Source organism: Schistocerca nitens, chromosome 2 (assembly GCF_023898315.1).
Source record: "Schistocerca nitens isolate TAMUIC-IGC-003100 chromosome 2, iqSchNite1.1, whole genome shotgun sequence".
Taxonomy (NCBI): Eukaryota; Metazoa; Arthropoda; class Insecta; order Orthoptera; family Acrididae; genus Schistocerca; species Schistocerca nitens.
In genome coordinates, this window is record NC_064615.1 from 142,700,860 (window position 1) to 142,772,948 (window position 72,089).

Genomic DNA, 72,089 nt, shown 5'->3' on the forward strand with positions numbered 1-72,089 from the left:
TAGTCAAGTTGTGCCACAAACTCATCTTCTCCCCAATCCTATTCAATACCTCTTCATTAGTTATGTGATCTACCCACCTAATCTTCAGCATTCTTCTGTAGCACCACATTTCAAAAGCTTCTATTCACTTCTTGTCTAAACTATTTATCGCCCATGCTTCACTTCCATACATGGCTACACTCCATACAAATACTTTCAGAAACGACTTCCTGTCACTTAAATCTATACTCGATGTTAACAAATTTCTCCATTTCAGAAACGCTTTCCTTGCCATTGCCGGTCTACATTTTATATCCTCTCTACTTCGACCATCATCAGTTAATTTGCTCCCCAAATAGCAAAACACCTTTACTACTTTAAGTGTCTCATTTCCTAATCTAATACCCTCAGCGTCACCCGACTTAATTTGACTACATTCCATTATCCTCGTTTTGCTTTTGTTGATGTTCATCTTATATCCTCCTTTCAAGACACTGCACATTCCGTTCAACTGCTCTTCCAAGTCCTTAGCTGTCTCTGACAGAATAACAATGTCATCGGCGAATCTCAAAGTTTTTATTTCTTCTCCATGGATCTTAATACCTACTCCAAATTTTCTTTTGTTTCCTTCATTGCTTACTCAATATATAGATTGAATAACGTCGGGGACAGGCTACAATCCTGTCTCACTCAATTCCCAACCACTGCTTCCCTTTCATGCCCTTCGACTCTTATAACTGCGATCTGGTTTCTATACAAATTGTAAATAGCCTTTCGCTCCCTGTATTTTACCCCTGCCACCTTCAGAATTTGAAAGAGAGTATTCCAGTCAACATTGTCAAAAGCTTTCTCTAAGTCTACAAATGCTAGAAATGTAGGTTTGCCTTTCCTTAATCTAGCTTCTAAGATACGTCGTAGGGTCAGTATTGCCTCATGTGTTCCAATATTTCTATGGAATCCAAACTGATCTTCGCCGAGGTCGGCTTCTACTAGTTTTTCCATTCGTCTGTAAAGAATTCGCGTTAGTATTTTACAGCCGTGACTTATTAAACTGATAGTTCGATAATTTTCACATCTCTCAACACCTGCTTTCTTTGGGATTGTAATTATACTGCAGGCAGTATCTATCTTACCCCTAGTGAGATAAGCCTCTACATCCTTACATTTGTCCTCTAGCCATGGCTGCTTAGCCATTTTGAACTTCCTGTCGATCTCATTTTTGAGACGTTTGTATTCTTTCTTGCCTGCTTCATTTACTGCATCTTTATATTTTCTCCTTTTATCAATTACATTCAATATTTCTTCTGTTACCCAAGGATTTCTACTAGCCCTTGTCTTTTTATCTACTTGATCCTCTGCTGCCTTCACTACTTCATCCCTCAAAGCTACCCATTCTTCATCTACTGTATTTCTTTCGCCCATTCCTGTCAATAGTTCCCTTATGCTCTTTTTGGAACTCTGTACAACCTCTGGTTCTTTTAGTTTACCCAAGTCCCATCTCCTTAAATTCCCACCTTTTTGCAGTTTCTTCAGTTTTAATCTACAGTTCATAACCAATAGATTGTGGTCAGAGTCCACATCTGTCCCTGGAAATGTCTTACAATTTAAAACCTGGTTCCTAAATCTCTTTCTTACCATTATATAATCTATCTGAAACCTTTTAGTATCTCCAGGGTTCTTCCATGTATACAGCCTTCTTTTATGATTCTTGAACCAAGTGTTAGCTATGATTAAGTTGTGCTCTGTGCAAAATTCTACCAGGCGGCTTCGTCTTTCATTTCTTAGCCCCAATCCATATTCACCTACTACGTTTCCTTCTCTCGCTTTTCCTACACTCGAATTTAAATCATCCATGACTATTAAATTTTCGTCTCCCTTCGCTATCTGAATAATTTCTTTTATTTCATCATACATTTCTTCAATTTCTTCGTGATCTGCGGAGCTAGTTAGCATATAAACTTGTACTACTGTAGTATGCGTGGGCTTCGTGTCTATCTTGGCCACAACAATGCGTTCACTATGCTGTTTGTAGTAGCTTACCCGCACTCCTATTTTTTTATTCATTATTAATCCTACTCCTGCATTACCCCTATTTACCTTTGTATTTATAACCCTGTATTCGCCTGACCAAAAGTCTTGTTCCTCCTGCCACCGAACTTCACTAATTCCCACTATATCTAACTTCAACCTATCCATTTCCCTTTTTAAATTTTCTAACCTACCTGCCCGATTAAGGGATCTGACATTCCACGCTCCGATCCGTAGAATGCCAGTTTTCTTTCTCCTGATAACGACGTCCTCTTGAGTAGTCCCCGCCCGGAGATCCGAATGGGGGACTATTTTACCTCCGGAATATTTTACCCAAGAGGACGCCATCATCATTAACCATACAGTAAAGCTGCATGCCCTCGGGAAAAATTACGGCTATAGTTTCCCCTTGCTTTCAACTGTTCGCAGTACCAGCACAGCAAGGCCGTTTTGGTTAGTGTTACAAGGCCAGATCAGTCAATCATCCCGACTGTTGCCCCTGCAGTTACTGAAAAGGCTGCTGCCCCTCTTCAAGAACCACACGTTTGTCTGGCCTCTCAACAGATACCCCTCCGTTGAGGTTGCACCTACGGTACGGCTATCTGTATCACTGAGGCACGCAAGCCTCCCCACCAACGGCAAGGTCCATGGTTCATGGGGGTTTGTTTTTTTTGTTTATTTAGGCAGTGGATATCAAAGATGCAAGACACACTGCTATTTACCGCATCATTCCAGTTGAATGCTGGTGATACGAAGTGTTTTCTGAAAGGCAGGTCTTTATTGTGTCAATATGAGCCAACTGTAAGTGACAGCCCCCGATATAACAAGAAAATGGTTTATCTTATTGCAAATGGCGTCAGCTATGCAGGAATCCCTTACATATTATGTCAATGTTCCTGCAGGGGAGAGATTATCCAGATGTGATATTGGACAAACACATAATACATACTGTTAAATTCCTAGAGAAAGAGTTACTTGCAATATAAATTTGTAGCAGTTCACATAGTACACAGTGTACCAATTTCCAGGAATAGATACTCGTATTTAGGTCTCTTAAGTTCACCAGTAACACCATTCAACATGCACTACATGAAAGAAACGAGTGGAAGTAGTACGTAAACAGCTGTTATGAAAATCTTGTTCGCAATATTGTTGAGAAAGTTCGCCGGATAGGTAATTCGCCTATTGTACAGACTACTGTTGTGAATCATTTCGACGGATGGTGTATGCCTGGAGAAGGATATTTATGCTTGAAGCAATATGCTACACATCGCTTCAGAACTGTAGTCCTATATGAAGTCACCTATACATATTGCTGTAAAGAGTGAACTTTAACTAAAACTGATTATTCTTCTTTTTAACAAAAAAACTATAAACTTGTTAGGATTTACTATAATAATGATTATAGCTGTTGTCTGATTATATTTAGTTTCTATCATTATGAAATAGGCTAAGGATAGGTAGCATTAAACTCATTCTGAAGGAATGGCTTTGTACTAAAGAAGCTATTAATAAGAAACGTAAAGGAGAATTATGTCCTGGTTCTGTCAGCGTATTAATCGTTGGCCCATTGGAATGAGGAAAAACAAAAACGTATTGACAGTGATTATACACCTAGAAGGCGATCGTTTCGAGAAAGCTTATATATTACCAAACCCACTAGTCCAAAAAAAGGAGAAATTGTAGCAAAAATGTCCGAAACTGAAGGATTACGTTATCATATGTTGTCAAAAATGAATATTTACCTCCTCTATGTGATGAAAAAGCAAATATTTCACGAATACATAGTAGCATCTATAAAATAACATCTAAAGCTAATTTCAAGTTTAGCTTTTTAGCATGCAAATGAACAAGTTTAGGCTCTCAAACGCCCCAGGCAGCATAGGCAGTTTTAAATGCACTCTAGTGACGTTTCACACAGATGTATAAGGTGACTTAACTTCAATAATCAATAGCTTACTGATACAGCAAGTCCTTCTAGGGATTTGGATGCAGTAAATAAAACGCATGTTGATGAAGACTTTGGTAAGGTTCCGGTTACTGCTGATGCACGATCTGAACCTGTGAAAGAAGGAATGCAACTCGATTTACAGTTTTTTAGTTCCTACAATCCTTACTAAGGAGTAAGAACAGTGGGAAATTAAAATAAATCAGATACTCCCTGACAGCGGCAAAACGAGCAGGAAAACAGAACAAAAACGCAAACTTAAATGTTCCAAGTGTTTTGCCGGTACCAATCAACAAGAAGTGGAATTCTGCATCAAGAGGGAAAATTACTTTCATGATTCTTGCTCTAGCTGGCTTAAGTGCACTTGGGTCATTAGCTGGTGGAACAGCTGCAATTGCAAAGCCTGTGATATCAGCGCGAAATGCTGAAGAAAGATTAAAAGTAGAAAAAAGACAAAACTGCATGATGGAGAGTGCTGCGATCGGAAATAAAAGAGATCGTAGGAATTCCACCAAATAGACCGATGTCATATTTTGATATAATTAAGTGCGCTAAAAAGTTCAATATCCCAAGATTTCTCAGAGTTTTTATGCATGATGATCTTCCACTTAATAAGCGCAAAGTGTCTGAAAGGGAGGCCAAGACAGTCAATCGGTTTCATGTAACAAAAAGCATAATATTGTTTATTATTTTGATTCGTACGGAGATTACGATCCATAACACAATTAGGAAGATATTCACAGGTACTGGTGCTTTGTGCAGTTTTCGGCCATACGAGCACCCTTCTATGTAATCATCCCTGTCTCATGGTCCTTGTATCCACAACAAAGCTATAATACGCAATGTGTGTCCAATCATTTATCAGTCGAACATGAGCCGCTATTTCGTACACGCTAATCCTGAAAGGAAGTACATCAATTCTTACTGACATATATTTGCCCTTATAGATGTAAAAGGAGATGGGTGCAGTATAGCACTCATTCGCTTGGAGACGTAGTATAGTATCCCAATCACCGAACTGTTTGTTGAAAGCAGATGAAGGAAATACGGTTGAAATTTCTGTGTTATCATACGATACTGAAGATATAAGTAACAACTTAAAAAGGCGCATTAAAAGCTTACGGACATGCCTAAAGAGAGACAAATACAGGAAACGTAGCTACAGACTTTACCACTGCAACATCGATTGGAATTCTCTTAGGCTTTTCAAATCTGAGATATGTATCAGTGGATTCTCATGATTGTACCAAGTCTAATTTGCCTGTACACATTCATCCCGTCTACCTAATCCACACCGTGTAATATTGCGACTAGTTACTGTCTCAATAAATATTTAGTGCAGCTAGTGTAGCCTACTATTTTTCCCATACATACCACCAGGCTTTAAAATAGTGGAAGTGACATCCAGACCGATTTATCTTCCAGTAACTGTCCAAATACTTGACTACTTGCTCGACCAGGAAGATAACCCCACCTGTTTTCGTGGATAAGAAATATTATCTGGATACACCTTGCTAAAAAAGGATAGTGGCATAGAGGGGAGGTATAATTGCCAGAAACACGAGGAAGTAGGTCTCATTTCAAGAGTCTAATGCACGGCGTTACCACGCCAACAATATCATGTGAGAGCTCTCTCTTCCTAAAAGTGTATGGAAACGTAGGTGAAATCTCAAAATCCACATCCATTGCAATATTTTATATCTGTTCCACAAAATACGCTGTGGACTAAAAGGAACTGATATTGACCACACAAGGAATGTGAGTATAATATCACACCTTAAGGGGCTCCGGAAAGGCTCAAAATCATGAAAAGTTCAATTTTTACTTTTTTGCGTTTTCTGAATCTGCAGACTATTACCTTTCAATAGATATATAATTTATTCAATTCCGAAGACTACAACTATTTTTAATTTTTTTTTTGAAATGTGTTCTACATGGGCGTGACCCACTGTGGCGCTGTTAAACTGCTGTCAAATGGTGTTATTATTAACGTCCGTGTTCATCAGGTACATTTTAGTGATGTGAGATAAAGTATGTGTTGTGGCTAACCTGTGATGGTTCAATATATATCGCTGGTGTGATTGTCGATTGTTTCATGTTTATTTACTCTGTCGTTATCTCGAAAATATTCGTAATTAATTCTGTTTCTTGAGTCTCTGTTTTGTTGAAGTATAATAATGAGTAGAAGTAAAGTTATTAGAAATCCTCTGAAGGCTTTTAAGAAAAGGAGAAATGTTGGAAAGCCAACTGTAAACAATAAAGACGATGAAAATCCCCAACATAGCTTGTGTCCCAAAGAAGAAGACAGTTGGTGTAAATATAACAAAGGATTGCTAACTGGTGAAGTGTACACTCATAAGCATAGTCTGCCTCATGCAATAATGGAGGTGATAAAACCTATTTTCAGAGACTTAGCAGCACCTGAACTGTTGAAAAAGTGTATTCACGGAAAAACTCAAAACCCCAATGAAAGTGTAAATAGTGTTATATGGTCGAGAATCCCCAAGACTGTATTTGTTGGAATAGAAACACTTCACTTTGGTGTGTATGATGCTGTTGCGACTTTCAATGATGGCAACATTGTAAGGTGCAAGGTATTTAGAAATATGGGAATGAAGATAGTTTCTAACATGGTACGAGCGATGCTTGCTTTAGACAAGGAACGCCTTCGGGCTGCAGACAGGGCTGTAAAGAGTCTATAAATACAAGCAAGAGTAAACAGGAGGAGGAACAAGAGGAAGCTGGAGGAGGAGTTTGCAGAGGAGGAAGATAATCCATCCTATGGACCTGGAATGCACTAAAAAGTTAATCCAATCTTTGTCCCTCGATTCCCAAAACTTTTATTTTCTCATACTAATTACATGTTTTCTAAGGATCTTCCAAACATATTTGTTTCAAACTTTCAGTAAATGTTACACAGTACCTTCTGCATAATTTAACACAGCCTTTTTCCAAAAAACTGTATATTTTTGAATATATAAATAAAAAATTGCAAAAAATGTTGTGAATTTTCATTACAATTGAAAAAAAATCATCTTTAATAACTGAACTAAAATTTTGTAAAATTCCTGTGTGAAGTTGTAGCCCATATTCCAATAAATAATCTGTAAAAAGTTCAACTTCCTACCTCAAATACTTTGTGAGGAAAGATGTAATTTATAAGCGTTATTTTAACATTGCAAGTATAGGGCGTTCCGGAGCCCCTTAAGACACACATTTCCAAATGAGATCAATGTTCTAGAATTAATTCATCGACCGTAAATCGTTATACAAACGTTTTAGTACCAATTTTAAAGGCTATGAGTAGAATACTCGTTGATCTGAAATAGGAGCTGATTTCAGTACCTAGCGACAACGACGGTAATATGTCTGCACAGGCAACTACTGCACCATAAAGGAACAAAGCTGCGATCGACGAACTCTGTATTTCGGATGAAGAGTAACGAACGCTAGGGTGTCACATCCATTACGCTTTAGATAGTGGGAACTGTACTAATTTCCTCCTCTTACGTTCACTTCTAGTCGGAAGTGGTCCCTCAAAACATCAAACTCTTCGTTTCGTCATTTTAGCATCGCAAATGAAAAGTAAAGCTTTGTTAACCTGATACTGAAGCGAGTTAGACCGTTACAGTTTAACAAACGTGAAAGTTTTCCTATACTAAGAGTTTTACCAACATGACAATTAACAACGAAACAGCAACAACGTGTTTGTACCGCGGTTCAACATGTATGCTAAACTCCGTCACTGATACTATGATGAAGAGCACGATTAGATAACTTGTATATTAACCTCAAAAAAGTATAGTGTTGGCTCCTGTAGCTGCTATTCAGTGCTCACAACAAAGTTAAAGATTCAGTCCGGGATAGTTGACATGAGGACTGAAGTAGACTGCAGTGAATGTTTTCCTTCAGGCGAAACTGCTGATGGACGAAACTGCATGAGACAACAATCCATTATACCCCTCTCACAGACATAATATAAAAACTTACCCAATTGTTTTCAAAACCCATTTAAATATGAGCTCCAGGTTTATTAACATCGTTTTAGGTCTACAAGGCTTCCACACACAGTCTGATTTTTTTCATTATCAGAGAAATTACATTAACAATATTAAATGAAATTGGAACCAAGATTAGTTTGCTCAACATAATCATATCACAAAAAATTCTGGTCTCAGCTCTGCAAACATTCCCAGCAAGAAACACCACTTTGTGTGTTAATGAACAATTACCACTGATAATACTTGAAACTATCGGGCACATACTTTTATACAATGTCAAGCTCTTGTGGTGGTACTTTATGTATTGGTTTTTATATATTACGAAAATCTGAAGTTAATGTTATTGTGCCTGCTTCACAACTGGAAAATTCTTTTCGTCAGTGCTTCTCGCAGTTAATTTGCCTGACATGGTGTTTTTATATATGATAATGAACTACTGAAATTTATATCTGGTTTAGGGGTCTGTGTTAGCATTTTGTGTACGAGGGTATCTTGCCAGATCTTGTCGCAGGCGTTTTGGAAGTCCAGAAGAAGTGCAGCTGTCGATGTCAAGATCGTGGATGACTTCCTCCGTGGTTTCCAAACGGGGTATGCGTTCTGGCATTCGCCAATTGTCGGCAGGCACTCCGCAAGGATCGGTGCTATCTCCCATCCTTTTCAATATCTATGTAAATGATATGCCGGTCATCCCCGAGTGCCACCTTGCACAATATGCTGACGACACAGCACTATACACCACTGGCCGCATTACTGACGCCGTCGTCGCCCGCCTCCAGCGACAGGTGGACGCCACCATCACCTGGTGCCGGCCAAACAAAATAGCTCTCAATGCCGCCAAAACTACGGCAGTTTACTTCACGAAACGGCGCCCAGTCCTCCGCCGCAATATTTCGATTGCAGGTGTGTAGGTGCCCTGGTCCCCGACAACCACCTATCTCGGGGTCCAGATGGACCACAGGTTGCTCTTCCACTGTCATGCGGAGTATGTCACCAATAAGGGGCAAAAGCTAACCAGGGCTTTGTACCCGCTCGTTCGCAGTAGGGAACTTAACCTGCATACCAAGCTCCGCATTTACCGAACAGTTATCCTGCTTGCCCTCACGTATGGATCTGCTGCATAGGCCACGATTAGTGTCACCAGGATGCGGACGTTGCAGCGCCTGCAGAACAAGGTGCTCAGGTGGAGCCTGCACGCCCCGCCACTCACGAGAATTGTCACTCTCCACGAAGAAGCGGATATCGTCCCCCTAAAGACGACCATACGCAACAACGAGCGGCGGCTCTATGAGAAAGTGGATGCCTTACGGGACACTGCCCATGAGTTACGCCACGTTGGGACCACACTTCCACGCCGCTGGCATCGACATCCGGTTCCCCTAACCATCCTAGAGGAATCGGATTCCGACCATGGCTAGCGATAGGCCTGGCACGCCCACCACGGACGCATTCTTTGGCGGGACTAGCCCCCATTCTACGTCCAATACTTTCCAACCATACCTGCCCACGTTAGGCTAAATTTTTCTGCCTGACACATGTAGTACTGTCACCGTCAGAGGGTGGTACGAGACTACAAGTCCCACCGTCACACCTCCAAAGTGAATTGCAGTTACGCAGTCACTGCCCTGTGGATAAATTTACTGCCTCACCAACACAGTTAGACCGCAATAGACCGGTGATGCTGTATTGTAACATATAAAAAAAATACTGAAATTAATGTGAATAGCTTGAGCGTATGACTCTTTCAATGTCGGGGATTCAAATTTGTAGACTAATATGCAATCAAAATTTCAGGTATGGCATGCACATGTTATTTACTCCCATCCAAGAAAATTCTGTAACTGTATTCTTCTTTGGAATTGAAAATGTCACTCATTTGTGCGTTATCTGCTTTTGCGTTCCTACGGATACGTTGACACAGATGCCCTCGAATTCCGCAATTGGAGGAAAGCAGTATGTCTATGTCAGTGAAAAGTTCAGCTTCAGTACACATGCATTTTCTGCAGGTGCAGTTAAATAATGAATACGGTCTAGATCATACGTGATCAGGTACGCCATCTGAAACTTTTGAAATATAGCTGCAAGGAGCAAACTATTGTCTCCATGTAAAATTTGCGAAGTCATCCAAATTAAATGCTTGCCAAACTCGCTACACATCTTCATAACCATCATAGGATATAGTTTCATATCTAAATTCGCTTACGAATGGAAGTCTACATGGAAGCATGGTTTCTAGCGATTTTTTTCCTGTGAATCTAAACATTCTTACAGAAAACCTCCCTTTCGTGTAGCTAGGTGAATTATTATTCGTCAACCAAGTGTGGGCCCCAAGTAAGATATAGTTCATCTGGATACTGGTTTTCAGCTGGCTTTTCTAATTATGGTTGCATAAATATGCATGAATCAAGAATCCGAAGAATTACTCCATCACTGACTTTTTCGGAAAAGGAAATGTACCTTCCTGTGCTTACATGGAGGACGTTAATACCCGTTTTACGTCCGAGTCAATTCTTTAGAGATACTGGCCGTCTTCTCCACTGAGGTTATGAAATAGAACTGGTGTGTAGTGAGATATTTTAAACAAAAGATACGCTTAAATTATACTACACCACGAAAATTCCCAATTAGACGGCAGTGTTCGCTTACTTTCTGACAGATGCTATACTCTTTATCACAGATATGACACACATTAGAACATTGAAACCAAAATTCATTTCCTTCTCTCATATGCCGAGAAACGATTGTTTGATAAATCTCATCAGGAAGCTCCGTAAATTACCACAGATCGATGAGGAAGCATTCAGCAGGATCCTTCCACCATATTGTTTACTATGGTTTTCTGACGAATCAAAAGCACAAACTACTTGATAGGCCACAGGACACAGAACAGGCCCTCCTGTGGCTGTAGTTATGAGGCACATAGACTTTTATTGAAAATTGTGGATCCTGCCTATCGAAGTTGGGAATGCCCGAGTTTCACTGGAAGTCAGTATTATAATTTAGAGACCATAAATATCTACAGTATTATATGGAAAGGCAGTATTACGATTCTCGTTAACCTCAAACTATCTCTTGCGTATCAGTACAGACCACATAAAACATGCATTGTCACTGTGGTTTTGTACTTTTACAACGACTATAGCTCTCTCTGCATTTTGAGGCAGTTTTACAAAAGAACTCACCCCCCCCTCAGAGTGAATCAAAGACATAGGCCTCAACGATCAGCTCCACAATGGTTTTTAATGATTTAACTGAGTCAAGTTTCTGAAATTCAGCAGAATGTCACAAAATTCGTTCAAACAAAAATTCCCTATACCACTCATACAAAATGGTGCATGGCTGGAGCACTTTACATTGACCTTCACAATGAGTACAGCCCAAAATTAACTTGTTTTCTCTACTTTCAAATGCAAACTCGCAACACAATAATGTGATACTCTTAATTGATGGGTAAAGCGGATTTTGTTGAAGTCTTACTGTTTGAGATTTCCATACGACAAAACATTCAACTAAAGACTTGGCTAGACCCTTACATCCCACTGAATGATTAGTATGTCCAAAATCAGTTCTGTACCTAAAGGGAACCATATTCAGTGAAAGCTAAGCTTTGTAGTTCAGGCTGTGAAGGAGGTGTGGCATCTGGAACGGATGAGTGATCAAAGCCATTCGAAACTGCTCAGGTTCAACAAATATTTCACTTGCAATCGTTGGTTCTATATCACAAATTCCCAAACAATATTGGTGATGTGGAACAGAAAAAAAAACTCAAATTGGCGAACAAGACTCGGAAAGAACTTGTACAGCAACGAAAAGATGGTAAGAAAGTAAATTTATCTAGTTGTGATGAAAGATTTTGGCATAGTCAAGGAATTCCAAGTAATCTTTATACACTGCCGGAAAAAAGAAATTTAACAAAGTCAAAGACAAAGTAATTTTTCTAACAAGTGGTGACAGGTAGTTCATTATTCTAGGTGTATATGATAACAAATTCAGATCAAACGAAATATACGTGTCAGAGTAAAGGGTGCCCTAAAATCCACATTATTAAACAGTGTATCCTTCCCCCTTACCGGTAAACGAGGGGTGTGTTCTCGCATGCAAACAATCGTACTGCTGAATGGCATCCTGCAATAAATTGTTCCAAGTACCTTGCGCCTGTTGTTGCAAAATTGTTCTTGCAGGCGCTAGAGAGTGAGTAAGTTCCCACTTCATCGTATTCCATAAATGGTCAATTGACGAAAAATCTGGTGATCTTGCTGGTCAGGGGAGTTGCTAGTTGCTGTACTCCACAAGGAGCAAGTTGCTCCGTAGCAGCCATATGAGGACGTGTACTGTCCTGCCGGAGAAGCACATCTACTTCCTGTTGAAGAAATGGAGCAGTAAGGAGATGACAACCTGTGAAACATACCGGTCACTAGAATGAGATTTTCACTCTGCAGCGGAGTGTGCGCTGATATGAAACTCCCTGGCAGCTTAAAACTGCCAGGAAGTTTCATACCAGACCACACTCCGCTGCAGAGTGAAAATCTCATTCTGGAAACATCCCGCAGGCCGTGGCTAAGCCATGTCTCCGCAATATCCTTTCTTTCAGGAGTGCTAGTACTGCAGGGTTCGCAGGAGAGCTTCTGCAAAGTTTGGAAGGTAGGAGACGAGGTACTGGCAGAAGTAAAGCTGTGAGGACGGGGCGTGAGTCGTGCTTGGGTAGCTCAGCTGGTAGAGCACTTGCCCGCGAAAGGCAAAGGTCCCGAGTTCGAGTCTCGGTCCGGCACACAGTTTTAATTTGCCAGGAAGTTTCATACCGGACACTGATTGCTTTACCCTGCATAAACACCAAACGTGGTAGAGAGTTGTAAATGATGCAGCCCCTCACCCAGCCCCTCCTCACCCCCTCGCATTCCACCACTATAAAGCCTAAGGTGGGACCTGTGTGTCATGTGTCATGGGTGAATGTATTCTGGAATAGGCAGCTCAGCAGGTACCATAACGTGTACATACATCACTCTAAAAAATGGTTCAAATGGCTCTGAGCACTATGGGACTCAACTGCTGAGGTCATAAGTCCCCTAGAACTTAGAACTACTTAAACCTAACTAACCTAAGGACAACACACACATCCATGCCCGAGGCAGGATTCGAACCTGCGACCGTAGCGGTCGCGCGGTTCCAGACTGTAGCGCCAGAACCGGTCGGCCACCAGCGGCCGGCCTACATCACTCTCTTAGAACAGAACATACTCCCATCACTGAAGACAACAGAGTATGATTCTACTCTCCAGTCAACTCTTTCAGGATACCAAAGTAGCTTTGATTGGCGGTGTCGTGGTTCAGTGGTAGACTGGCCAGATTCACACATGTTCTGACTGCTGCTGCAAGTGGAGAGTTCTTCATAGTCACAGATGACACACCAGGTGCAACTTGCGCACAGATTTCGTCCCTGGAGGATGTTTGGTCGGCCACCACTGTTCGCCCTTTGTGTCGATCTTCAGGTTTATCTGCACTATGCCGACATCCAGAGCCTTGTCTAATGACCACTGCGGAAAGCAGCTAGTCGGCACTTTATCTGCACACGACCTCTGTCTACTACTGTTCCTATTATTATTGTTATTATTGCAGGGGACAATGGAGCCCAAATAACACGTATCAATGCAAGGGTGAATGCCCTGGGTAGGGACAGGGGGACTGGGAGCCTGGAATGTCTCATTATTATGTATGCCAATAGCAAGCACCTGGCACACGACTCATAGGATGATCTGGCAGAATATGACTCAATTGGACGTCTCATACTCACAATGCACTCAGTTACACACAACTGTGTTATCATCATGTACACTATACACTATACTGTCTAGGACACGACACCTCACCATTATGCAAACACACCTAACTCATTACTATGCACCTAAATTGGCACCTCATCATTACACAACTCGCAACAAAGGCTCCTTACATCTGAGTGCCCTCCAATGTTGCAACACTTCTACATTCAGAGGTGGGGATAGGAACTGTGAACAGACTACCTGCAAAGTAACAATAGCGGTGGGTGGGAAAGGGGTAGGAACACGTCTGTTCGTCTTTGATAGAGCCCTTTCTTACATCATTGTTATGTGAAACACAACAATCACCCGCCCCCCAGCCTGGAAATCCCACGGTGGTGTAACGTTTCTACAGTGGGAGGTCTGACATAATAACAGCAGTGGATAGGAAAGGCGAAGGTATTCCTTTGATCACCTCTGTAGAACTCTTTGTTACGCAAATGAGCTATTTTGGTATCCGATATATGTATAGCTACACAGATAGCATCTTTACGTGACAAAAGACGTAATTCTTCACAGCATGTTCCAAATTTTAGTTTGTCGCACATCGTAGGTTCATTTAAGTTCCCCACCCTCCCTGCTTGGGGTACTTAGATCTACAAATATTTGAGCGAGGCTTGGGAAGACGCTCTGCCAATTGGCTTGGGACAGTTATTGCCATAAGTCGCAGAACCTGCTACGCATTTGCACTTCGAGTACAAAACTGACCACGTGGACCCTGATTGCGACTTTCGTCAAATTGGGTAATACGCTCCTTTTTAACTGTGCACGTCCCTAGCCAGTGTCAACACAGCTGCGTCAGTGACAAGTTGCTCATCTCATCTGTTCGAAAACCAGGCAAACAAATTTGGATGAACAACAGAAGCAGCATCCTGCCAGGATATCACTTCATTCACAGAAATGGTTCAAATGGCTCTGAGCACTATGGGACTTAACAGCTATGGTCATCAGTCCCCTAGAACTTAGAACTACTTAAACCTAACTAACCTAAGGACATCACACAACACCCAGCCATCACGAGGCAGAGAAAATCCCTGACCCCGCCGGGAATCGAACCCGGGAACCCGGGCGTGGGAAGCGAGAACGCTACCGCACGACCACGAGATGCGGGCACTTCATTCACAGATCCTGCAAATGCACCAAAGCAGATCCTGTGACAGCGAAAATGTCTCTTGGGTGGAATATGAAAATCTGATAAAGAGCTGTCTATAACTAGATATCAGTCGTCCAGTGCTTCCAGACGAGGCTATGGTGGATCTTTATACACAGTGGTTTGAGATGTGTAGGGATGCAGGAATCCGTGGGTATATGTGCAGATATTTGCGTTAGGAATTTCCTTGTCGTTGAAAGATGAAGAACAGTGATAGTGTTATGATTTTTGTCTATTTGCATTCATGGGACAACAGTAATTGTTACAGTCTTTAGCCATCATTTTTACCCATTTGGAATGGAGTGCCACTGTATTGGCTTCAGTACGAAGTGTACTGGTGACGACAGATGTGTTTTGACATCTGTGAAGTCATTCTTCCTGATTTTCTGCACAGTTTCACTTGAATTCCGCTTCAGTAGACCAGCGTTTATGCTGTAGGCATTCCTACTGTCTCAGTACCATTCTAACAATGTCTTAAAATTTTCTGCAAAATTTTAATATTTATGGGTACAGATAAAATAATTGAGGATGCAGATAACACACTTGCGAATGAGATGTGGACACCGATTCCATTTCCCTTATCCGTGTCAAATCCTATCGGAGATCAGATGTTTAACACTTATCCTGTTTCAGTGCAGGTATGCTGTGTGGTGTTCACTGGATCTCATCACACAAGAGCTCGGGGCTACAGAATCCAGATACCGTCTGTGTGCATACTGAAGATGAGTAACGCTTGAAGTGTGGGGGATGTGGCCTTTCCCGGAAGAACGCAGATACTGGTACATATGATAACTAGGAATTATTTTCCTATCTAGGAGGGAGTGCATCTTGAGGTGACTTATGTAGATTTTATCCGTGTGTGTTCCTTCTGTTTGTAGCATTAATTAATAATTCTGTATCGAGTTTCTAGGTTTAATACATTTAATGGAAAACAAAAAGCCGGCCGCGGTGGTCTCGCGGTTCTAGGCGCGCAGTCCGGAACCGCGCGACTGCTACGGTCGCAGGTTGGAATCCTGCCTCGGGCATGGATGTGTGTGATGTCCTTAGGTTAGTTAGGTTTAAGTAGTTCTAAGTTCTAGGGGACTGATGACCACAGCTGTTAAGTCCCATAGTGCTCAGAGCCATTTTTGAAAACAAAAGTGTGTCATTGAGCTATGTTGGCACTGAGAATGGGTCGGTATAACTTACTGAAACATCCATTAGGTGCTGGTTGTAACTTAGTAACGAAGGCAGTTTGCAGACAGACTATACTTTGAGGTTGAAGATAGAACAGCCAATGTCACGTTTTCCTTGATCGTTAGCGGCTATTCAAATTTAAAGAGTTGTGTCACCTCGTTCAGGTCACTGTAAGGCCATAGTGTCCGTTTAGAAAGCCATTAGACTACGTGTGACGACGTACAGCATCTGCAACGATTGACTGAAGGGAAATGCGGTCATCGTAATGAAACCGCGCTCTTCCGCGACTGGGGCGATATGTGCGTCGGACTGTAAAGCAGTGGTGACTTGATAACTCTGCCGCCATAGACCGCATGAGGTCAGTCGAATGGACGACGTACAGAGCCATTGCGTGAGTGGAGCTCATGACAAGCGCAACGCTCGTCTCCCTTAGATAGTACTATTGTGTGTTTATGTGTAGCCCGCATCTCGTGGTCGTGCGGTAGCGTTCTCGCTTCCCACGCCCGGGTTCGCGGGTTCGATTCCCGGCGGGGTCAGGGATTTTCTCTGCCTCGTGATGGCTGGGTGTTGTGTGCTGTCCTTAGGTTAGTTAGGTTTAAGTAGTTCTAAGTTCTAGGGGACTTATGACCACAGCAGTTGAGTCCCATAGTGCTCAGAGCCATTTGAACCATTTTTTTTGTTTATGTGTACAATTTTTGTAATGCCGATTTTAATCCTATTTGCTCTTTTCTACAGCGTGAATTGCATATTAAAGAGAAAAAATCGAGGAAAACTATAATGCTGTTATTTAAATGATACCAAGAAGTGACGTAACTATTCGTAAATTTTTATATGAATAGTATAGGTCTGGATAAAGTATTGTTCGAATGAAAGATAATGGACCACGTACACTCAACATTTCATCGGCAGAGTGCATAAAACAGTATCTCCATAATTGGCATAAAATGTTTTCTTCTTTTTGGAAATCCGAACAACTTGCCCAAAGTTGATGTCATCACTCGAACTGTAGAGAGACTGCTTTAAGACCTGATATCGCCTTACGCATTGCTTGAAGACACTTTTACTGAGACCTTTCGTACGTTTCAGGATTCTTAAATTTAATCGAGTAGTTTTTATGGCAAAAATGCTACACTATTGCAGTGGCTTACTACCACGTCATAAAAAGTTATAATACTCTCTCTCTCTCTCTCTCTCTCTCTCTCTGTGTGTGTGTGTGTGTGTGTGTAGAGGTTGAGGACTTGGCCGACAGGGATCACAAGTAAATGTCACTACAGTCTAATATTTTTTATCGAAAACTCGGGGGACGCAAACTCATTTGCAAAACCTGAAACTACGAATTAGTCGACAAAATCCAGGACGTGAAAACTTTCCCTCGAGATGATTATTTAGCATTAAGAATTACTTGAAATGCAGTTGTGAGATTTTAACGCGTCAAGAAGCTATGTTCGGTATGGTCTTCGTGATAATAATGTTTGAAAGAAGGCCTAAATTTGTGCGAAAGAAGGAAACTCTGGCACTCTGTGTAGAAATTAGTGTATGAGTGCTTGATTATGTACTGTGCCGAAGAAGTGCATTGAAAATAATTATGTTACCATGTATACCGAAGTATAGGACTGTGTTATCTAGCAATAAAATCTGAAATCGTTTTAATGTTCGGAGAATGAGACTTTTTGCTCGCTTCGGTGCCATGGGCGCTGTACAGCCACCAACTAATTTACGCTGTTGGTAGAGCAATCTGAATAATCCTGATTATAGACATTTAATTTCCTGCTTTCGCTCCTTATTAATGCCAAGTATACCTGAAGCGGCGTATTGCTACAATTGTGTTTAGCTTGGTTTAATAATGGGTCGGCGGAGGTCCGTGGGAATGAACAAGCGAATCAGTGAAACACGATGTCTGATCACAATCTCGCATGCAGACAAAACTGCATTCAGAATTTCCTGTGCCATTGTAGATCCACGATACGGCGTAGCAAGAGCACCTTCAATAACAAAGCCAATTTCAGTCCAATTAGCGTTTCATAGAAATCGCCCTCCCTGCACCGACACACCCATTCATCTACACAGACAAACACTGAGCGTTAAAAACGCTTCCCCTACCTCCTTCCCCTTCACTTATGTCTCTCTCTCTCTCTCTACGCCACAAACGTGAGCGCGCGCACGTTCGCACACACACGCACACACACACACACATATTGATGTGTGTGAGTGAGATATACAAGAGCAAAAGGAAGTAGCTGCAGAATCTCGTTGGACGTGCACCTTTAACAGAGAGTGTCACAAATTATTTTTGCCTTAGTACGTTTGTACTGTTTCCTCGATACAAAATCAGGATCAGGTACAATAAATATTTTATCTATAGCATTTTCTAAGAACACTGATTAAATTCCTTACCTTATGCGCAGCACACGTCACATGGATCGTATATGTTTCATCAAAACTTTAAGTCAGACTAAAACCTGAAGCTGGAGAGTTGCCATAAGAACCACTTCATGGACCGATTCAGTACTTGTGCTTTGCAACGTTTCTGTTTTCCTCCAAACTTCACAAAGGCTCACCCTCGCTGCTGTAGAAGTAAAGCTGCTTGGAAAAAGGGGCCAGTTATGAGTATGAATTAAGTTGTTTTCTGTCTGTGAAATGGGAACTACATGAGTTGGAATTTTTGGTACAGTTCTTTCATGCCAACTGCCTCAGTATTTAGCTCTCGAAATTTTTGGAAATTTGCTCTAAGGTCTTATGGGACCAAAAATCTGAGGTCATCGTTCCCTAAGCCTACACACTACGTAATCTAACTTAAAGTAGCTTATGCTATGGACAACACACGCACGCATGCCCGAGGGAGGACTCGAACCTCCAACGTGGGGAGTCGCACAGACCGTGACAAGGCGCCTAACACCGGGCGGCTAACCCGAGCGGCTAACTCTCCATCTGTGGTCCATTTTCACTGAGTTGGCACAATATTTTCTGCAGATTCCACCTGTCAGAGCTTCGTTTTTCGAGTAACTGTATCCGTTTGTAAGGAGTTTCACGTCCCTTTCTATGGTTTACTAGTTCGTTACTCAAGATGTCAGTAGCAGTAAGGAATTCTACTGGCTAAGATGCGATCACCTTCGAAAAACAATTCATTAAACGTAAACACGGTCCATAGTAGGCTGTAATGCGAACCTTTACTGTACAAATTTCTTAATCACATTTGTAACGTCTGTATTTCGTGTCACTTTTAAATTATTTTTAATTACAAGTAAAACATAGCCACATCCATCATTTTACGAAAGTATTTACACTGCAATGGTACATTTTAAGATCGTATTCTGGTAACTGACACAGCTGGTAATATTCATCCAAAGACTTTAAGATTCTCCATAGTACATATCATAGGAACGTTACATATACTATGTGATCAAAAGTATTCCGACACCCCCAAAAACATACGTTTTTCATATTAGGTGCATTGTGCTGCCACCTACTGCCAGGTACTACATGTCAGCGACCTTAGTAGTTATTAGACATGGTGAGAGAGCGGAATGGGGAGCTCCGTGGAACTCACGGACTTCGAACGCGATCAGGTGATTGGGTGTCACTTGTGTCATACGTTTGTACGCTAGATTTTCACACTCCTAAACATCCCTAGGTCCACTGTTTCTGATGTGATAGTGAAGTGGAAATGTGAAGGGACACATGCAGCACTAAAGCGAACAGACCGACCTCGTCTGTAGACTGACAGAGACCGTCGACTGTTGAAGAGACTCGTAATGTGTAATAGGCAGACATCTATCCAGTCCATCACACAGTAATTCCAAATTGCATCAAGATCCACTGCAAGTACTATGAAAGTTAGGCTGAAAGTGAGGAAACGTGGATTCCATGGTCGAGCGGCTGCTCATAAGCCACACATCAGGCCGGTAAGTGCCAACGACGCCTCGATATGTGTACGGAGCGTAACAATGGAAAAACGTTGTATGGAGTAACGAATCACGGTACATAATGTGGCGACCCGATGGCAGGGTGTGGGTATGAAGAATTCCCCGTGAATGTCATCTGCCAGAGTATGTAACATTCGGAGGTGGTGGTGTTACGGTGTGGTGGTGTTTTTTATGGAGGAGGCTTGCACCCCTTATTGTTTTGCGTGGCAGTATCGCAGCGCAGACCTACATTGATGTCTTAAGCACCTTCTTGTTTTCCACTGTTGAAGAGCAATTCGGGGATGGCGATTGCATCTTTCAACACGATCGAGCACCTGCTCATAATGCCCGGCCTGTGGTTACACGACAATAGCATCCCTGTAAAGGACTGGCCATCATAGAGTCCTGACGTGATCCTATAGAACACCTTTGGGGTGTTTTGGAACGCCGACTTCGTGCCATTCCTCACCGACCGACATAGGTACCGCTCCTCAGTGCAGCACTATGTGAAGAGTGGGCTGCCGTTCCTCAAGAAACCTTTCAGTACCTGATTGAACGTATGCCTACGAGAGTGGAACCTGTCATCAAGGCTAAGGGTGGGCCAACACCATATTGAATTCCAGTATTACCGACGGAGGGCGCCACCAACTTGTAAGCCATTTTCAGACAGGTTTCCGGATACTTTTGATCACATGGTGTATATTGCTGGCGCGCCAGACTTAGTTGATATCATGTATAACAAACAGTTAGCGAGCAAAGAATACATTAAGGGGAAAGAGATGGGCACGAAGTAGTGTATACAGTACATGGCGAATCACCGGACAAACTATGTTATTTTAAAGATTATATTATCAAAAATGTACACTGAAGAGCCAAAAAAATTGGTATACCTGCCTAATATCGTACGCAGAAATGCTGCAACACGACGGGGCATGTATTTGACTAATGTGTGAAGCAGTGCTGGAGGGAATTGACACCATGAATCCCGCAGGACTGTCCAAGAATCCGTAAGAGTAAGAGGGGGTGAAGATCTCTTCGGAACTACACGCTCAATAATGTTCATGTCTGGCGAATTTAGTACCCAGCGGAAGAGTTTAAACTCAGAAGAGTTTTCCTGGAGCCACTCTGAAGCAACTCTGGAAGTGTGGGATGTCACATCGTCCTTCTGGAATTGCCCATGTCCCTCGGAATGCATAAAGGACAAAATGTATGCAGGTGACCAGACAGGAAGCTTATGTACGTGCCACCTGTCACAGTCGTATCTAGACACATCAGGGATCGTATATCACTCCAACTGCACACGCCTCACACCATTACAGAGCCTCCACCTGCTTGAACAGTGTCCTGCCGACATCCAGCGTCAGCGGATTCATAAGGTTGTCTCCGTACCCGTACACTTCCAACCGCTCGATACAATTTGAAACGAAACTCGTCCGACCAGGCTACATGTTTCCAGTTGTCAACAGTCCAGTGTCTGCCGGCCGTTGGTGGCCGAGCGGTTCTAGGCGCTTCAGTCTGGAACCGCGCGACCGCTACGATCGCAGGTTCGAATCCTGCCTCGGGCATGGATGTGTGTAATGTCCTTAGCTTAGTTAGGTTTAAGTAGTTCTAAGTTCTAGGGGACTGATGACCTGAGATGTTAAGTCCCATAGTGCTCAGAGCCATTTGAACCATTTTGAACCAGTCCAGTGTCTATGTTGACGGGCCCAGGCGAGGCGTAAAGCTTTCTGTCGTGCAGTCACAAGAGTACACGAGTGGGCCTTGGGCTTCGAAAGCCCATATCGATGGTGTCTCGTTGAATGTTTCGCTTGCTGTCACTTGTTGATGTCCCAGCATTGAAATCTGCAGTAATTTCTGGAAGGCTTGCACTTCTGTCACGTTGTAAGATTCTCTTCAGTTCTCGTTGGTCACGTTCTTGCAGCATCTTTTTCCGGCCGCAACAATGTCGGAGATTTCATGTTTTAGCGGATTCCTGATATTCACGGTACATACGGGAAAATACCCACTTCAACTCTACCTCGGACATGCTGTGTCCCATCGCTCGTGAGCCGACTATAACACCACGTTCAAACTCACTTAAATCTTGATTACCTACCACTGTAGCAGCAGTAACCGATCTAACAACTGCGCCAGACATTTGCTGTCTTAAGTAGGCTTTGCCTACCGCACCGCTGTATTCTGCCTGTTTACATATCTGTGTATTTGACTATGCATGCCCATACCAATTTGTTTGGCGCTTCAGTGTATATGAGGTATGTACAAAATCGTACAAATAATTGAAGTGGAATACTCCAGCAGCCTTCCTGTACAAATAGTCAGGACTGGTTTATGTGGGTCTAGGAAAAGCTTTCGGACACTAATGGCTTACGATATAAGACAGGCACGTTGTCAGTTGATGGAGTATTCTATTTCAATTATTTGTGGAATTTTGTACGTACCTTATATAATTTTTGTTAATACGGTCTTTAAAAATGTAGTTTGTACAGAGACACACCATGTAGTGTATACACTACTTTATGTTCTTTTCTATGCGCTTAATGTATTATTTGGTCGCTGACTGTGTGTTACGCATGGCATCAACTAAGTCTGGCACGCCAGCAATGTATGTAACGTGCGTATGATATATGCTATCGAGAATCTTGAAGGGTTTGGATGAATACGTATTACCAGCTGCTGTCAGTTACCACGTTGTAGATATAGCAAGTTCAGAATATGATCTTAAAAGGTGTCGCCGTAGTGTGGATGATGGACTGTGGCTACGTTTTACATGTAACAGAGACTGGTTTGAAACTGACAACAAATGCAGATGTTACAAATGTAAGTAATAAATTCGTACAGTAATATTTTATCTTAATGTGAGGTTTGTAAAGTGTTATTTATACGTGGCGTAGTATTCAGACGATGTAGTGTTTTTCTATGTTGGTTTTACAGGTGCTTGACAATGACGCTTAGTAGAAATTAGCTAATCGTACGATTAAACAAACATAGCATTACAGCCCACTGCGGACCATGTTTACGTTTATTAAGCGTCTGGAGGCTGTGGATCCCCACAAATACAAACAAATTTGAATTCATTAAACATTTTCCCGTGCTTCTTTTGGTGAAATACACTGTTTGATGAAAAGTATCGGAACGCCCCTAGGTAATGCGGTATTGACAGTTGGAAGTCAAGAGATGCGGACCCACCAGAATAAAACGAAGCAGGGAGTGTTGGGTTGTCAGTATAGAAGCAGACACAGCAGAATATGATGGGTCTGTCAGCAGAGCTCAGTGACTTAAGGGGACGTTTACCATCTTTTGCCCGAGAAAACCGTGTTTTTGAGAATTTTTTTTCGGGATATGTTATAGATATCAATGTCAAATTTGGTTAAAATGTTTATTGATATTTACTCTACAAAGTAGAATTTTTTCGACTGGAAATATCGAAGAGCAAAGGCGAAAGTGCCGTCGGAACGAAACAAAATTTAGATGTAGACCTCCACGCGCAGTGTGCCACAGGTCAGCCGGCTCGTCTGAAATCAAAATTGAGTTGACGTTAGTGAAATATATAAGATTCTTTAGGAGTTATACCTCGCTTAAGTTATTTGGACTATAGGAAACAAAATGGCGGCCATTTGAAGAAAACAGAGTGTTTTTCATCGATTTTTTCGACTTCGTCGGCCAAGTAAAAATATTTATAGTTGATGGATCGGAATGAAAGTGGTACAACTCGTAGACAATTTAGTTAGCTTCGTCGGAAACAAAGAATCATACCAAGCGGTTCAGTAGATTTGAAGTTACCATACCGCGCTATAAAAAAAAGTCATTTCGAGAAAAACGTGTTTGAAGTTTTGCCTACATATAAATGCAATATTCAATCTGCTATTCCGGATCCATAAACTACTCCTTCCTCTCCCCATAGAGGTCGTTCTGCTCGATCTGGGCTATCCTGCGCTGCTCCAGAGCCGCTCTTACGGCCGCTGACAAGCGATTTTCGGCCACTTGAAGCCGATGGTCGTCCGAATGCTTGGCGAACTGCGTCGAATAGAGTCCCAGGGTGACGCCCATCGTTGTCAAGGTCTTCAGAATTGCTGAATACCCTTCGCTGAAGCTGCTCACTGCCAGGAAAGTCGCAATCTCCACAGTCTTCGCATCAGAATGCAAATGCTTTGGGTCTAACTTCCAAACACACGCGTTCAAACTTTCGTTTGAATTTTGTGTGTTTCCTCTCAAGCAACGGTACGATAACTCGTCCTCCGAAAGAAAAAAACTGGTGCGTGAAAAAGGTCGATATCAGGCAGGTGCATTTTTTTATTCAACCGCGAATAAGAAACATTTCCGTTCCGTATTCGGAAAACCCGTTTCGGCTGTAGATTCTAAACACTTTTATGGATCCAAAAATGCAATTTGAAAAAAAAAATCGATTTTTTGAACCAAAAGATAGTAAACCTCCCCTTAACAACGTAAACTACCGATTTGATGTCAGCCGAGTAAAAAATCCGTTAGGGACGTTTCGACTCTTCTAAAGCTGCTCAAGTCGACTGTTGTTAATGCGACTGTTAAGAAAAAATACAGCCAAACCTGGATCACGCAGACCACATGTACTAATGGACAGGGACCATCGAACATTGTGGAGGGCCGTTGTAAAAGAATCACATGAATTCGGTAGAATGAACCTCTTGTGAATGCCAGATTACTATCAGCTCTCCAGCTAGCACAATGACTGTGCGTAAGGAGTTAGAATGAATAGGTTACAATGGCGGAGCAGCTCCTGATAAGCCACAGTTTTCTGTAGTCACTGTTAAGCAAGGCTTGAGATTGTATAATGGGCGATGCCGTCACCACAGGAAAGTGGATGAGTGGAAACCAGGGATTTGGAGCTATGATTAAGGCTATACCCTGCGGCAATCCTATGTAAGGTTTGACGAATGCCTGGAGAACGTTACTTGCCATCTTGTGTAGTGCCAACAGCGAAGTACAGACAAGGTGGTGCTACAGCAAGGGGATATTTTTCCTGGTTAGGGTGGGTCCCCTCTTTGCGCTTAAGAAAACACTAAATGAATGAATTTTACAGCATCATCCTAAGAATTAGGCTGTTTTTCTCGCTTAGAAGATGATGACATGCAGCTGTATAGGCGTCATATAACTTCCGTTAACTGCAGAGAAATCTGAATTCTCTTAATTATAAACATTTAATTTCCTGATTTACTAATTATTAATGCCGACAGACTTGTTTGAAAGGGATTGTAAAATATGAGAGGCTGCAGAAGAATGCAGATATATTTTTTGCTGTGCAGAGGAACAGCCTGGAGAAGATAACTGTATCAGCTTGACAATGCACCCTGCCATGAAGCAGCAGTAGTGAATCAGGAACCGGAAGTGAAGATAATCGAAGCATTTCAGGCGCGGTGCTAAGGAATAATGTTGAAAATTAGGAGGATTGATATGGTAAGAAGTGAGGAGGATCTCCACAGAGTCCGCGATGAAAGGAACATATGGAAAACACTGACAAGAACAAGGGAAGGGATGATAGGACATCAGCTAAGACATCAGGAAATGACTTCCATGGTATTACAGGAAGCTCTAGAAGGTAAAGACTTCAGAGGGAGACAGAGATTGGAACATATCGAGCAAATAATTGAGGACTTAAGTTGCAAGTGCTACTCTGAGATCAAGATCATGGCACAGGAGAGCAATTCGTGGCGGGTTGCATCAAACCAGTCAGAAGACGGACGACTTGAGAAAAACGGGTTTTGGGATTTTCATGTTTACAAAAATAACGAAAAATTGGAAATTTGTGGTAAGGACTATGGGACCGAACTGCTAAGGTCATCGGTCCCTAGGCTTACACACTAATTAAACTAACTTACGCTAAGGACAAAACACACACCCGATCCGGAGGGAGGACTCGAGCCTCTGAGGGGGGGGGGAGCTACGCGAACCGTGACAAGACGCCATAGACCTCACGGCTACCCCGTGCGGGTACAAAAATAAGGTCATTTAAATACAGGCTCATAAAAAATTAATTACTTCGAGCTTAAATATTTATATTATATACGTATAAAACAGTGTTAGAGTATTTTACACAATATTTTGCAAAATTTAAATGAATTAATTTTGTTAAATATGTGTCAGCGGTTGTCAGTAAGAAGATGTAAACCCATTGCTTTGTGTAGAGTCTTTGTTGTTGTGTTGTTCTTCGTCGAAGTCAAAATTGGCGGCTGGGGGCTGTAAAATGAAAGTCGATCTGTCAGTAAACGTGCAGAAAATAGATATATTTTTTATTGAGTTTGTTAAAAATTATGTCATCGTAATATGTGAAATTTTGCTGAATGCAAAGGTTTAAAAGTTGGAATAAGTCATTCAGTATTTCGAAAATATCCGATATTCACAATCGTACGTCAGTTAATTTTCTCTGTACTAGAAGAGGACACGTGCACGTTATCATGCCTTTACAGAAGGCAACGAAGCCATCGTCAAGATAATCAGCTAAGTAAAATTTCATCTTTTCGTATGTGGATATGTCCGTTGATGCAACTCACCTCTAAATAACGACTAGTATCTGGTTTTAGGCCCACCCGATTTGCAATGCCGTCTAACGCACGCCTTTCCGGATTGGGAAGGAGCGCCTGGTCCCCGGTACGAATCCACCCGGCGGACTTGTGTCGAGGTCCGGTGAGCCGGCCAGTCTGTGGGCCGAACCGCAGAATAACCCTGAAAGAGTGATTCGGTGTGGGGTTGCGGAGGGGTGAGGTGGACTGCGGTAGTCGTCGTGAGGTTGTGGACCACTGTGGATGCGGCGGGGACGGAGCCTCTCTGTCGTTTCTAGGCCCCCGGTTAACATACAATACAATCTGGTTTTAAGACAAGTCATTGAATATCTAATGTTGAGGTGGCGCATTACGATGGACACACCCCATATTAATAACCACTGGCAGCAGCTCGTGGTCTTACGGTTAGCGTTGCTGGCTCTCAGTCACGTTGCCCCTGTTTCGATTCCCGGTCATGTCGGGGATTTTCTCCTCTAAGGAGTGAGTGGGTATGTTGTGATCATCAGTTCTTCATCATCGACGTTCGAGTCACCGAAGTGCATCAGGTGTCCGTATTCATCAGAAAATAAGTCCTGGCTACACGCACGTTTTAGTGCCCACTAACTTTTATTCAAATTTAGCATCAGTCCTTATTCTTTCTTTTTTATTCTATAACGGTATACCTAAAAGGCTTATCTTATTACGCTCTATTTAACAGTTATCTTTTTAACCAAACTTTTTATGGGAAGTCTACTGTAATTTTAAATTAGTATCCTACAAAGGGAACCATTTTAATGGGCAAAGGGTGTATTGCTGGGCATTTGATTAGTGACCAGCTTTTCATCATCGAAGAAGGCAGAACAGGCCAAGAAAACAGGGCGACTTTAGTCTCCTGGAAGCTTACTGAAGATTCTGGAACGAAATAAATCAGCTGGAAGGTCAGGACACACGTTCAGAAGTCGTGGCAAGCCTGTGTATCGAAATTGTGCGAAGTACTTCCCATTAATACGATATCATTGGAGTGAAAATGGAAAGAAGATAAGGATCTGTGATCACACGAAAACAGGGTAATATCGACAGCAGCAGAAAAAGGTGTAACGCGAATAAGAGTGGTTATGAATAGGAGAGTAGGGCAGGGTTGTTCTCGTAAGATTACACAACAAACCAACGTCGACCACGATAGCTCAGCTATACTTGCCGACGTTGCAAGCAGAAGATGAAGAGACAGATAAAATATACGAGGACGTTGTACAAGTAATTCCGTACATAAAGGCAGATTAAAATCCAATAATGAGAGATTGGAGTGCGGTTGTGTGGGAAGAAATAGAGGAAGAGATTACCGGAGAATATGGGCTTGGCAGTAGGAATGAGAGAGAAGGGAGACTAATTCACTTCTGGAATAAATTTAAGATGGTAATAATGAAGAGAAGGAGCTATAGATGAAAAATGACCGGAGACACAGAGATTCCGAAATCAGATACTGGATTGGAAGGCTCACCAAGGAGCAGCTATAAACCCAGATCAGAATGTAGTAATGATGAAGAGTAGGCTGAAGTTTAAGAGAATTGTTCATCACAGTGAGTGTGGGAGGAAGTAGGATGCTGAAGTTCTGAGGAATTATGAGACGAGTTTAAAGTTCGCTGAGGATGTGCATTCTGCTATACAGTAAGAAGTACCACAGTAGGCATTTCAGTTGAAAAGAAGTGGGCACCTCTGAAAAGGGTAATCACAGATGTTGGGCAGTCAGATATAGGCAGAAGCAAGATAGCTCCGAAGAAACCTTGCGTTACGGAATAAATGTCTCATGTGATCGACGAAAGAAGGAAGTACAAAAATGTTCAGTGAAAGACATCAACTTAGAAATATAAATCACTTAGGAATGGAAAAAACAGGAAGTGCAGGAAATCCAGGCGAAATTGTGCAAAAGAAAAGTGAGGAAAGCGAAAAAGGAATGAAGTCAAAACAATCTTAGGTGAAATCAAAAGCAATGGTTACAACATAAAGGATGCGAAGGGAATTTCACTGTTAAATGCAAAGGCAAGGGCGGGTAGGTGGGAAGATTACGTCGAAGCCCACTGTGATTGGGGAGGAGTTATCTGATGGTATCCAGTATTGGCGCCAAACTTTAAAACAGCTCTGGAATACCTGAGATCAAAGAAAGTAGAGGACATAGAAAACATACCTTCGGACGTTCTAAAATTACTGGGAGAAACGGCAACCAAGCGACTTTTCAAGTTCGTTGTAGAACCTATGAGACAGGCGACGTACCATAAGAATTTCGGAAATGTATCATCCCAATAAAACACGAAGATAGCGAGAGCAGGAAGGTTCGAAAACCATCGCGCAATCAACTTAACATCTCACGCATCCAAGCTGATGTCAGACATATTATCAAAAGAATGGAGAAGGATACTGATGATATGTTACATGACAGTTTGGCTTTAAGGAACGTTAAGTCACCAGAGCCAGTTCTAACGTTGCAGCTGATAACGGAAGCAAGACTGAAGAAAAATCAAGAGACGTCCGTAGGATTTGTCGACATGGAGAAGGCGTTCGACATGTGAGATCGTGCACGATGTTAGAAATTGTGAGAAAAATTGGAGTAAGGTATAGGAAAAGACGGGTGATATACTGGATGTGTAAGAACCGAGAGCTAAAAATACGAGAGGAAGACCAAGAACGAAGTACTCGGATCCAAAATCATGTAAGACAGGGATGCAGTCTTTCACCCCTACTGTTGAGCCTGTACATAGAAGAAGCAGTGACGGAAATAATAGAAAATTTCGAGAGTAGGATTGAAATTCGGGGTCAAAGGATATCAACGTTAAGATTCGCTATCCTCTGTGAAAATGAAGAAGAATTACATGATGTTTTGATCAAAATAAACAGCCCAATGAGTGCAGAATATGGATTGAGAGTATTCCGGAAGAAAAGAAAGATAATGAAATGCAACAGAAATTAGAATTGTGAAAAGCTTAAGATCAAAATTGGTGATCAGGAAGAAGAAGAAGTTCAGGAATTCTGTTAATTTGGAAGCAAAGTAATCCATGACGGGCGAAGCTAGGAGGCATTAAAAGCAGATTGGTACAGGCGAAGAGGGTATTCCTGGACAAGAGAAGTCTACTATCGTGAAGCACACGCCTTAATTTGAGGAAGAATTTTCTGAGAACGTACGTTTGGAGCACAAAATTATATGGTAGTGAATCACAGACAGTGGAAAATACGAAACAGAACAGAATCGAAATGTTTGAGATGTGGTGCTACGGAAGAATGCTGAAAATATGGTGCACTGGAAGATAAGGAATGAGGAAGTTCGCACGATCGACGAAGAAAGGAATATGGAAAACAGTGACAAGACGAAGATGTTAAGGCATCAGGAAATAACCGCCACGGTAGTAGAGGGAGCTATAGAGGGTAAAAACTGTAGAGGAAGACATCAATGGAAGTATATCCGACAAATAATTAAGGACGTAGTCTACAAGGAAAAAAAAGACGGGGATAACTGTCTTCTTCTGAGGTGCTAAAAATTGCCCCAAACAGTAAAATGAACATTTAAAATCACAAAGTATAAAACAGAAAAAAATATGAAAATATCCAAGGGCCAAGGAGGCTACATAATTTCCCAGCTCGATAGAGACGAGAGCTAACCTAAGGGTTTACAGAAGGCTTGTATCCACCGTATACGCTATCCAGCATGTAAATTAGTATGTGAGTACCTGATTTCGAATTGTTTATTGAAAATCATTGAAAATAAATACGTTCTCATACATATTCCAAGTACAGATCTATGTTATCAAGTCCGTGCTAAATTGTTCGAAGTTCTGAGAATGAGGCAGTTTGTCATTTTTGAAAGATGATGCCTATGGGAGCTGTAATCATATAACCGCCATGTACGAGGCCTGTTCAGAAAGTAAGCTCCGATTGATTGCCAAATTGAAACCACAGTGAACATCAGAAATGTTTTACTTGTAACAATTAGCTACACCTTTCAGCTACTTCTCTACGTAGTCGCCGTTCTGACTTAGACTTTTGTCATAGCGTTGTACCAACTTTTCAATAGCCTCATCATAGAAGGCAGCCGCCAGTGCTTTCCGCCAATTCTCCACGCTGGCGTACACCTCGTTGTCTGTGTCAAAATGTTGTCTTCAAAGACAGCGGTTCATGTGACCAGAGATGAAACTCAGGGGGAGACAATTGCGGACTGTATTGTGGGTAATCTCACATTTCCATTTGAAAACGATGCAGGGGCATCTTCATTGCCCCTGCAGAATGCGGCTGAGAATTGTCTTGAAGAAGAAACAGCACGACAGTTATATAATGTTAGCTGCATAGCTTCAGGCGAAATTTCTCACCAGGCCCTCGTACTTGGCGGCAGACACTATTTTCTAGACATCTTTACGCACTCACTGCGAGCTCAGAAATGAGATGAGCGACGTGATGCTAACTGGGGTTATACTAGAGACACTACCCAACACATCTGTGCAAAGCTTTATCGGATTTTCATAGTCGTTTCCATTTCGCGACCGATCGGAGCTTACTTTCTGAACGCCCCTCGTAATTATCAGGTACTCAGTATGACGGATTTTGTGTTTTATAGCCTCTGTGACGTGCGCTCTCATATCACTAATCTTTGTACTAGTACGTAGCAACTCACAATTCATGGTGATGAGCTTCGAACTCAAACCGCTGGAGGATATTGTAACTTAGACAGTATTCTGTAGTTTTACTCGCTCATGCAAAAGATACATGCTGCCTGAAAATGTCTCTGCTCTCTAGACAGTGAGATCATTAACAAAAAAGTTAAATGTTTTTACATATTGCAGTTGATCATATGATTATACGATAAATCCATTAATTTTTAGTTTAATTCAAAATTAAAGGGTCATACAACATTACAACTTCATGTTTATGGAAGATCTGTTTAATGACGTCAAATACAATGGTGTTCACATATCACATGAATTTATACAACTTTCCTCTCTTCTTTATATTAACTCTTCTTGCCAACTTTAATGATTAGGAATTGCGACCGACGCTACGATCTTCCAAGAGTATCTGATTGGTCAAGAGGTTGGCAGGCTGGCGAATACGCCGCTACGTGAACAGAACGGCCACACAGTTAATTCACTAAATATTAAGACCACCTGCTTCATAGTGTGTTTGTCCGTCTTTCGAACGCGATACAGCAGCGATTCGGCATGTCAGGGATCCGACAAGTCCTCGGAAGGTTTCCGGAGGTATGTGCCCCAGATGCCTGCGCTGAGGTTACACTAACCTCGTAAATTACGGACCGATAGTTTGTAAGCACAGAGCTAGCGCGCGATAGCGAACCCAGATGTGTTCTATCGCGTCCATATCAAGCGAATTTGATAGTAAGACGTCAACGTGAAGGTCCTCAAACCACTGTAGTACGGTTCTAGCCTTGTGACACGGACAGCTATCCTGTCGTCAGAGCGACGTGAAGCATGAGACGATGCCGGTGGCCTTGGCCTGTAATCATCATGTAATCCACAGATGACATATTACTTTCGATTACTACCACACTGAAGTGAACGTCAGTAGCATAACATTGCCCCACCGGACTCGGCCGGTTGGATCTTAGCATATCCGGACACCATCATCGACCAGGTGTAACTAGAAAAGTGATTCATCATGCCAGGTGACACGCCTCCATTGAACCAAGCTTAGCCTCATTAATCCAGTACCCACTGCTGTCATAAATGAAAAAGACGTTGTGCCAAAATGGGAACACTCAGGTGTCGTCTGCTGTGGAGCGCATTGCTCAACAATGCGTGTTCGGCAGTGAAAAATGGTTCAAATGGCTCTGAGCACTATGGGACTCAACTGCTGTGGTCAACAGTCTCCTAGAACTTAGAACTACTTAAACCTAACTAACCTAAGGACATCACACACACCCATGCCCGAGGCAGGATTCGAACCTGCGACCGTAGCAGTCGCACAGTTCCGGACTGCGCGCCTAGAACCGCGAGACCACCGCGGCCGGCTTCGGCAGTGAACTCTGTAGCACTTTCGCCTGCATCAGCATTGCGGTCTGTCGTCATATCTGCCACAGAACGACGTCGATCCAGCATGACCATGTGGGCAAGCCTCCATCGTCCACGTTCTGTGATGAGGCGAGGATGCCCAGGACCCTGTCGCCTATTCAAGGTTTCAGATTCCATCTATCACTTATTATACAGCAGTCTGGAGCAGCACGCGAACAGCCGACCCGCTCCGCAGTTTCCGAGGTGCACGTTTCCATAGGCCAGATCATCACAGTCTGCCCTTTGTCAAAGTGGCTTAAGTCAGTGAATCTCCCCATTTGCGCTCCGTATCGTCGCTTGAATGACTTCCCACTTGTGTATGTTCTGTTTACGTAATTTCCTTACAGTGTCACTTTCCTGTAACGCCACAAGGCGGCATTCAGCCACGCTGTGGGCAATGGGTATAGAGTTTCGGCTCTTCAGTAAAAGCAGACGGGGAAAAAACTTGCGTCGCCAAGAAGAGTTGTGCGACATAAACGAAAATTGGCAGCCGTGTTTCTACACGTGAAACACGATGTCTGTTTAAATTTCGCGCCACTCACGTAAACGTCGCGTTAGTAGCGCCACTGTAAGGATACGGCTCAGGTCTGTTTTAAATACACGCTATAACGGTCGTGAGAGTTTGGTCCCTTTGAGTTTGGACGTGGTGAGATGATGTTAGTGAAGGATACCTTTAACGCGAAGAAGACGCCATTTTTAACACATCACAGAGTTTGAACGAAGTCGTGTAACAGGGCTACGAGAATCTGGATGTTCCTTCTGCGATTTTGCAGAAAGGCTTGGCAGAAGTGTAGCTGTTGTACGTGATTTCTGGCAGCGGTGCTCACGGAAATGTACGGCCACAAGAAGATCGGGTTACGGACGGCCACGTGGCACTGCCGTCAGCTAAGACCATTGTGTTCCGCTTATAGCTCTGGCGCATCGTACTGCATCGGCTGCAGGCTCTGAGCACTATGGGACTTAACATCTGTGGTCATCAGTCCCCTAGAACTTAGAACTACTTAAACCTAACTAACCTAAGGACATCACACACATCCATGCCCGAGGCAGGATTCGAACCTGCGACCGTAGCAGTTGCGCGGTTCCGGACTGAGCGCCTAGAACCGCTAGACCACCGCGGCCGGCGCATCGGCTGCAGCAATTTGAGCAATGATTGGCAGCACAGTGACGCAAAGAACTGTTACAAATCGGTTATTTCAAGGACAACTCCGAGCCAGATGACCTGTAGCGTGCGTTCCAAACCACCGCCACATGCCACTTCAGCGGTGTCAACCGAGAGCTCTTTGGAGGGCAGGGTGGAGTTCTGTTGTGTTTTCTATTGAAAGCTGGTTCTGCCTCGCTAACAGTGGTTGCCCCATGATGGTTCAAAGGAGGACAGATGGGAATATGCAGTCAACGTGTATATGTGCTAGACACACTGGACCTACACTTGAAGCTATGGTCTGGTGTGCGATTTCATCTGAGAGCAGGAGAACTCACGTGATTATCCAACCCACTCTGACTGCAAATTTGTACGTCAGTCTGGTGACTGTTCCAGTTGTGCTGCCACTTTTCATGAACAGCTTCCCATTAATTATTTTTTGGTACTGCGAATTCTTTTATGTTTAAATCTGGGGAGTCTGGTGGCCAGGGGCGTGAGGTAAACATCAAAGATACAATTTTTAGAGCTGCATTTTCTTGGAATCAAGTTACTGAAATAATGACTCTGATATCACGGGAAACTGTATGCCCTGCTGATTGTGATTCCACCGCTGAAGTTTCTGAAGTTGTTAACACCTCGTAATTCCTTTAAATGTTAGCAAACACTCATGGTTTTTCGTATATAGACGATAGTGACGTAGATGCTTCATTGTAAACAATGATCCTGGTTACGACATAATGACCGAAAAAGCATATTTATTGCCGCTAGTTTTACTGCAGAGAACGACAGCGGTGGTGGACAACGGAAGTGACAAAAAAATGGTTCAAATGGCTCTGAGCACTATGGGACTCAACATCTTAGGTCATAAGTCCCCTAGAACTTAGAACTACTTAAACCTAACTAACCTAAGGACATCACACACACCCATGCCCGAGGCAGGATTCGAACCTTCGACCGTAGCAGTCCCGCGGTTCCGGACTGCAGCGCCAGAACCGCTAGACCACCGCGGCCGGCAACGACGGAAGTGACGTTTGAGAGAAAGAAATAATGCCTCATACGGAGTCAACGGAACAGCTGAGAAAACTAATGGTATACCTAGAATGACAGACGGACAACTCCAGCTGAACGGATGTCAATGACGCGATCGTGTTGCTCTCAAACGTACGTTTGAAACAAAGGAAACCTACAAACTCTTGCAGTAAATAAACGTGAACGGACTATAGTAAGTACACAATTCAAATGCATAAAAGTGTTTCTCTTGGATGCCAAAGTGAAACGTTTGTGTATTTTAGTACGTGTACGTATCAGAGTTTTGTATTTAGTAGAATATTTCCGGATTATCGGGGCTATCATATTTTGTGTAGCACACATTCCTCGTTAGTTCTCCACCACAGCAATCGGCCACATTTTCAATAATTTCTCTCATTTAGCTCTGTACAGCAAGTCATTTTTCGCGGAGTTATCGCTAGCACAAGCCATGCGTCCAGAATTGCTTCACCACACATTTTGAACATACAAACCAAGAAGTAGTATTCGATATTCACACCTACTGTGATGGCTACTGAAATGCTGCAAACACTAATCTGCTTTCAGATAATTTATGGTTCAAATGGCTCTGAGCACTATGGGACGTAACTTCTGAGGTCATCAGTCCCCTAGAACTTAGAACTACTTAAACCTAAGTAACCTATGGACATCACACACATCCATGCCCGAGGCAGGATTCGAACCTGCTACCGTAGCGGTCGCGCGGTTCCAGACTGCAGCGCCTAGAACCGCCCGACCTCCCCGGCCGGCTAGATAATTTAATTGAGATGTAGCCAAACAAAAAAACACAAGAGTGATCAGAAGTTTTCGGAACAGCAGGAACTTTGATAATCACATTCTTTTTTTGCAATGTTGAATCCCACGTCCCGTAAGGTTTTAACTAGCTTCCAAATTTCTGTAACGCTATCGTTAAGTACAAATTTTTCATTTTACATTTTAACATGGTTAGTTGACTATTTTCGTAACTGTCCGTTTAAACTGCAAATGAAATATGCAACGTTACCAATCGCTAAAAGAAATTTTTATTTATGGCGCGTTTCGATGGTATTGGTCCATCATCAGGACTAGTTTCACCGTTTAGTTTAGATGCTGTGTTCCCGACGACCCAACGATGACGAAGTATCTAGAACGATTTAATTTTGTCATTTATATCGCAGAATGCTTTTGGTGGATAAATAAAAAGAAACATTTGTGAACTGATGTGGCATACCTGCAGTTCTGTACATCTTCATTATTTACATTCTTCGAGATTTCTCCATTTTAAGCTTCACATCCTCATTGTTTAAAAACTTTACCATATATGCCATATACAAAACAGACAAATAAAAGCTTTCAGAATTGAGAATAAAAAATCTAGGTCGATAAGGTCATTAGTATCAAGCAAATAAACCATTAACCTTATATGAAAACACTGTGAAACCATCCCCCCCCCCCCCCCCACCCCAAAAAAATAAAGAATGATAGAACTTCGACGTATAATAAATTAGAAAAGAAACTTTTTTTATTCTGGAAAGGGAGCTATAACGATTACAAAGAACATCACTAAGGACAAACAGTCCTCCAACAACAGGGGCAGATCGAATATTACTTGACAATTTAAAGAGCTGTTAGTTGAGGTCACACAAGGCATCCGACAAAACGTTTGCTTAAAACATTCTTCATCAGATTCAGTCTTCTTCGGTGTTCCACTCGCAGTACATGCAACAAAAGGAACTCACAGCTAGCGTTGCACGGGCGTCTGCCATCAGTCTGCGACTGGTCCGTCATGCAAACGACAAACTGTTTGATCCGGTGTCTCTTCAGCTGCTTTGTCCTGAGTGCGTCTCCTTAAACGGTAGCTGTAGTTGACAGAAGACAAAACAAAATATCGGCCATCGCCTCCAAACAAAATGCAAATACGCCTCTGTCTCAGTGCACCACTCGAGTCCAAGCCGCTGCAAGGAACACTCACTGACAGCGGGCAAGGCTAAGGACTCAACTCTCTTCCTGCCCTCTAACGGGACTTTATAGAACTCGCTGCTCGGTTATGAGGTTCAAAGATAGCATACAGTGGAGATCTCTGTCGATATGTTCCATGAGCCGATATGCGGTTCAGGTTATTACAACGTGGAGATTGTTTTTACACAGTTGTACGTAATTTCCACATATATGAGACTTGTGCTTGGTTTATTCTACAGATATGTCACCCAACTGATTTAATAAAATAATATACATTTCTCTGTCTGAATTCTGAAGTTTATTCTGTAAACTAAAGCAAATTGTGATCTGACCTGTTTTTAAAAATAATGTATTCTATTGTGTATAAAAGAAAAGGCTGTGTAATAAAGGATGTGTGAACTGGATATGATCTTTTCTAAGGTAAGCTACATGTCTCGCTAATGTTCGTTTTCACTTTCGTGTACTAAATGACAATCTATTCATCCAGAATTACAGTAAGAGTTCACTGTCACAACCCGCCTGCACGAAACAGGACACTAAACAACACATACAAATAAATTAGGGGAGTGTGCTGTACCTGGAGGATGGTTTACTTAGGAACACATGTTATTTCCTGGTTGGTGATTTAATTTAGAATCACGCAAAGGAACGAGCCCCAGAAACCGTCACATTCAACTTGCTGCACCATTTACGGTTTTTTTAAAGTCATGAGGTTGTGGTTTGTGCAGCGTTTGTAAATATTACGCGTTCTAAGTATTTAAGTGCTGCTTAATATGTTTAAGTTACAAATTACAGTAATACAAAAGAAAAACGCCTTTTGCACCCTGCACACTGAGTTTTTTCTATTTATCATGTGCTCCAGATGAATTTCGACTTAGCTACAAGGAATCTTCAGTGAGTGTTTTGAAATATTACATGATTTTCTCGTTTGCACATACAGGTTATCGTTTGCACAATACGATACAGATTTATTTTATTTTTATTTATTTATTTATTGCTCCGTGGGAGCAAATTAAGTAGAAGTCTCCATGGTCATGTAACGAGTCAATACATGAAATTATAACACGATTGTAGAAACAGATCAAATGAAATATAAGAAACATATTCAGGCGACAAGTCGTAAGTTTAAATAAAGAAAATCAACAATGTAACACTGGAATTTGCTTAATTTTTCAGCTCTTCCAGGAGCTCCTCGACAGAATAGAAGGAGTGATCCATGAGGAAACTCTTCTGTTTAGACTTAAAAGCGTTTGGGGTACTGCTAAGATTTTTGAGTTCTTGTGGTAGCTTACTGAAATGGGTGAAGCAGAATAGTGCAGTCCTTTCTGCACAAGAGCCAAGGAAGTCATTCCACATGCAGATTTGTTTTCTGCATAGTATTAACTGAGTGAAAGCTGCTAACTCTTAGGAATATCTGATATTGCTAACAACAAACGACATTAAAGAAAATATATACTGTGAGGGCAATGTCAGAATTCTCAGACTATTGAATAGGGGTCGAGAAGAGGTTCTCGAACTTGCACCACATATAGCTCGAACAGCCCGTTTTTGAGCCAAAAATACCCTTTTTGAATCAGAAGAACTACCCCAAAAAATAATACCATATGACATAAGCGTATGAAAATATGCGAAGTAGACTACTTTTCATGTTGAACTGTCACTTATTTCAGATACTGTTCTAATGGTAAATAAAGTAGCATTTAGTTTCTGAACAAGATCCTGAACATGGGCTTTCCACAACAGCTTACTATTTATCCGAACGCCTAGAAACTTGAATTGGTCCGTCTCCTTTATAATATGCCCATTCTGTCTAATCAAAATATCGGTTCTTGTTGGATTGTGAGTTAGAAACTGTAAAAACTGAGTCTTACTGTGATTTAGCATCAAATTATTTTCCACAAGCCACAAACTTATTTCATGAACGACATTATATGATACTGTTTCAATATTACACACAAGATCGTTCACTACCATGCTGGTGTCATCAACAAACAGAAATATTTTTGAATCACCTGCAATACTAGAAGGCATATCATTTCTATAAATAAGAAACATCCCCATTTAACAGTGCCCCATTGGGACTGAACATCACTACCACTCTCAATATTGCGGAGTATTACCTTTTGCTTTCTGTTCTTAAAGCAAGATGCGAACCAATTGAAAGCTACTCCCCTTATTCCATAATGGTCCAACTTCTGCAGTAATATTTTGTGGTCAACACTGTCAAAAGCCTTCGTTAAATCCAAGAAAACACCTAGCGTTCGCAACCTTTTATTTAATCCGTCCAAAACCTCACAGAGAAAAGAGAATATAGCATTTTCAGTTGTTAAACCATTTCTAAAACCAAACTGTACATTTGACAGCAAATTATGTGAATTTAAATGCTCCAGTAACCTTACATATACAACCTTCTCTATAACTTTAGAAAACACCGATGGAATGGAAATAGGTCTAAAATTGTCAACATTATCCCTGTCTCCCTTTTTATAAAGTGGCTTTACTTCTGAGTACTTTAATCGGTCAGGAAACCGACCACTCCTAAAGGAAAAGTTACAGATATGGCTAAGTACTGGGCTAACATACATAGAACAATACTTCAGTATTCTGCTAGATACCCCATAATATCCATGAGAGTTCTTGGTCTTTAGTGATTTAATTGTTAACTCAATCTCCCTCTTGTCAGTATCATGGAGGAGCATTTCAGGAAACAGTCTCGGAACACTTTTTTCTAAGAGCGCTATATGATTCCCTGTTGGGACTAGGTTTCTATTTAGTTCGCCTGCTATATTCAGAAAGTGATTGTTAAATACTGTACATATATGCGACTTATCAGTAACACGGACATTCCAACTATGCACTGATTCTATATCCTCGACCTGTCTCTGCAGACCAGCCACTTCCTTTATGACTGACCATATGGTTTTAGTTTTATCCTGAGACTTAGCTATTCTATCTGCATACCACATGCATTTTGCCTTTTAAGCACCTTACAATACTGTTAAGCACCTTACAATACTGTTTGTAATGGGCTGCTGCATTTAGATTTTGACTGTTTCTAAAGTTTTGATATAATTGCCACTTTGTTCTAAAAGATATACTTATCCCTCTAGTCAGCCACCCCAGGCTGCCAGTTTGTGCTAGTACGCTGTTTTGAACGTTCTAACAGAAAGCAACTTTCAAAGAGCACGAGAAAAGTCTTGAGGAAAGCATTATATTTATCGTCTACTGTATCAGCACTATAAACATCTTGCCACTCTTGTTCCTTGATAAGGTTTACAAAGGTCTCTACAGCAACTGGATCAGCTTTCCTAAAACGTTGATAACTATATTTAACATGAGTTGCAGCACAAAATTATTTTAGAGTTAAAATTTGTGCATCATGATCTGAAAGGCCATTCACCTTTTTGCTAACAGAATGCCCTTCTAGTAATGAGGAATGAACAAAAGTGTTGTCTGTGGTTGTTCTACTGTTCCCTTGCACTCTCGTTGGAAAGAATACGGTTTTCATTTGATTATATGAATTAAGGAGGTCTACCAGAATCCTTTTCCTTGCACAATCACTTATACAATTAATATTGAAGTCACCACATATAAAAACTTTTTGTATTTCTGATAAAGTGAACCAAGAACCTCCTCTAGCTTTAGCAAAAATGTTGTGAAATCGGAGTCTGGGGATCTATAGATAACAACAGTTAGAAGTTTAGCTCCACCAAATTTAACCACACCTGCACAACATTCAAACACCTTTTCAGTGCAGTACTTTGAAACATCAATTGACTCAAATGGGATGCAGTTTTTCACATACATGGCTACTCCCCCACACTGCAAAGAGCTCCTAGAAATGCTGCCAGCCAACCTGTATCTTGGTAAAGGAAGCCCCTGAATTATCTCCTTATTTAAGAAGTGTTCAGATATACCAATAATTTCAGAGTCAGCATCTATAAGCAGTTCACTAACTTTATCTCTAATACCTTGTATATTTTGATGAAATATACTAATTCCCTCATTACTCAGATACCTAAGCTTTGTCCAAAGTGGTTCCTTTGTTAGAGAGACTTCCGTTAAGCAGGAATACCTATCAGCTGACTTCAATCTAAAAAAGGTGCAGCTCTAACACCCACTACTAAAGCAGTTCATTGAGATTTTTGTAATTAAATTGAAAAATACTTGCAAATCAGAATCTAATTCTTCATTTTTAAGCCAAACAGCTTTCTCTCATGTGGCCAAATGGTTGAAACTCCGTAGCTTTCCTTTTGGTCGCTGTTTTCAAAATATAGAACCTTGTATAGTGTCATTTGTTTCTTTAGTTGTTAAAAGTTTTCTCAGATTTCACTTTCAGTTGCTTTTTCTGTGACTGTATGTGTGCTGATGTAAGTTCTGTGTATGAGTGTGTGTGTGCTGTTTCCTTCCAGAGACATTTATATACTCGGGAGAAAATGGGATTTGTGGTCTCAACTGGGATTACTGTCTATTATATGACCAATCAGTGTAAATGGTGAGTAGTTAGTCATATTCACTTTCAGCCTTCGTTTTGTATACGTGATAATTTTTTGTGAGATTAAGAGGTATATTTCATTAGTTATTCCATTTTCATCTCTCTATCTCTTCTAGTAGGTTTTCGATTATTTTCTCTTAAATAATCTGCAAAAGTTGAGTGGCTTGTCCCAGATCTCATGCTCTGATATGTTCTTTGTACCGGGTGTTGAATATTCTGCTGGTTTGTCCTACATATCTCCCGTCACATGTGTTACATTGTCGTTGATGTATTCCTACTTTCTGGTAGATGTTTGTGTCTTTGGCATTTTTGGAACGTACTTTCAGATTGAAATGTCTGCTTTGAATGCTTTGTTTATTTCTTGTCTTTTGAAAATGTTTGTTATTTTATGTGTGAGTTTTTGTGTTTGTGGGTGGTCATTGTGTACCATCTTGAAGTTTCTTTCTTGTTTTCATGTGTCCTTTGTGTCGTTGCTGCTCTGTTACTGCGTGAACTTATTTGTGTGGTGTTTTGTTGTGCTGTTGTTTTTGGCTGAGTATGGAGGATACTGTTAATTATTCAGTTACTGAGTTAATAGTGAGCTAATTCTGCGTATTTTTAAAGCTAGTTACGAAATGTGTGATCGGATAAACCAAAGTTAGTCAGTCGTGTCCAGCTTGTACCTTGAAACTGAAGGTTTCTACCATGGCAAACGTAATATCTGCAGACAAACCGAGTTTGTTTGATGTCTTCACAATTTTCCCTGTTTTGAAAATGGAAATCTGTGTTCGTTAGCGATAGATTATAGTTCAAAATGGTTTTAAACTGTAACTGGTTTTTGACAAACTTCTTAATTTGATCTCACCTACTTATTACTGATATGCAATAGGAATAATATTACACATAGACTATTAAATAGGATACTGACAAGATTTGATTGTTTACAACACTTTTAAATTAGGTACTTGACCATGCCGTACCTCGGAAGAGTGTTTAACATTTGGAAAAAAACATTTCTGGAGTAATTTTCGTAGCTTTAGAAAAGGACTGCAGGACACATAAATAAAATGCGCATCATTTCAAAATAATTATAAAACACATAAAACTTCTATTATACGGCAGGCTAGAGGCTAAGTATCTCCTACAGACCACTTTGGATATACAGTATGAAGATATATAGCTAAATATGATAAGGACAAAAAAAATCAGCAGAAACCAAAATCTATAGCCAAATAAATTCTAAATGAACAGATGAACAATGGATGCACAGACGTAACAAGGAGCTTTACCGAAACATGTCTCTTCCCTTAAACCACCTCATCTGAAGCTGACCCTACGTAATATATTTTATTAAACAACCCCCTTAGTTGTATCCAATTGCAAATGTTAATTTTCAAAACAGGTCAAATTGCAGTTGAATTTAGTTTATATAATAACACTCAGAATTCATATGAAGTAATGTAGTTTTTTAATTATATGGATGACATATTTTTAGAAAGAAATTCGTTTATGAAGAGATACGTAGAAATTGTGTAAAGTACAAGAAACGCTATCAACTGTTGTATTTCACAGTAATAATCTTTCCACGCTGTAAGACGAAAATACGTGTAATATCTGTGTAAGCCACGAGGCGTTACTCGCTTTTATCGCCAACAAATTTTGCAGACAGTGAGAGTGGAGAACTCAGCTGCAGAAACCCCGAGGAAAGTGTACAACGGAGATGCACAGGACTGCAGATATACCACATCAGTTCCATAATATTTATTATTACTGACAGGCCAAAAACACGTGGCCTAAATATTATAAGAAATCTGAATATTTCGACATCGCTGGTTTCTTGGGGGGTGGGGGGGGGGACAGTGAAACTTATTGTAGAATGGCGGTTATCGCTGAAACAAGCGGTTTTCGGTTATATAGCTCTTCTTTTCTTTTCAAAGCCAGTTTAACCCGAGTGTTAATGCCACTCAAAATAACTGGTTTCTGAAATAACTGATTTTCGGTTTTTTATTCCTGTTATTTCCAGTAATAAACTTAGAAAATAAACAAAGACTGAAAAAATTTTAAATCCCTCAGTTACAAGATAAATAGAATCAAAATATTAAATGAAATGAGCAAATAAAAACTTTGTCCATCGTTCGCTACGTTTCTCGGAAAGTGATAGGTGACTGAATACCATTAAACATCACCAGTATTCTCCTGTTCATACTAATTTTTTGAAAATCTGCTCAAGAATCATGTCGTGTTCGAGTATCACATGATTGTTTGGGCATTAGGAATGATCAGTGTTAAAGAGTGAAAACTGAGGTTGAAGAACTCTATTGTTCGTGCTAATTTGTGCGTTTTCAATGTTTAAAATGGTTCAAATTGCTCTGAGCACTATGGTACTGAACATCTGAGGTCATCAGTCCCATAGAACTTAGAACTACGTAAACCTAACTAACCTAAGTACTTCACACACATCCATGCCCGAGGCAGGATGCGAACCTGCGATCGTAGCAGTCGCGCGGTTCCGGACTGAAGCGCCTAGAACCGCTTGGCCACAGCGGTCGGCCGTTTCCAAGGGTTACAAACAGATGATGAAGGCATACTACGTAGGCACAGACAACAAATCAGCTACCTTCAGTTTTTATTGCAAACTATAAATGAATTATTAGGTTACACATTTTGTCTAATGTTGCGTCGCAAATTTGTTGTGGCTCCTCCTATTCTTAATCTTTTAAAGGAAATGTACTTTACCGGTACCGCACTGCGGAAAATACTTCCAGACAAAGCATGCTACCATTCTGTAACACAATAGCCCAAATGGGGCAAGTCTCGCACAATGCATGTACACGTGTACCATCCAATACGCCACGCCACATGGTAACAAGTTCGTTGTTGTCTAAGCAGTACTGTCCCACTTCTTATGCCATGTGTTGGTTGTCTCTGTCGGCATTGTTATTAAGATATCACTGATAACTTTTCCCATGGAAATTTTACGACTATAATTTACTCGTTTTTTTGAAAAAAGGTTTTTTATCGCAGATATGGTATGATTAATTGAAATTTCTTGTTTTTTTACAAATGTCTTAGTAAAAATAAGAAACACCGACTATAACAGAAGCCAGATAAATACCAATAAATACCAGAAAATTATTCAGAACTGAAATATCATTATCGGTTTTAACTGTCGGTTATTCCCGTCTGTACCTTAGTGTGGCAGTAGACGGTACAGCCTCCAATTGTCAGGAACCGGAATTAACTGAGAATGCTGCTGGCACATTGCAGTGGAGATATCTTTGCTTTCAGTGACAGCTGTGGCACTGTGTATGTCAGGAGTAAGTGCTGCGATCTTATCAAGAGTCTGCTGTACCCGATGCGCGGTGGCCGGCGACTCCCCAGCGCCGTGGAGACGGCGGCTAGTGACCGGTGGTCAATCCCAGCAGGACCCCCCACCCGCCACTTCCTGTGATGGGCAGAGCGCCGCCATCCATTAGGTCGCCGTGATGAGGTCCGGACGTCGATAAGGCCGCTGTCTCCAACATCTGCGGCCCCACGGCGCTCGCCAACGAGATCTGTCGTCTCGCCGGTCAGGGCCGCCGCTGCGTGTCTGTGATCCACCGCCTCTCCCTGAACCAGACACACGCTGTCTCCGACATGTGGGTCTGCGTAATGTCTCCCGAACGGAAAAATACACGACTTCGGCGATATTACATCTGTTTCTGAAACATTTGCGCCGTATAGGAGATGGACTGAGAGTAAACAGAAGAAATATGTAATGAGGATTATTAATATACAAAATGATTTTCCTACGTGAGTCAGCGATCACTGGGGACATTTTGTAAATAAGACGGTCTAGATCGCTTAATAACATTTCTTTATTTATTTCGACGTTTCGGCCTCAGCATCATCAGATATTTGCAGTTAAGATGAAAGGAAAATAAAAGAGAGACAGGCGTTTCTTATACAAGAATAAACTAACTAAAGATAACAAATTTTTACGTCAAAAAATATGAATAAAAATACACTCACCAGAAAGCTTAGAACTTATGAAAGACAGTTCTATATCGGTAGTAAAAAGTATGCCTAATCGGGGCGTCAACTGAAAGATAGGTTTAAATATTTTATAAAGGAAAAAAATGTCGTGTGACTAGGGCCTCCCGTCGGGTAGACCGTTCGCCAGGTGCAAGTCTTTCGATATGACGCCACTTCGGCGATTTGCGTGTCGACGGGGATGAAATGGTGACGATTAGAACAACACCCCGTCCCTGGGCGGAGAAAATCTTCCACCCAGTTGGGAATCGAACCCGGGCCCTCAGGATTGACATTCTGTCGCGCTGAGCACTCCGCTACTGGGGCCGGACTTTTACAAACGTATAAGTTTTAGTTGACATGAGGAGCTAGTGTTTAGGACGCTGTCTTTAAATTTAATTTACTTTTATTATTTGTACATATATATTTTGCTTTGCATACTTACAAAATGATTACCAGACAAACTCTGAAAGTAAAGTCTGACCGGTCGCAAAATGGAAACCATTGTGAAAAACCAAAAATGTTTTATTTGCAAAAATTAACTACACCTTCCAACTACTTCTCTACATAGTCGCCGTTCAGATTTAGACATTTTTCATAGCGTTGTACCAACTTTCCAATACTCTATCATAAAAGCACCGGCCTGTGCTTCCTGCGAGTTCTCTACGCTGTTCTACAGTTCGTTGTCTGTGCCAGAACATTCTCGTAGCCAGCGGTTCATACGAGCAGAGATGAAACTCAGGGAGAGTCAATTACCAGCTCTATCGCTGGTGATCAGAAACTTCCCATCGAAAACGTTGCAGGAGCATCTTCATTGGCCCTGCAGACTGTGGCCGAGAACTGTCATGTAGAAGTAAACGCATGACAGCTACGTTATGTGGGCTGCATGATAGGCGATATCTCAAACCAGGCCCTCATACTTACAGGAGACACTATTCTCCTAAGCATCTTTACGTGCTCACTGTGTGCTCAGGAGTGAAAAGAGCTACGTGACGCTATCGACGGGCATACTAGAAACACTGCCCAACGCATCTGTGCAAAGCTTCATCGGATTTTCACTGTGGTTTCCATTTCGCACCCCATCGGACCTTACTTTCCGAATAGCCCTCGTGCTAGTAGTTAACAATTAAGCGCCTGTCAGAGGGGTCATCGTAACACCGTCAAGCTGTTTCTCTACCTTCCACTCTCGAACAGTTCGCAGGAAAAACGGACTCTTAAATCCTTCCGTGTGAACTCTGATTTCTCTTATTTTATTATTATGGTCATTTCTTCCTACGTAGGTGGGCGCCAAAAGAATATTTTCACACTCTGAGGAGGAAGTTGGTGATTAATATTTCGTAAGGAGGTCCTGCCGCACTGAAAAACGCCCTTCCTTTAACGACTGCCATCCCTGTTCGCGTACCATAAGCGAGGCACTCTCTCCCCTATTTCACGATAATATAATAGAAAGCTACCCTTCTTCGAACTTTTGAGATGTTCTGCGTCAGTCCTATCTGATACGGATTCCACACCGCGCAGTAATACTTCAGAAGAGGGCAAAAAAATGTAGTATTTATAAGCTAAACATTCAAAGTCAAATTATAAATATAATGTAAATGAGTATAGTTTCCTACTTGTCAAATTAGCTGTTCACAGGGATCCAGTGAACCCATATGAAGTTTTCCAAACCAATAGTAAATACAGTCTACATTAAATCTGCAACACAGTTATATCAGTATAACTGGAGCATGAAAATTAGCATTAAATACATTTTTGTGTAAATATGATGTAGTTTTAGAATGAAATTTTCACTCTACAGCGGAGTGTGCGCTGATATGAAACTTCCTGGCAGATTAAAACTGTGTGCCGGACCGAGACTCGAACTCGGGACCTTTGCCTTTCGCGGGGAAGTGCTCTACCAACTGAGCTACCCAAGCACGACTCACGCCCCGTCCTCACAGATTTACCTCTGCCAGTACCTCGTCTCCTACCTTCCAAACTTTACAGAAGCTCTCCTGCGAGGTAGAATAAGACTAACTGTTGAATTAAAATATTTTGGAAGGCGGTTCCATTTTGCAGCATAGAGAAATAGCTGGCAAATTTGAAAGCAATTACCTCCCCAGGTCCGGAATGGAATCCCAGATCGATTTTACAAAGAGTAGTCTACGGCATTGGCTCCTTACCTAGCTTGCATTTATCGTGAATCTATCGCCCAGCACAAAGTCCCAGCGACAGGAAAAAGCGCAGTTGATTCCTGTACACAAGAAGGGTACAAGAACGGACTCACAAAATTACGGGCCAATATCCTTTACTGTAGTTTGCTGCAGAATCCTTGAACATATTCTCAGCTCTAATATAAAAAACTTTCTTGAGACAGAGAAGCTCATGTACATGAATCAGCACGTTTTTAGAAAACATTGCTCGTGCGAAGCTCAGTTTGCCCTTTTCTTACATGATGTACTACGAGCTATATAGTAAAGGCAACAGGCTAATCCCATATTTCTACTTTTCGGAAAGTATTTGACACGGTCCCCATTACAGGCTGTCAACGAAGGTACAAGCATATGGAGTAAGTTCATAGAAACGTGACTGGCTCGAAGACTTATTAAACAATAGAACCCAGTATGCTGTTCTCGACGGCGAGTGTTCATAGAGACAAGGGTATCGTCAGGTGTGCTTCAGGGAAGTGTGGTAGGACAACTGTTGTTCTCTAAACACACGAATGATTTGGTGGACAGGGTGGGCAGCAATCTGCGATTGTTTGCTGATGATTCTGTGGTGTACGGTAAGGTGTTGAAGTTGAGTGACTGTAGGAAGATACAAGACGACTTAGACAAAATTTCAAGTAAATGGCAGCGTGCTCCAAATGTGGAAAAAATGTAAGTTAAGGCAGATGGGTAGGTAGAACAAATCTGTAATGTTCGAATACAGTATTAGTAGTGCCCTGCTGGATACAGTCAACTAGTTTAAATATCTGGGCGTAACGTTGCAAAATGATTTGAAATGGAACGAAAATGTGACAACTTTGGCAGGGAAGCTGAATAGTCGACTTCAGTTTATTGGGAGAGTTTTAGGAATGTGTAACTAACATGTAAAGGAGATCGCATGTAGGACGCTGGTGCGACCTATTCTTGAGTACTGCTTGAGTGTTTGGTATCCGTGCCAGGTCGGGATGAGGGAGGACATCGAGGCAGTTCAGAGGCGCACTACTGGATTTGTTACCGGTAGGTTCGAACAACACGTTAAGTGTTACGGAGATGCTTTGGGATCGCAGATGGGATTGAGAAAATTTAGAGAACCGGAATTTGAAGCTAACTGCCGAACGATTCTACTACCGCCAACATACATAGATAAGATAGGAGGAATTAGGGCTCATACGGAGGCTTAAAGACAGTCGTTTTTTCCTCGCTCTATTTGCGAGTGGAGCAGGGTAGGGAATGACTATTAGTGTTACATGGTACCGTCCTCCACGCAACGAACGGTGGCTTGCTTAGTACCTATGTAGATGCAGATGTAGAACTTCCTACCTGAGGTCGTTTGTCGCGCACCGGCGGCAGCCCCGCCGGCGCAGCAAGATGTGGCCCAGTCACCAACAGGACAACACCAAACAGTCAGCACACGTCACATTATTAATTCCCGAAAAATGTCAAGTAACCAATTAGGGACAAACTCGCTCTGTTCATCCAAAGGTGTCTGTGGAGCTCTGTATCTGTGGATACAAATTTCTAGTTCTCCAAATACGCTTAAGCCATGTCCATTTGCGGCTTTGTGCAATACTTCCATGCTAAACTTATCTAGCATAAGTGGTCCTGACTTTTTAAGTGCATCATTAATGCGGTACCATTGATATATTAGGAGTGTCGTTTAAACCTTGTCATGAATTTTCTTCCATTTTGTGCCACATACAACTTATCACAGTGACTGCAGCTTATTTTATACACACCTTTGTCACTGTGCTTGCTGTGCCCTTTTCCATCTTTGTGGCGTAACCAGTTTCCCAGGCTCTCTCTGGTTTGAAAGCATATAGTGACATTAAGTTTCTGTAGTTGAGACCAACGCTTTCTGAATGCGGACCGCTAAATATTTACTCTGCATATCTATACTATTCTGCTGCCTCTCTGGTCGAATACTTTTCCTGTGTTTAATTTTCTCGTATATTTTGATGATATCACTACTGCCGTTTTCATTTTCACAACCTACTTGCGTAGTTATTTGGAGCTCTTTCTCAATTTCGCCCTCATCCAAAGATAATTTCAAGACACTGTGTATCATAAACCTGAAGAAAGCGTACATGTATTTCCAGGGATGACATTATTTCGCATTTATCATCACATCAGTATTGGTTGGTTTTCTGTGTATATCTGTTTTGCGCCTATTATCGTTGTTAGTGATTAGCAGATACAAGAAGATTATACATATCTTTATCATTCTGCAGCTCAAAGGTGTTGCTATCTCTGCAAGATGGATCTGCCTTCCAAAATATTTTAATTTAATAATTAGATTGCTTTATTCCATGTACTCTATTTTATAAGTTTACAGATTTTAATATATTGTTTGACTACGTTTTAGTTCACAGGGCATACCTTTTAATTTTTAATTTTAACGGCAAATACTACTTTTATAAACGATACATCACTACGTAATTTTTTTAAATTCTAGATTCTATGCTGCTATTATTTAGATATAACCATGTAGCGGATTTAACGAATACTTGTTGTTAGTTTGGAGAGCTCCACATAGACTAACTAGGTTCATTGCAATTGATAATTTGACAAATATGAAATTATACAAACTCAGATTTTATTTTGTGATATGACTTTCAATACTTGTGTGTCTTTTTATAAGTATGAAGTGGCTAATATATATATATACCTGACAAGTAAAATTTACAAAAAATATTCAAATGGCTCTGAGCACTATGGGACTTAACTTCTGAGGTCATCAGTCCCCTAGAACTTAGAACTACTTAAACCTAACTAACCTAAGGACATCACACACATCCATGCCCGAGGCAGGATTCGAACCTGCGACCGTAGCGGTCGCGCGGTTCCAGACTGTAGCGCCTAGAACCCCTCGGCCACCAAGGCCGGCTAAAATTTACATCTTTGTAAGATATGTAAACCTCGCTGTTAATTGATGCCGCGATTTGGCAGAGATTTTAGTACTACACAGAACCGTGTTTTATAAGTTCTAAGCTTTCTAGTAAGTGTACCGTTAGAAACATTTTTTAACCTTTTAACTTTTTATCTCTTGTCAGTTATGGTTGTACAGCAAACACCTGTTTCTATGCTGCTTTCAGCTTAATGGCAGATATCTGATGATGGCAGTAGCCGAAACGTTGTAATAAATAAAGAAAAATTAGAAAAGCGACCTAGACAGATTATTCACGTGATAATGAGGATTAAGACGAATAAGACTAAGCAGATGATGTGAAGGGATTCTGCTACCTCTGAAGCAAAATTAAGCATAACAGACGAAGCAAGGGTATGGAAATGAATAAGAGACTGGGAAAATTGGAAAATTAGAGAATCGGAGCCTTTGAGATATGGTGCTATAGAAGGACGTTGCAATGTATCTAAGGATAAAAAAAGATAAGGAATGAGGAGGTTCTCCCCAGAATTGATGAGGAGAGGATCGTCTGGAAAACACTGACAAGAAGAAGAAGCAGGATGACAGAAGTTGTGTTAAGACATCAAGGAATAGCTTCCGTTGTACTTGAGGGAGCTGCAGAGGGTGAAACTGTAGGGACAAATATACGTCTAACAAATAACAGAAGATACTGTGAGATGTAGAGGTTGTTGGAAGTGGCAGAGATTCGTGGTGAACGGCTTCAAACCAATCAGAAGATCGATGACAAAAAAAGATAGAGACAGAGATGACCACTCATTGGTAGGCTGGTCCTATTGGACAGGCGTAAATTAAGACTGTTTTTTCTGTCATTACACTCGTTACGAATTTAGCTTCTCCATACTACCCGTAGGATCTGAACAGGTGTGATTATTCCGTTGTACGGGTCGACTGTTTTACATGGTTTGGGAGAGGCACATTGAGTGTACTATATGTTGTAGCCTCTCCCCGATGTTATTCAATCTGTATATTGAGCAAGCAGTAAAGGAAACAAAAGAAAAATTCGGAGTAGGTATTAAAATTCATGGAGAAGAAGTAAAAACTTTGCGGTTCGCCGATGACATTGTAATTCTGTCAGAGACAGCAAAGGACTTGGAAGAGCAGTTGAACGGAATGGACAGTGTCTTGATAGGAGGATATAAGATGAACATCAACAAAAGCAAAACGAGGATAATGGAATGTAGTCAAATTAAATCGGGTGATGCTGAGGGGATTAGATTAGGAAATGAGACACTTAAAGTAGTAAAGGAGTTTTGCTATTTAGGGAGCAAAATAACTGATGATGGTCGAAGTAGAGAGGATATAAAATATAGACTGGGAATGGCAAGGAAATCGTTTCTGAAGAAGAGAAATTTGTTAACATCGAGTATATATTTAAGTGTCAGGAAGTCGTTTCTGAAAGTATTTGTATGGAGTGTAGCCATGTATGGAAGTGAAACATGGACGATAACCAGTTTGGACAAGAAGAGAATAGAAGCTTTCGAAATGTGGCGCTACAGAAGAATGCTGAAGATAAGGTGGGTAGATCACGTAACTAATGAGGAGGTATTGAATAGGATTGGGGAGAAGAGAAATTTGTGGCACAACTTGACTAGAAGAAGGGATCGGTTGGTAGGACATGTTTTGAGGCAACAAGGGATCACAAATTTAGCATTGGAGGGCAGCGTGGAGGGTAAAAATCGTAGAAGGAGACCAAGAGATGAATACACTAAGCAGATTCAGAAGGATGTAGGTTGCAGTAGGTACTGGGAGATGAAGAAGCTTGCACAGGATAGAGTAGCATGGAGAGCTGCATCAAACCAGTCTCTGGACTGAAGACCACAACAACAACAACATATGTCTGTGAGTTGTGTATCGTGTTATCGAATTTTAGCTTTGCATCGAATTTTCTGAGGATTGGGCACCAGCAAAAATTTTGCCTCGGCAGATGCGGAAAATCGTATAAAATCCTCATTAAATGTCGGTAACCAGCCGCACCAGCTAGATGACGATCTAGCTTACCTGCTTCTATTACAAGATGGAATGTTAGAGCAAGACGCATTAAGATACACGAAGTATTTGTGCTAATTCTGTGACTGATATAACAAAAAGGTATTATGATAATTACATTAAGAATTCAGATTCTGTCAGAAAATGAAACGAAAGAAAATATGTACTGCAGTGAACTGTGAAGGGCAAAGTGAATACTGGGTTTGGTCGCAGAAATCGTCGCGAATCCTCCTGATACCCACAAAAATAAACGATACGAAGAAAACATATATATAGCGATTATTGCATATTGGCAACGGCCTTGCCACAGTGGATACACCTGTTCCCGTCAGACCACCGACGTTGAGCGCTGTCGGGCATGGCCGGCACATGGATGATCATCCGGGCCGCCATGCGCTGTTGCCATTTTTCTGGGTGCACTCAGCCTCGTGACGCCAATTGAGGAGCTACTAGACCGAACAGTAGCGGCTCCGGCCAAAGAAAACCATCATAACGACCGGGAGAGCGGTGTGTTGACCACACGCCCCTCCTATCCGCATCCTCCGCTGAGGATGACACGGCGGTCGGATGGTCTCGATGGGCTACTTGTGGCCTCAAGACGGAGTGCAATTTCATATTACTCGATGAGACACTGTCTATTCTGTGTGTCAGAATGTATTTCTGAAAGTGCCTTAGATTGCGTGTGACATAAAATGAAAAAAAAAAAAAATGTTTGTACAGTGAAATGAAAACTTTTGTCGAGGTTTTAAAATCACCTGAATCGTTATTTGAGTGAATTATGCCGAGTAATGCGTTTATGTGGTATCATAATACGAAATATTAACATGGAAGAATCACTCCGAGCCGGCCGGAGTGGCCGAGCGGTTCTAGGCGCTACAGTCTGGAACCGCGCGACAGCTACGGTCGCAGGTTAGAATCCTGCTTCGGGCATGGATGTGTGTGATGTCCTTAGGTTAGTTAGGTTTAAGTAGTTCTAAGTTCTAGGGGACTGATGACCACAGCAGTTAAGTCCCATAGTGCTCAGAGCTATTTGAATCGTTTTTAAATCACTCCGAAGTTGTGTATAGTACTGCGCGTTAAAAATCTGTGAAGCTTCGTAAATAAATGTTAGTATTTGTGTATAGTACTGCACGTTAAAAATCTGTGAAGCTTGATAAATAAATGTTAGTATAATTTTCATTATATTATGATCAGATTTTTGAAATGATCAAAAGACTGGCAGAACCGTTCACAGACCAGTGAGTAACCTACAATATTAGCAAAAACTAAGATGTAGTAAAAGTAACTATAAAATGAATAAGGAGAATAGTGTCAATAAGATTTTAACACAGAGTCTCGGCTTACGAGCACAGTTTTCTAACCATACAGTTGATAGGGCAAAAATATGAAGATACACATACAGCCTAACTTTAATACTAAAGGCAAGGAAGAAAATATCTTCTGTATGAAGTTAACACAATACTTGTCACTTCTACATGACAGAGGTGGAAAGTAGGGAAAAAGGGAATAGAAACTTCTTAAAGATACACCGAAGTGAACAATTCTTCTTTTTAGGAGACAGAGCTAAAAACTATCACCGAAACACCTACAAGCAAAACAACCACACAGATGGACATACCGTCATATGTAAGTGTGATACCTTGGCATTGGAAAAATGGGAGAAGGAGCGGAAAACACTTGAAATACGCAGGATGAGTCTGGTAAGCAGTTCACCTCATTTTTTGAAGTTTTAAGCTGTCGTAGTTCCTTTTTCACTCAAACGAATTGTGAAAAATTCGTCATTTATTCACATAGTCTCTTTTACAGCTGCATTAACTACAGAAATTCCGATATGAACCTCAATTTTGAAATGGATTTACAGTCATTTCTGCTGCTCGAATCGTAGTTGTAAAAGAGACGAATATAATAGTGTTTCACTCTTCAAAATCCGATTAGTAGTTTCTGAGACATTACAATATTTAGTACTTAGAATCTAATGTAACTTGAAAATGAAGTTCCTGTTGTTATACGGAATTTTTGGGACAGTATTATTGGGCATTCTACCTTGGCGCAGCTAAAGTGGTACAATGGAGAAACGTTTGACTTAAAACTGATACTTGACTAGGAGCAAAGGGTTATGCCTATGATCCTTTAACGTTGTGAGAATATTTTAGACATTCCTTTTTTAATTTTAGTGTGTCTGATTCGTTAAGTGAAGGCTCTCGGCGACTGTATTGTCCGTGGTGAGAGGTAATGCTTGGGATTTGGTATTCTCGGCAAAGTCTTGACCCTGTTTATCTAAGAATACTGAATTCCCTAACGCTTACTGAGATGGACTGTCCCATGCGTCTAGCTCCAGCTGCAATTCCGCATTCAAAGTGTGTTAATTGGCGTCGTGCGGCCGTAATCACCTCGGAAATCTTTTCACACATGCATCACCTGAGTAAAAATGACAGCTCCGCCAATAAGCAGCCCTTTATTACTTAGAGAACGTGATACTACCATCATTTGTACATGTGTATGTCGCTGTTCCATGACTTTTGTCAGTTCAGTGTGCTACACTGCCTCTGATGTTCAACCTTGCTCAGCCAGCTCAGCGGCACTATTTCTTACATTCAGCTTTCCACAATATTTGTAAAGAATGCGTCGTCGGTAAAGAGAATACCGTATCAGAACCAAGCCACAAAATCCCGTGAGCTATCAGCAATCCCACTGATTAAGCTTCTGGTGAAGTGAGACATGGTACAGATGGAATCAGTTTGCGCGAAAAATGCGAACAACTGTGGGATGAGCTGCTCCAAGGGCACTCGCAGTTTCTCCGTCGTTGACATGTGTGTTATGAACAAAAGCTGTCAGAACATGTGATTCGTATGCTCCGCTCGTTGAAGGCCTTTTCCTTACGTTCTCCATAGTATTCCAGTGCCTTTCCAGTAACAATCTTTAGGACATTTACCAACAAAATTATCGTATACGTTATTTATGGAGGAGTTCTTCACAGTTCATCTGACGGTGAATCATTTTGTGCACAGGGTGTTTGGAAACTCCAGTTACAAATTTGCAGGAGTTACAGAGCGGAGTGAGTACAAAATATTTTGAATTGGAACCCATGTCCAGAAACGTACAATTTCTGTTGTACAGCCGTTTGAAAACATGTTCGTTAGGTAGGTATGCAATAGGATAGTCACGGTGGGGTGTGCTTACGTCGGATCTGCTGAAGTCATTTGAAGTCTGTTCTACCTCTGTGCCCTGGTTCAAGCCTCATTCGCATGTGTGTGTTACAGCAACATGGGTGAATATACGTTTGCGGAATGCACCGACATGAGCTTTCTGTATGGTGAAGCTTACGGTAATCGAAGAACGTTCGTCGCCTTTATGATTCCACAACGCTCGTTTTCGACAACGTCCGACTCCATCGAACACCCTTTCCGCCATAGTTAAGCAAGGGGAACCATCACCATCATCAGGCGTGACTATGGTGCTCCAAGGGAACGCCTCACATCCTAATGGGAAGAGGCCGTACCACATCACTTTGAAGAGAAACCGTCAACGAGTACACGAGTATTTGCACGCGCAGTGGATGTTGCTCCCAACACCGTCTGGTATGTTCTGCATGAAATTGCTTGTAAAAGTGGTCCCGTCACCACAATGTTTTCAAATGGTTGTAGCACGTAAACGTTACGTTTCCAGACGTGGGTTCCAATTCAAAAGTCCAAGAAATTCGTAACGGGAATTTACAAACACCCTGTATAGACTTGAAATAATAAGCGGGGGAAACACATCAATCGACAACCATTACGGGAAGAAGGAAAAGAATAGTACAAAATGTAGTAAGGTATCAAAGAGTGATTAACTTGTTGATAGATGGTGTAATACATACGAAAAAGTAGCAGGAGCACAGATTATTATCAAGTAAGTTTAGTGTAAAGGGAATTCAGTGATTATCAGGCTATTGCAAGAGTTGGAGGAAAGCATATGATGACACGAAATACTAATGACAAAAAGGTGCCCAGGGTTTATGTATGTTTAATGATGACTACGCCCTTTTTACAACAAGTGAAAATGTTCTTCCAGTCTAAAAGATGTAACTGCTATTACTTTCAAAGTCTTTTCGTAAATTTTCTACATTATGCACTTCCAGTCCTAGATGGTGTATTTTGATGTCTGAATCACATTAAAATTACATTCTCCCAGTGATCTAATTGAATGCAAAGGTTTTGAGCGTCAAGCGGCGGTATTGCGTTTCGGCTACGGAAATATCCAGTCACCTTGCGGTGCAGTCCAGTCCACGCCAAAAATCCGTTAGAAAACGAACATTGTTTCTCTCTTAGAGAAGCTGTGATAGAAACACTAACACCATTGGTTTCTGAAGATAGCATTAAAATTTTTTCTAGCTTCAGGTAACTGACTATTAATTGAAAAATACACTCCTGGAAATGGAAAAAAGAACACATTGACACCGGTGTGTCAGACCCACCATACTTGCTCCGGACACTGCGAGAGGGCTGTACAAGCAATGATCACACGCACGGCACAGCGGACACACCAGGAACCGCGGTGTTGGCCGTCGAATGGCGCTAGCTGCGCAGCATTTGTGCACCGCCGCCGTCAGTGTCAGCCAGTTTGCCGTGGCATACGGAGCTCCATCGCAGTCTTTAACACTGGTAGCATGCCGCGACAGCGTGAACGTGAACCGCATGTGCAGTTGACGGACTTTGAGCGAGGGCGTATAGTGGGCATGCGGGAGGCCGGGTGAACGTACCGCCGAATTGCTCATCACGTGGGGCGTGAGGTCTCCACAGTACATCGATGTTGTCGCCAGTGGTCGGCGGAAGGTGCACGTGCCCGTCGACCTGGGACCGGACCGCAGCGACGCACGGATGCACGCCAAGACCGTAGGATCCTACGCAGTGCCGTAGGGGACCGCACCGCCACTTCCCAGCAAATTAGGGACACTGTTGCTCCTGGGGTATCGGCGAGGACCATTCGCAACCGTCTCCATGAAGCTGGGTTACGGTCCCGCACACCGTTAGGCCGTCTTCCGCTCACGCCCCAACATCGTGCAGCCCGCCTCCAGTGGTGTCGCGACAGGCGTGAATGGAGGGACGAATGGAGACGTGTCGTCTTCAGCGATGAAAGTCGCTTCTGCCTTGGTGCCATGCGTCGTATGCGTGTATGCGTGTTTGGCGCCGTGCAGGTGAGCGCCACAATCAGGACTGCATACGACCGAGGCACACAGGGCCAACACCCGGCATCATGGTGTGGGGAGCGATCTCCTACACTGGCCGTACACCACTGGTGATCGTCGAGGGGACACTGAATAGTGCACGGTACATCCAAACCGTCATCGAACCAATCGTTCTACCATTCCTAGACTGGCAAGGGAACTTGCTGTTCCAACAGGACAATGCACGTCCGCATGTATCCCGTGCCACCCAACGTGCTCTAGAAGGTGTAAGTCAACTACCCTGGCCAGCAAGATCTCCGGATCTGTCCCCCATTGAGCATGTTTGGGACTGGATGAAGCGTCGTCTCACGCGGTCTGCACGTCCAGCACGAACGCTGGTCCAACTGAGGCGCCAGGTGGAAATGGCATGGCAAGCCGTTCCACAGGACTACATTCAGCATCTCTACGATCGTCTCCATGGGAGAATAGCAGCCTGCATTGCTGCGAAAGGTGGATATACACTGTACTAGTGCCGACATTGTGCATGCTCTGTTGCCTGTGTCTATGTGCCTGTGGTTCTGTCAGTGTGATCATGTGATGTATCTGACCCCAGGAATGTGTCAATAAAGTTTCCCCTTCCTGGGACAATGAATTCACGGTGTTCTTATGTCAATTTCCAGGAGTATATAATCGATTGCACTGTTAGTCGCGCATCCATGAAGTCCCTTGTTGGCCCAGGGTAGGCCCTCAGAGGGCATTCTACCACGATATGGTGAATTGTCTGCCTGTCAATTTCCAGGAGTGTATTTTCTGATAAATTTCAATATATTGCTGCTGCACTCTGACTGCAGTCTAGCTCGAGCTGCCAGAGACTGTGGTCATGTGTGCGTGAGTTGCGTTTGCGAGCATGTGTGTGTTTGTGTGTATGTTGTCTATTTTTGACGAACTTTTGTTGGCCGAAACCTAACTTTCCGGCTGTCTTTTTGTTGTGCCTTTCTGCCCCTTTGCATCTCCGCTATATAGTGAGTAGCAACTGTCCTTTTCATTATATTGTTACATTCTATCCTGGATTTTCCACTCTTTGATGTATTGCTATTTGCTTTGTACAAAACACTGCCAAGTCTAGCAAGTCAAGAGGCATCAAATAAGGTGATTTCGTTTAACTTGTCTCCGTAAATAAATTAATCGTAATAACGCTCATCATTTTGCTAAATGGACCTTTAGTGAAGTCGACCACATGTGACCACAGAAATAATGTAGCATGAACCACTCGCTTTTCAGCAAAACTAGCGGTTACAAGGAAGATGGAAATTAACTTAAACAAACAATTGCTCTGACCACGTCTACAAAACAGAATGTTTCTTTTTCCTTTCTAAACACGGGTAGAGGCGAGCCCAACAATCAACAGCGTTCCAAAGTTCCAAACAGCATAAAATAACGCTACATCAGAGGCTGTAGGAAGCTTACAACCAAAAATACAAGCTCACTAGGCGTGTGTGTAAACTAAAGCCCTCTGGCCAGCGAATAATGTTAAAGGAAAGGTGACATACCCAGATTCCTTGATCATGACTTAAACACTGAATCAACGACGCTGGGTGGACAGCGATAGACAAAATAGTACAACTTTTAATTTGGCCAGACTTCTCTGTAAAATAAGTACAGATCTTGGGTACAACAACTGGCTTTGTCCTGCAACACACGTATAAACATAAAATTCTTTAAGTACATTTATGCCAGAATATAAGTCAAAATGGCTGGCTCTGAGCACTATGGGACTTAACATCTATGGTCATCAGTCCCCAATATAAGTCACTGACTGGAGTTGTGGGAATTAGTACGCGAAGAGCGCTAAGCCAAACACCACAGCTACGTGGTGAGAACTGTTGCTTAAACTCTCATACAAAAGCACGTGTGTCCAGCAGTCGGTACATCTCTCTGTTCTTGTGACTACTCACACTTCGTTGGCAAGACTTCTCTACCAGACTAAAAGAGATTATAATCGAAGTCAAAGTGTACATTCAAGAATCCGCCCTTTGGGGTACCTTTCGGAAATGACCGTATCCAGGAATCCTCAGCGTCATGGAATTAATGTCGAGCTACCTGAAACGGAAGTAGTGATTCGCTTTTGAAAGCCGTCGTTAATGGCTGGGACAACAAAGTACTGATTACCTGCTGTTGCAAATAAAAGGCGACTATAATATGACAGCCAACTAGTCTTTACTTTGTTCTTCTGTAGTGTTTCAGTTTCTCACATTTTCATGATTATGCGTTACATAATATTATGTAATGACTTTTCTGTTCGGCTTTCTTCCACCGATCCTCTTTGCAACACGTTTGTTAAATCTAAAAAGCTCGAAAGAAGCAGAAACCGCCAAATTTCGCATCATTAAAGTGAATGAATCGCTGTCCTCGGGCTAGGACCAGTTTTTGTCACAGCAGGAAGGTGCAGAAACGTTTTTGTGGCGCAAGAACCGTTGGTCGGTTGTCAGTCACGTTTTACTCTGTCCACGGGGCTACGAGCGAGTTCGGCGCTAACGATTTCGTCACAGGGACAGCTTTCGGCTCTTATCTTCCAACGGCTGCTACTTTCGTAACTCACCTTTTGTTATTACATAATGTGAAAAACTGAATAATCTTCGTGTGTGTTGAAAAGCATTTGAAAAACAAATAAGGTGTAAGAGTACGACGTAATTGCTACCTCGCTTCAGACGCCTGACGTTGAAGGACTGGCTAATTCCTCAGATTACGTGCAACGCAAATGTCCCGCTCAGGTCCCACTGAGGCCAAATGAACTAAAAACACTCTTCTAAAGAAGATAATACAACAGTTGCATAACAAAATAGAAGATTATCTCTGACATCTGTCTGCTATGGCGCAACAGAAGAAAGGTAGGAAGATTAGGGTTTAACGTCCCGTCAACATCGAGGCCATTAGAGACGGAGCACATGACCAGAATGTTTCATGGAATGTGCACGGCGATGCACATTCAATGGAACCTTCGCGGAATTTGCCTGGAGCGATTTACGAATGTTACGGAAAACCTAAATGTCGATGGAAGGACGCGGAACTGTCGCCTACCCGAATGCGAGTCCATTGTGCTATCCTCTGCGAGACCTCGCTCAGTACGCAACAAGAGAGACACTGAAGTGCCAAAGAAACTGGTATGGGCATGCAGATTCAAATACAGAGATATGTAAACAGACGGTAAGGCGCTGCAGTTGGGAACGCCTATATAAGATAGTAAGTGTCTGGCGCAGTTGTTGGATTGGCTACTGCCGCTACAGTGGCAGGTTATCAAGATCTAAGTGACTTTGAGCGTGCTGTCATAGTCCGCGCACGAGCGATGGGACAAAGAATTTTCGAGGTAGCGGTGAAGTGGGGACTTTCGAGTACGGTCACTTCACGAATACATCGTTAATATCAGGAATCCGGTAAAACATCAAATCTCCGACATGGCTGCGGCCGGAGAAACATCCTGCAAGAACGGGACCGACGGCGGCTGAAGAGTGTCTTTGAACCTGACAGAAGTGGAAACCTTCCCCAAATTCTGCAGATATCAATGCTAGGCCATCAACAAGTGTCAGCGTGTGAACCAGTCAACGAAACATTATCAGTATAGGCTTTCTGAGCCGAAGGCCCACTCGTGACAGTGCGACGCAAAGCTTTACGCCTCGCCTTGGCCCGTCAACATAGACATTGGACTGTTGATGAGTGTAAACATGTTGCCGGTTCGAACGCGTCTCGTTTCAAATTGTATCGAGCGGATGGACGTGTACGGGTATGGAGTCAACCTCATGAATCGATGGACCCTGCATGACAGCAGGGGACTGTTCAAGCTGGTGGAGGCTCTGTAATGATGTAGGTCGTGTGCAGATGGAGTGATATGGGACACCTGATATGTCTAGATACGACTCTGAGAGGTGACATGTACGTAAGCATCCTGTCTGGTCACTTGCATCCATTCATATCCATTGTGCATTCCGACGGACTTGGGCAATTCCATCAGGACAATGCGACACCCCACACGCCCAGTGGGTCCAGGAACACTCTCCTGAGTTAAACACTTCCGCTGGTCACAAAACACCCCAAACATGACCATTATTGAGTATATCTGGGATGCCTTGCAACGTGCTGCTCAGAAGAGATCTCCACCCCCTTGTACTATTACGCATTTATGGACAACCGTGCAGGATCCATGGTGTCAATTCCCTCCGGCACTACATGAGACATTAGTCGAGTCCATGCCACGTTGTGCTGTGGCACGTCAGCGTGCTCGCAGGTGCCCTACAAGATATAAGGCAGGTGTACCAGTTTCTTTGGCTCTTCAGTGTATGAGAATCTACAGCGTGATGATACTCCTGCTTAGCTAAACAAAAGTAAAAAGAATTTCTTTCCTGTAGGTGGAAAGAGCAAAGTTATTGTTTCACCTACTAGGTGTCTCTACAGCACGACGTTTTGGATCAGGTGAACAACTTACACCCACGGGGAATCGTCTTTATGCCGGAGATCTTGTTCCCCGAAAAGCTGTTTCACGAGTCAGACGATTTTACAACTGCTGATGTAACGAAATAACGTGTTACGGTCATGTTGTGTTTTCTGTCAGCTTCGGCAGGCGTCTGATTAGGAATCATTGAGCCTTCTACTTCAGCGTGAAGACTATGGTGGTTTGTTTTTGAGACGTGATGGGGAGAATTCACCATAAATTTGTTCTTCACGAGACCAGTATTCCTGTCTGTCACTATTAAAACTGTTTTTGAGGCACTGCGGAGCAAACGGCCTGCATTGTAGCAACCAATGTGTCAGATCCTCCACTGTCTAACAAAGAGAACTGTCAAGTGTTTCAGAAAATAAATAAATAAACTGCCCCACTTTAACTTTTTGAGTCCCCCATTCCAAAAAGACATAAAAAGGAAAAACATTATCAGAACACAGGATGTCAAATCAAACTCCTTTCAGCCGTTTAATTTCCAAACTTATTTTATTTGAGTACCAGTTTCGGCGATTTATTATTCCATCTTCAGGCTCCCTTATCGATGTGTAGGAAGATTCCAACCTCGGTTCCGGTCAAAATAGGATCCAGACTGGTGTCTGTGGATTTCTGCTTGATGCAGCGGTCACTTCAGGTTGGAATCTTCCTACACGTCTGTCAGGGGGCCTGAAAATGGCGTAGTAAATCTCCGAAACTGGTTGCCATATAAAATAAGAGTTTCGAAATTAGACGGCTGAAAGATGGTTGATTTGACATCCTGTACTGAACAGCCGAGTCCCGCAACCATCTCTAAAAAGATGAACATGCAGAGACTTATCAGAACATAGTACAACCGAAAGAAAAACGATTGGATGCACTACGTAGCCTAACTGCAGATTACTTCAAAAATAATTTTTAACTGTTCGGTGAAATAGAATATACATACCTACTGAACTTACAATCACTAATTTTTGTCTGTTATGTAAAGTGTAATTTGAGTTCATTCCCCACAGAGTGGTCCTGCATCATTCATGTTGAATGTACGTTTTGTTAAATCCATTTTATAAATATCCTTATTTATAGATATTGGTTAGGTCTTCCACAGTCAGTTAGGAGGTAAAATACTTCTAATCGGACATTTCTGCAAAAAATATAGAAATTAAAAAAAACGTTTTGTAGTGGTCGCAAAATAGGGCTATACCATGGAAATGGACTTTGCGCCGTAGCATGCTTGTGACTTGAAGTAGGCTCAGTGAGGGAGACAGCCGGCCGCTGGTGGCCGAGCGGTTCTGGCGCTACAGTCTGGAACCGCGCGACCGCTACGGTCGCAGGTTCGAATCCTGCCTCGGGCATGGCTGTGTGTGTTGTCCTTAGGTTAGTTAGGTTTAAGTAGTTCTAAGTTCTAGGGGACTTATGACCTCAGCAGTTGAGTCCCATAGTGCTCAGAACCATTTGAACCGTTTTTTTTTTTTTTGAGGGAGACACGTATCCTTATCTCTCCGCAGGTGCCCAGAGAATGAGGAAATGAAGAGTCTCCTAAACACGGCCAGATACTGCGTATCGCCCCGCTGACTTGAGGGCTAGACCTTAGCGGCACTACCTGCAAAAGCGACATGGTATCTCCATTACAAATGTCAGAATGGGAAATCGAGCGCTTTCATCTGCAAAGGATTTATGTCGGTCGGCTAATCAGAACAGAACTATCATTTAAAAGTGAATACAATTTCCTCACAAGTGCGGTGGCTTCCTAACACAACCCCAATTACACTTGTGCCTGGCAACAAAGCACAGAGAGCAAACCCAGCGTAAATTACTGGGCTAGCGTCTGTTTCTGTACTGGCCAATATTAAATGACAAATTAAGTTGCTTCTCATTTTTGTCAGTGTTCTGTTCTGTGGACCTTACATGTAGAATCTCAAAAAATATCAGAGCCCTTAAAGAGAAATGAAATTAATGAAGATCCAGTTGCCAACAGTGCATTATCTTCGAAAGTCAAGGAGACGCTGGTCGTATCACTACCGCGCTGAAGATATACTTATGAGGTAAGGTAAGTTGCAAGGTCATCTCTAACACCAGGGGGCCTTACTTCTATCATAGTTCATGATAGAATAACAAAGTATTATAGCAGTTTTACTGGATCTCTGGGAAGAATAAGCTCCGGAATAGCTTCACTGCTACCTACGCCATTTTTCTGTCGAGCACAGCGACAAGAAAACTCCTATTAAGTACCCCGTGGCAGTGCCTTCTTCTTTCATATCAGGCTCCAGTGAGTGATCAGTAGCCAATATACTGAATAAATTTTTGTCCGTAGACACGTCGGGAACATAATAAAAATTCACGCACGTTGTCATTCTCTTCTGCTCTCCAACTCTTAGATTGCTTGAAAAATATATAAACGGTTCTCCCCCCCCCCCCTTCCCCCTCCACCCATCTTTCAGTTAAAGAGACCATCCCATTCCTGCAGTGAAGGAGTGGCCATTGGAGTGAAACTGAGCCATAAAGGGAGGATTCAGTGTCAGTATTAGTGCCCCATGCACCAGTGTTCTAGAAGCTCATCCCAACTACAGCCTGTGCCTCCAAGGTGTGTCAGCTAGAGACATCGCCATCTACACCTCTCCCACGAGACGTGCCGTGAAGTCAGCCATATTGGCTTTCAGTTCTTGAGTTCATACGCACTCCTTTTGTACATAACTAGAACTTACAGAAGCTCGTAAAAGCAGTTACTTACACAGAACTGTACAATAAAGATTTTCTCCTATACCGTAATTCTTCTTTTTAATTAACATTTCTAATCATATTAATTATGCAGTAATTAGCATCATTAAGGTGGAATGAGGCGAAATGAAGCCTGTACTCCAACTCTGTGCCAACTTGGCATAACAAATGTCATATAGAACCATTGATAATGCGACTTATGTATTCCCCCATAAGTAAGCAGCACACTTTAAAAAAGAAAAGAAAAAAATATTGATACTGCTTGGCGTAACATCACTCACCAAAAACACTAAACCGATATTTGAAACTGTTTGCATGAACAGCTATCTTTCCTGATGCTTTCAACAAGCTTCTACTTGTTTCATGTGCTATGCTAGTTTTTCGCCACTTCCGTAATTTAACAGGTCGAAGTTTGGTAATTATGTTTCCCTTCTGCCCCAACGAGGACGTGTACCGTAAAAACGGGGTACCTAATAGGGGATTTGTTATTAACTGACGGGTATCTGGCAAAAGCCTCCGCATTATTTCACCGTGCGGCGGAAACAAAACCTCACGAATGTCAGAGCAAGCGTAATTAACTTTCCGCTAGCCGAAAGCGAAAAACCGAACTTGACGTTTTGCCGATTAATTGCGGGCGCACGCGAAACGTGCGTCCGCTGCAGCCTGCTCCTAACAACATTATATACACGCCAATCACAGTACGGATAATCAACAAAATATGTGTGTTCTGCAGGCACAGATACGAGTATTTATGACCAACATATACAGACATCTACAAAATTCTACTCGTTTTGAACGCAACTACTATTTTTGTGTCAAATACCCTATTCCATTTCCACAAGCATTCACTTTGTGGAAACTGATAAAGCTAAATACCTCAATTTCTCTACTTTTCAATGTATTCAGATACGTACGCTTCTACGCTGTCGAAAGTAACTATGAAGGGACGCCCGCATCTCGTGGTCGTGCGGTAGCGTTCTCGCTTCCCACGCCCGGGTTCCCGGGTTCGATTCCCGGCGGGGTCAGGGATTTTCTCTGCCTCGTGATGGCTGGGTGTTGTGTGCTGTCCTTAGGTTAGTTAGGTTTAAGTAGTTCTAAGTTCTAGGGGACTGATGACCATAGATGTTAAGACCCATAGTGCTCAGAGCCATTTGAACCATTTTTTATAAAGGGACCATCAATTTAGTAAGTCGAGGTTGTAAAATACTACCACGAGATATCAGCGACTGGTAGAAGCCGATCGGGCTTAGGAGAAATGTGTGAACATACGAGGCAATACTGACCCTACAACTTATTTTGTAATATAGACTCAAGAAAAACATATCCATCTATATATTATGATAGATATGCAAAACTTTTTCGACGATGTCGACTGTAATGTTCTCTCGGAAATTCTGAATTTATCAGGTTTAAACTAAAGGTAGCGAAAGGCAAACTTCAGCTCGTACGGAAATCAGAGGAACAGGAGATGAATAATGTGAAAGGGAGGCAGTAATCGAGAAAGGAGTGAGACTATTGTAGCCTGTCTCCCAGCCTGTAAATTGAGCAAGCAGCGAAGAAACGAAAGAATAAATTTGGAGAGTGAATTAAAGTTGCAAGATGTTTTCCGATGACATAGTAATTCTGTTAGACACATGAAAGCGTAACATGGCACCCAAATGGGGTCCATGCTTCACTCCCCCTCATTCACTAATTACTGGATAATTGGTTTCATCAGCTAATGTAATCTCGAGTTTCTCAAATTTGAAATGACAATACGGTAAGAAACTTTTGTTTTGTTTGCGTGTAATTAATTTCCTGAGCTAGTTATGTGCCTGAGGAGACAGTAGGTGTAAAGCACTGGGATTCAAAGTGGGCCACTTTACGGTGTATTTTCGCTGATAAGGGATATATGGCCTCCGCAAAGTTTTGATACGTAGACGGAGGAACAAAACTGGCAGTTCCTGAAGTTGAGACGTAGAATTCCTGTGAAGACACTCTTTCCCTGCGAGAATGGTACCGTCCTTTTTTATGGGAATGGGGGAGACTCACATTTGTGTGAATATTTTTTAGGCCTAACATGCTCTCTTCTTGTGTTAGAGAGCTGGACATGAAGCAAGATGCAGGATTTGACTATGTACCGCACCGTAGGTACTAATAGTAAAAGATGTAACGCAAGCAATAATTACACAAAACTGAACTGTGGCGTAATTGAGGGCGCATTCTGGTTCTTGTTGAGAAGATATCGGCACGGAGCACTCCATGGAAGACAGTATGAATGTTCGATGAAAACCACCCAGCACTGGAAAGATATTGTGAAGCGAGTCCCGACGGGAGCTACAGAGAAGATGTCGGACGCTCCTTGTAACTGTACTAAGCCGACGTCAGCATCATGACTCGTTTCTTACCAGCAGCAGTTGAAACGCCATTAACTTTGGTGTAAGCGATGGTGACGCTACCGCGTAGCTCGCCTCATGTCTTAAATACGTCTCCGAGGCTCTAGCGCCTCGTATTTGCTTTTTTCCTCGTTGTGACTTAATTCGTTGAGGACGACTGGGCCGTGATAACTAACGTAAACAACTCCCACATTTGTAGGAAAAACGTGTAAAAACGCTTGGCAGGACTATGCTCTGGCTCTCTCTTCAATGGTGCGAAGCAATTATTGTAATTCGGGAAAAGCTTTGTTCTGTGTATTGTTTTAAGAAATCAACTCGCTTCACAGTAAATGGGTTCCCATCGCAAATGTTACTTTTATTCTGGCTATCGCATTGGTCGAAACGTAGCCCCAACTAAGGCAATTATTTTTCCTGTGATTAACTGTGTTAATAGAGAGCGCATTGCGTGATCATGGTTTTTGAAGAATATAAACAGGAAGGTCTTACTGAACTCCAACCATATAGTCAGCAGGGCGATACGCTGTGCGAATGTAAGTACATTTAATTGGAGAGCCAGTAGCATGCTATCTGGGTGCCGTCAAAAGGATGTGATTAGATGTTCAGCCTAACGCACTGGACGAAACACGCTTTGGTGTAAAAGGAGTTGGAAGATCAAAAGGAATATAAATGAACGTCAGTGAAAGTAAAACAGTGGTTACTGCGTGAACTGGAAACTACAACATGTGATGCTGGGCGGAATAAATTAGAAAATGAAACACTGAAAGTAGTAGAGAAATTGAGATGTTCAAGCAGAAAACGTTATTATAAAATAGTAACTGGGAATGGTAAGGACATTTCTTCTGAAAATGAAAAGTATGTATTAGAGAATATTTTCAGATAGCATGTGGGGTGTAGAATTAAATAAAATGAAACGAGGGCAATGAACAGTACATTAGTGAAGAGTGTAGAAGCTTTAGGAATCTAATGTTAGAGGAGAATGCTGAAGGTGAGATGGATAGATCGAATAAATAATGAAGAGCTACTTAGCTGAATGGGGGAGAAAAGAATTCCATGTCACAGCTTGACTAAAAGAAGCGAGAGATCGAAAGGGGAGACCCTAAGGGAATAAAGAACAGTTAGCTTTACTTTGTAGGAAGTGTGGAAGGTAAAAAATTGTAGAGGAAGGCTAAAGACTAAGTATGGTAAGCAGGTTAAATTCAAATGGCTCCAAGCACTATGGGACTTAACATCTGAGGGCATCAGCCCCCTAGACTTAGAACTACGTAAACGTAACTAAGCTAAGGACATCACACACATCCATGCCCGAGGAAGGATTTGAACCTGCGACCGTAGCAGCCACGTGGTTCTGGACTGAAGCGCCTAGAACCGCTCGGCCACAGCGGCCGGCGGTAAGCAGGTTAAAGTGGACGTAGGTTGCAGTAGTTATGCAGAGATGAATAGTCTAGTCCAGAACAGACTGGCGCATAGAGCTGTATCAAACCAGCCTTCAGACTCATGGCTAATATTCGTACATAAACGTTCAAATGAAGCTATTTTATTTCCACAACTGGCAATATTATAGTTTTCCCTGGAGTTATACTTTGGCATGTAGTACTCGATATTTTCATGAATCTTTTGGTCAGTTTTTATCTCCTGCTAGATACTGGATTACCTTGTGAAGCTTACTGTATCTACACTAATAATAAAAATGGTGAACTGTCCTGTCTCTCTGTTTGAAGAGGCTAATCTCCAAAGCTACTAGACCAATTTTCATGGTGTTTTCACAGGTAAGTTGAGCGTAGCTTGTGACGACAACTAGGTTTTATTTCATCAAAATCAGACTAGTGCGTAATTTAAAATTCTATCTCAAATAGTCGTTGCGGATAGATGTTGAAGAAATGAATTAAAATTTGTGCCATTGCCTGGACTTGAATCTGGCCGAGGCACAAATTTTAATTCACTTCTCCAGCTTTCAACCTTATAGATGATAAGGTTGAGGCATATGTCTCCAGGAAAATGTTGTTCCATCCAAAACCGTCGTGCTTGTCTGAACTCGTTAGTCTCCAAAACTACTAGATGAAATTTCAGTTATCTTGAGCGTAGCTTGGAGCAACGTATAGGCTCTCTTTCGTCAAAAGCCGATCATGGAAAAAAGATACTGTGATTTAAAGTTTTGTCTTAAGCCGTCGTGTCTGACTATTTGTCTGTTTGAAGGTGCTGATCTCCAAAAAGTACGACACAATTTTTCTCTGGGTTTCCACAAGTAACTTGAGCGTAGTTTGTGCCAAAGTATAGGTTTTATTTCGTCTAAATCGTATCACGGAAAAAGACAATATTGGAATTTAAAAATTTTAACGCCAAGTAGGGGAACACATTCTTTGAAAAAGCTGTTTACTCTTTGACGTTTCGAAGAGTTTTTTCATTGATATGTCCCAAGTAACACGATTGAACGTAATAAACAAAATCCTTATACGAGGGTCACTCCAAAAGAAATGGACACTATTTTTTTTAAATCCATCTTTCATTCTACATGTTTGAAAGTTTTACAGTGTGTACATACTTCCTTTAGGAACAATATTTTCATTTCTCCACATAATTCCCATCCCTCTCAACTGCCTTATGCCGTCTTGGAACCAGCGCCTGTATACCCGCACGGTAAAGTTCTGGACCAACCTGTTGGAGCCACTGTTTGGCAGCGTGAACAAGGGAGTCATCATCTTCAAACCTTGTTCCACGAAGAGAGTCTTTCAGTTTCCCAAAGAGATGATAGTCACATGGAACCAGGTCAGGACTGTAAGGCGGGTGTTTCAGTGTTGTCCATCCGAGTTTTGTGATCGCTTCCATAGTTTTTTGACTGACATGTGGCCGTGCATTGTCGTGCAACAGCAAAACATCCTGCTTTTGCCGGTGTGGTCGAACACGACTCATTCGAGCTTGAAGTTTCTTCAGTGTCGTCACATATGCATCAGAATTTATGGTGGTTCCACTTGGCACGATGTCCACATGCAAGAGTCCTTCGGAATCGAAAAACATAGTAGCCATAACTTTTCCAGCAGAAGGTGTGGTTTTGAATTTTTTTTTCTTGGGTGAATTTGGATGATGCCACTCCATTGATTGCCTCTTCGTCTCTGGTGAAAAATAATGGAGCCATGTTTCATCACTTGTCACAGTTCTTCCAAGAGATTGATCTCCATCATTCTCGTACTGCTCCAAAAATTCGCTGCGTACCGTTCTTCTTGTTTCTTTGTGAGCCACTGTCAACACCCTGGGAACCCACCTGGCACAAACATTTTTTAACGCCAACACTTTCAGTATTCTGCAAACACTTCCTTCCCCTATCCCAGCGTAGCGCGACAATTCGTTCACTGTGATGCGTCTGTCAGCAGTCACCAATTCGCTAACTCTCTGCGCATTGTCTGGAGTGTGTGCAGTACGAGGCCTGCCGCTGCTAAGACAGTCCTCACAAGGGAACCTCCCCATCGCACCCCCCTCAGATTTAGTTATAAGTTGGTACAGTGGATAGGCCTCGAAAAACTGAACACAGATCAATCGAGAAAACAGGAAGAAGTTGTGGGGAACGATGAAAAAAATAAGCAAAATATACAAACTGAGTAGTCCATGCGCAAGATATGCAACATCAAGGGAAGTGTAAACGCAGGAGCGCCGTGGTCCCGTGGTTAGCGTGAGCAGCTGTGGAACGAGAGGTCATAGGTTCAATTCCCCCCTCGAGCGAAAAGTTTACTTTCATTATTTTTGCAAAGTTATGATCTGTCCGTTCGTTGATTGACGTCTCTGTTCACTGTAATAAGTTTGGTGTCTGTGTTTTGCGACCGCACCGCAAAACCGTGCGATTATTATTGAACTCGCGAGCTATATTTGCTGTATTCATATTGCCCACGGAATACATCTCACGTATTTAATGCACTCTCGCCCAAAGTATCGAACAGTCAACTTCCAGCCTGGGAGCCTCGTTACCAAGAATACTCTCTCTTCCGTGCGTTGTAGTCGACTGACGTCGTACGTTTCGATGTTTGTTTAGGTGTAGCGTCCCCATATTACGACGCACTTACCTCGCATCGGACGGACAGATAATAATTGTCTGAAAATAAAAAATTAAACTTTTCACTCGAGGGAAGACTTGAACCAAGGACCTCTCGTTCCGCAGCTACTCACGCTAACCACGGAACCACGGCGCTCCTGAACTGACAATGCCCTTGATGTTGCATATCTTGCCATGGACTACTCAGTTTGTATATTTTGCTTATTTTTTCATAGTTGCACACAACTTCTTCCTGTTTTATCCATTGATCTGTGTTCAGTTTTTCAAGGCCTATCCTCTGTGTCAACTTATAACTAAATCTGAGAAGGGTGCGATGGGGACGTTCGCTTGTCAGTATTGCCGTGCCCGCTTTCATCACGTAACCTACTTGCCCACCAACTAACTGTACTGCGATCGACAGCAGCATCTCCATACACGTTTTTCAACCTCTTGTGGATGTTTCCAACTGTCTCGTTTTCCCAGCACATGAATTCTATGGCAGAACGTTGCTGCTGACGAACGCCATCTTGAAGACATGCTGTGACGGCGCCACTCATGGGAACAGGTTGAGCTAAGTTTGAAAACAAGCGGGAAGGATGTATCTACACACTGTAAAAGTTTCACACATGCAGAATGAAGACTGTATTTTTACAAAAATAGTGTGAATTTCTTTTGGAGTGATCCTCGTACAATCCTCAGCGTACTGAATCCATTCTTCTGTGAAGAATTTCATTGACTGAAGTAGAATTATCTTCAGTGACGAGACATACTTCAAACTGAGCACTGACGGCTAACGAAGACGTTTCTGGATACGCCCAAGACAGCGGTGGGACACCAGCTTGACTGTCGCCCGCCGTACCACCCGACAGCCTTGACTAGTGGTGTGGTTGCTATGCGCGGCGTCCTTACAACACTGCGGTACTTCGACAATATTGTGCCCCGTTTTAGTGCCCTTCCTGGGAAGCCATCCTAGGTTTGCATTTTAGCAAGATAATGCCAGCTCGCACACAGCGAGAGTTCCACTGTTTTTCAAACCCACCTTGGCCAGCAGGGACGCTGGACCTCTCCCCAGTTGAGAACGTCTGGAGCATTATGGGCAGGGCTCTGCAACCAGTTCG